General features: G+C 38.0%; 2 pseudogenes; both read right to left on the bottom strand.

The window, feature by feature from the left end:
* LOC100453316 (heterogeneous nuclear ribonucleoprotein A1-like) overlaps positions 1-642 on the bottom strand; it is a 2,514-nt pseudogene extending 1,872 nt beyond the window's left edge.
* A 26,666-nt stretch (positions 643-27,308) lies between these two features.
* Positions 27,309-58,018, bottom strand: LOC100452943 (interferon-stimulated 20 kDa exonuclease-like 2; annotated as a pseudogene).
* Positions 58,019-72,089: the final 14,071 nt, after the last annotated feature.

Genomic DNA, 72,089 nt, shown 5'->3' with positions numbered 1-72,089 from the left:
CCCATTTCACTTCTTCATCATCAGTTAACCAGCATAAAGCTAGAAGGAGTTATTAATGTCTTTCACTAGGCTGAGATGAAAACCTTTCAATCAGTTGTTAAATCTGTTTCAATTTGAGGCAAGGCTGGATACAGGCGAGCTCTCTTTCAAAAGGGGACTTCTGCCCAGACTTTCTCCTGTAATAGTTCCTATTTAAAGCCTGTGACAGAATATTCTGAACATGGCAAGGGTGTGTTCTAAAATGTCAAGAATAATTGTAGCTTCTTTCAGCTGGGTCTCTTTTTGTCCTTTTCAGAATGCCTAGAGATGTGGCAAGCAGAGTCTGTGGTCATAGGTGGGACACTTGGTGACATATAACCTGAGGGGCTCTCTTATAGAAATGATGCTCATGGCTTGAGTGCACTCCAAGGACCCAAGCCAATTACCGCTCACCATTTCTGATCCTGGAACACCAATGGCTTAAGTGCTCCTTCCTTTTTTTTTGCCTGCATGTCTTCCTTCTGAGGGACAAAGTGCAGTCTGAGAACACAGCATCTCTAATGGGGCAGCCTGATCACTCTTTTTGAAATGTACCTTCTGCACATTTATGCTCTCAAACTGGGGTACACTTGTTTTTCTAATGGAATCATCTGCAATCTTCATTTCCCGCTCATGGCAGCTCACAGGGGATGCTCTCTCAGAACTCAGTGGCAATTGCTTTGTTTACTCTTTGGCACTGATTTTTACTGAAGGAAATAATAAAGCTTAAGACATGTGGGCATTGTCCCTACACCTGCATGGTCTCTATGGAAAATCATATATCCTCCATGTATTTTCCCTACCTTCTTAAATTTCCAAAGAGTACATTGCAGTGGAGAGGAATCTCTATTTTCTCTCCACTCAGTACCATAGGGAATTTTGCAAAATTTAACCCAACTCAGTGACAATCAAAACTCCCATTCACCTTCTGCAGATAGCTTGCTGGCATCAGCTTTCAGGCCACAGAAATGAACAGATGCTCATTCAGACATCAGCAGACTCCTGAGTGGCCACAGCCAGATGTGTCTCTCTTGGATGGAATGTCATATGCTTTCACCTTGTTTCCATGTTAGTGGCAGGAGTGAGCCCTCTCTGAATCATGCTAGGATAATAATAACCTGTCCCAAGTGTTCTGAACAGGGAGTACTTGGACTCAGTTGGGACAATCCGTCATTTTCAAAAAGTGTATCATTTCCGATCATTCCCCTGACAGCCCCACCTCCTCCACTAAGTTGACTTTCCCTCTTCTCTGGTGAAGAATTAAAAAATACTACGGTCAAGTGTCAGTGATGGATAAAGTGAAGGGCAACGATTTCTGACATTTGCTGCTGGGATCACCAGACAAGTGACTTAGTCTAGGCCAATGCTAAATATTCTCTTCTTGCTAAGAAAGGAGTGATGGGTCCCAGTACATTTGACATGTACGAGCTTTGACACACATCTCTTCTCCCCAAGAGCCAGTGACATGAGCAGCCCTGGTTTTGGATGGTCGATTCTCGACGGATCTTGCATTTCACTCTTGGTATGCTTTCTACTAACTTTTATTTATTAATTTATTTATGTCTCTTGTCTGTCTCTCCATCTATTTTAAAATCTACCATTGGATTTATATAAATTCACCCAAAGAATTAAAGTATAGTGAACATGTAGGCGTGATCTGAGTGCTTTGTAAAATTGCCTTCTTGTTAAATGAAGTCAGACAGGAGCCTTCATTTCTTGTTTCACAGAACTGTACATTCATCACTCATCCCCTGGCTTCCCTAACTCTTTAATGAAACAGATGATGCCTGTAAAATTTGTCAAGAGGAATGAAACTGACTTCGGTGAGCTGCTCCCTGTCACCTGTGGCCTAGGTTGGATTGGAGACAGGGTGTCCCTGGGTGAGTAAAACCAGCTCCTGGCTTTGCTCATGAGTACTTAATATAATTTTATTTTGTATTTTCGAAACATGATTCTCTGCCATAAATAAAATATCAGCCATGTTAATTTCTTCTGGTTTATTTCAGTTGTGTATTAAATTGTAAATCTCTCTTTTCAGAAATACAACGAGGGGGGCAGGTAGAGGGTCCAACACATGCCTGGATGTGTTGTTAGCATATTGACAAGTGTCTGAGGGCCTAGAAACAAAGTGATATTTAGGAGCAAATAGAGCTAGCCAGTAAAGTGAGCAGTAGCTTGGTGGTTCTGATCAATCTGAAATGGACAATCTGATCAAAGGGATAATCTGCTTAATGCAGATGCTGAATTGTTTTTTTCCCTTGGTGACAGCAGATACATAGTCCTTCTCAATGGAATGGGGAAATATTTGCCCTGGTGATTTAGATAATTGTATCCACTATTCAGTTTCACCTTCCCTGGGACAGTACGTAAGATATTCACCCCCTTTGTAAAACATAAAGTCTAAGTATTGGAAATTCTCATCTGTGTGACTAATCCAGGAATATTTCAAAAGAAAATCCGTTGACCATTATTATTAAGGGTCCTGATATAAGGCATTTTTTATCCTTATTTATAGCAGAAATTAGCATTCCAAAGCTCATGTTTTGTTAATATGATAGCTTTATTGTTATGTAATTCACATACTTTACAATTCAACATTTAAAATGTACAATTCAATGGCTTTTAGTAAATTTGCTGAATTAGGCAATAATTATCACAGTCAATTGTAGAGCATTTTCAACATCCTAAAAAGAAACCCCCTACCCAAGTTATTCCCTGTTCTCCCCACATTGCTTCTACCCCTGAAGCACCTGCTCCTGGCTCTGAGCCCCTGGCAACACTAATTTACTTTCTGTGTCTGTGGATTTACCTAATCTGAACATTTCATATGTGGTTGATTCTTGAGCAATGTGGAGGTTATGGGTGTCAATCTCCTATGCAGTTGAAAATCTGTATATAACTTTTGACTCACTCAAAACTTAAGTGCTAATAACCTACTGTTGACCAGAAGCTCTACTGATAACATAAACATATTTGTATGTTATATTATTGTATAATATATTCTTACAATAAAGCAAGCTAGCAAAAAGAAAATGTTATTAAGATAAAGAAGAGAAAATATCATTACTGTTCATTAGGTGGAAGTGAATCATCAGAAAGGTCTTCATCCACATTGTCTTCACCTTGAGTAGGCTGAGGAGGAGGAGAAGATGAGAGGTTGGTCTTGCTGTCTCAGGGGTGGCAGAGGTGGAGGCGGGGGAAGGGGAAGCAGGAGGGACAGGTACATTTGGTGTAACTTTTATTGAAAATAACCTGTCTATGAGTTGAAACCTGTGTTGGTCAGCTGTAAATGGAATCATATAGTATGTGCTCTTTTGTTACTGACTTCTTTCACAAAGCATAATGTTTTCAAGGTTCACCTATGTTTAGCATGTATATATACCCTTTATTTAGCCATCACTAGATAATCTTGATTATTTACATTAAATTTTTAGTTTCACACTGATATGGTTTGGCTGTATCCCTACCCAAATCTCATCTTGAATTGTAACTCCCACAATTCCTATGTGTCATGGTAGGAACCCAGTGGGAGGTAATTGAACCATGGGGGCAGGTGTTTCCTGGGTTGTTCTCGTGATAGTGAATAAGTCTCATGAGATCTGATGGTTTTAAAAAATGGTAGTTGCCCTGCACAAGCTCTCTCTTTGCCTGCCACCATCCATGTAAGACGTGACTTGCTCCTCCTTGCCTTCTGCCATGTTGTGAGGCCTCCCCAGACATGTGAAACTGTAGGTCCATTAAACCTCTTTTTCTTCACAGTCTTGGGTATCAGCAGCATGAACACAGACTAATACACACACAGTCTCACATAAATAATCCTGACTATATTATTCTTCTCTAATTTTTTTTACTTTTTTAATTTTGAAAACATTATTTCTTTTGAAAGATTAAAAACAATATTTTAAAAAATATCAGAATTATACTAGCATTACCCTTAAATATTTACTTAATACAAAAAATATTAATTTCTAAATATTTTTTAGATTTATTCACCCATTGTCTTTTTTAAAACATTGCTATATATTCCTTTTATTTTATTTTAATTTTCAAAATTATTTTTTGTTTTGTTTCAGTAGTTTTTGGGGAACAGGTGGTTTTTGGTTATATGGATAACTATATATAGTTTAAACCATATTAGTTTAGTTAGGTCCTATCTATTTATTTTTGTTTTTTTTGCATTTGCTTTTGGGTTTTTGGACATGAATTCTTTGCCTAAGCCAACATCTAGAAGAGTTTTTTTGATGTTGTCTTCTAGACTTGTTATAGTTTTAGGTCTTAGATTTAATTCTTTAGTCCATCTTGAGTTGATTTTTATATAAGGTGAGAGATGAGGATCCAGTTTCATTCTTCTCCATGTGGCTTGCCAATTATTGCAGGGTCAATTGTTGAATAGGGTGTCCTTTCCCCACTTCATACTTTTGTTTGCTTTGTTTGCTTAGTGGTGATTTCTGAGATTTTGGTGCACCTGTCACCCAAGTGGTGTACATGGTACTCAAAGTGTAGTCCTTTATTTCTCACCCCCCTCCCACCCTTTCCCCCACATCTCCAAAGTCCATTATATCATTCCTAGGCCTTTGCATCCTCATACCTTAGCTTCCACTTATAAGTTAGAGCATATGATATTTGTTTTTCCATTTCTGAATTACTTCACTTAGAACGATGGTCTCCAGTTCCATCCAGGTTGCTGTAAATGCCATTATTTCATTCGTTTTTATGGCTGAATAGTATTCCATGGTGTATGTGTGTATGTGTGTGTGTGTGTGTGTGTGTGTGTGTGTATGTATATATATGCTATGTATGTAATATATATATTTGCAATATATATTTCGCAAATATATATTGCAAATTGTGCTGCTATAAACATGCATGTGCAGTGTCATCTTTATATAATGACTTCTTTTCCTCTGGGTAGATACCCAGTACTGGGATTGCTGGATCAAATGGTAGTTACACTTTTAGTTCTTTAAGAAATATCCATATTGTTTTCTATAGTGGTTGTACTAGTTTACATTCCCACCAGCAGTGGAATAGTGTTCCCTTTTCACCACATCTTTGCCAACATCTATTATTTTTGCATTTTTTTATTTTTTATTTTTTAACTTTAATTTTATTTTTTTTGAGATGGCGTCTTACTCTGTCACCCAGGCAGGAGTGCAGTGGTGCGATCTTGGCTCACTATTTTTGCATTTTTAAATCATGGCCGTTCTTGCAGGAGTAAGGTGGTATCTCATTGTGGTTTTAATTTGCATTTTTCTGATAATTACTGATGTTGAGCATTTTTTAAATATGATTCTGGGCCATTTGTATATCTTCTTTTGAGAATTGTCTATTCATGTCCTTTGCCCACTTTTTGATGGGATTGTTTTTTGCTTGCTGATTTGTTTGAGTTCCTTATGGATTCTGGATATGAGATCTTTGTGAGACACATAATTTATGAGTATTTTTTTCCCACTCTGTGGGTCACCTATTTACTCTGCTGATTATTTCTTTTGCTCTGCAGAAACTTTTTAGTTTAATTAGGTCCCATCTATTTATTTTTGGTTTTGTCGCATTTGCTTTTGGGTTTTTGGACATGAATTCTTTGCCTAAGCCAACATCTAGAAGAATTTTTTTTGATATTGTCTTCTAGACTTTTTATAGTTTTAGGTCTTAGATTTTATTCTTTGGTCCATCTTGGATCCAGTTTCATTCTTTTCCATGTGGCTTGCCAGTTATCCCAGGGTCAATTGTTGAATAGGGTGTCCTTTCCCCACTTCATACTTTTCTTGCTGTGTCGAAGATAGTTGGCTGTAAGTATTTGGCTTTACTTCTGGGTTCTCTATTCTGTTCCATTGGTCTACATGCCTATTTTTATACCAGTACCATGCTGTTTTGGTAACTATAGCCTTGTGGTACAATTTGAAGTCAGGTAATGTGATTCCTCCAGATTTCTTCCTTTCGCTTAGTCTTGCTTTGGCTATGTGGGCTGTTTTTTGGTTCCATGTGAATTTTAGGATTGTTTTTTCTAGTTTTGTGAAGAATGATGATGATATTTTGGTAGGAATTGCATTTGCATTGAATCTGTAGATTACTTTTGGCACTATGGCCATTTTCACAATATTGATTCTACCCATCCATGAGCATGAGATGTGTTTCTATTTGTTTGTGTCATCTATGATTTCCTTCTGCAATGTTTTGTAGTTTTTCCTGTAGAGATCTCCACTTCCTTGGTTATGTGTATTCCTAAGTATTTTATTTATTTATTTATTTATTTATTTATTTATTTATTTATTTATTTATTTATTTCACAGTTGTTGTAAAAGTGATTGAATTCTTGATTTGACTCCCAGCTTGGTCAATGTTGATGTATAGCAGTGCTACTAATTTGCATACATTGATTTTGTGTCCTAAAACCTTATGGAATTCATTTATCAGATCTAGGAGCTTTTTGGATGAGTCTTTAGAGCTTTCTAGGTATATGATCATATCATTAATGAACTGCAACAGTTTGACTTCCTCTTTACTAATCTGGATACCCTTTAATTCTTTCTCTTGTCTGATTACTCTGGCAAGTATATTCTTTTTAAATCTGAAGTTTGAATTAGAAACATTTAACTTCTCAGCAGAGTGTTTATATGCTTTGGTTACTTCAAGAACTTCACTGGTTTAGGTAAAACTTAGTAGTTTCCCAAATTTGGAGAGGTTATCCCAGCAGAACAGACTCCCCAAACAATTTATAGCCTACTCATCTAAAAGTTTGTGGAGGCTTTTGTTTTCTATAAGAAGTAAATAAAAAGATGTATACCAAAATTATAGTTTGGAGATTAGAATAATTTCCTTTTCTAGTGGCATATTTTTCTTTTTGTGCCTTCTCTGATGTTCACTTCTGGTTAATACAATGACCATTGGTATACAGAAGCCATGGTAATTGTAACCACACACTTCAGACTTCACAGAAAGACCAAAGCTGTTTGAAGGTACTGACTTCCTGGTCCACTTGTCAAATTTTAGAAGACTATATGTTACATTCAACAGTGCAATTAAATGACTACAAAGAACAAATGGCCAACACACTGAAGCTGAAATTTCATGCAAACAAATCCAATCTATTTATCCTTATTTGCATCTGCTTTTATTTGAGTCCTTTCCAGGCATCTTTTTGAACAAACAGTGAATAAGTGGGAAGAGAGGAGAATAAACACCCTCCAATCAGATCCATACCTGACTATAGCTAAGTCTAATATTAGACCTGTAAAGATCAGGCCAATTAAAATGAAAATCATAGAAATGGAATAGAAAATTCTGATTATGAAACCAGGTGAGCTCAAAAAGGCTTTCTTTAACGTTATTACAGGATGTAGAACTGTAATTAAAATGAGAAGCCAATGTAATAGGTCCAGTACTTAATTATGTTAGCACTGGATAAGTAATTAATAGGAAAATATGCACACTGTGCATGTTGTCTTGTGTGTGATGATTTGTGGGACCATCTAATTCATGGTGAACCAAAGAGTTCATGGATCCACAGAAGGCTAAATTGTATTGCTTGGTATAAAATCTAACTGGGCAGTTTAAAATTTATGACTGCCAGCACAATATGCTTCTAGGAAATGAAAGTGGTGTGTATTGTTACACAAAGATTGTTTTATAAGATACCTGGTGTATCCTCCATATGTAGAGTGACTTTCTTTCCTATGTTTTCTTTTTTACTTCAATATAGAATAGAGAGAATAAATACGTTATTGTAATTTTTTGAGCTCTACAATAAACATTTAGGTTTAGCATAGATTAAGAAGTAAAAAGTGTGTCTCTATTTCCTTCAGTTCTGCTCTGATCTTAGTTGTTTCTTGCCTTCTGCTAGCTTTTGAATGTGTTTGCTCTTTCTTCTCTGGTTCTTTTAATTGTGATGTGAGGGTGTCAATTTTATATCTTTCCTGCTTTCTCTTGTGGGCATTTAGTGCTATAAATTTCCCTCTACACGCTGCGTTGAATGTATCCCAGAGATTCTGGTATGTTGTGTGTTTGTTCTCGTTGGTTTCAAAGAACATCTTTATTTCTGCCTTCATTTCGTTATGTACCCAGTAGTCATTCAGGAGCAGGTTGTTCAGTTTCCATGTAGTTGAGTGGTTTTGAGTGAGTTTCTTAATCCTGAGTTCTAGTTTGATTGCACTGTGGTCTGAGAGACAGTTTGTTATAATTTCTGTTCTTTTACATTTGCTGAGGAGTGCTTTACTCCCAACTATGTGGTCAATTTTGGAATAGGTGTGGTGTGGTGCTGAAAAGAATGTATATTCTATTGATTTGTGGTGGAGAATTCTGTAGATGTCTATTAGGTCCGCTTAGTGCAGAGCCATGTTCAATTCTTGGATATCCTTGTTAATCTTCTGTCTCGTTGATCTGTCTAATGTTGACAGTGGGGTGTTAAAGTCTCCCATTATTATTGTGTGGGAGTCTAAGTCTCTTTGTAGGTCTTTAAGGACTTGCTTTATGAATCTGGCTAGCCATACGTACAAAGCTGAAACTGGATCCCTTCCTTACACCTTATACAAAAATCAATTCAAGATGGATTAAAGACTTGAATGTTAGACCTAAAACCATAAAAACCCTAGAAGAAAACCTAGGCAATACCATTCAGGACATAGGCATGGGCAAGGACTTCATGTCTAAAACACCAAAAGCAATGGCAACAAAAGCCAAAATTGACAAATGGGATCTAATTAAACTAAAGAGCTTCTGCACAGCAGAAGAAATTACCATCAGGGTGAACAGGCAACCTACAAATTGGGAGAAAATTTTCGCAATCTACTCTTCTGACAAAGGGCTGATATCCATAATCTACAATGAACTCAAATTTACAAGAAAAAAACAAACAACCCCATCAAAAAGTGGGCAAAGGATATGAACAGACACTTCTCGAAAGAAGACATTTATGCAGCCAAAAGACACATGAAAAAATGCTCATCATCACTGGCCATCAGAGAAATGCAAATCAAAACCACAATGAGATACCATCTCACACCAGTTAGAATGGCAATCATTAAAAAGTCAGGAAACAACAGGTGCTGGAGAGGGTGTGGAGAAATAGGAACACTTTTACACTGTTGGTGGGACTGTAAACTAGTTCAAGCCTTGTGGAAGTCAGTGTGGCGATTCCTCAGGGATCTAGAACTAGAAATTCCATTTGATCCAGCCATCCCATTACTGGGTATATACCCAAAGGATTATAAATCATGCTGCTATAAAGACACATGCACACATATGTTTATTGCGGCATTATTCACAATAGCAAAGACTTGGAACCAACCTACATGTCCAACAGCGATAGACTGGATTAAGAAAATGTGGCACATATACACCGTGGAATACTATGCAGCCATAAAAAATGATGAGTTCATGTCCTTTGTAGGGACATAGATGGATGAAGCTGGAAACCATCATTCTCAGCAAACTATCACAGGACAAAAAAACCAAACACCGCATGTTCTCACTCATAGATGGGAATTGAACAATGAGAACACATGGACACAGGAAGGGGAACATCACACACTGGGGCTTGTTGTGGGGTGGGGGGAGAGGGGAGGGATAGCATTAGGAGATATACCTAATGCTAAATGATGAGTTACTGGGTGCAGCACACCAACATGGCACATGTATACATATGTAACTAACCGGCACGTTGTGTACATGTACCCTAAAACTTAAAGTATAAAAAAAAAAGTAAAAAGTGAATGAATAGCATTTTTGGTACGAAATCTTTAAAATGTCAATTTATTCATTTGGGAACCAAAGAACTTTTATAATAGAAAGAATGTTTTCCCCTATATTCTTATCATATCAAAGGCTTTTGATATTAGGAAATATAGTTTTTTATTGTCTTCTTGGTTACTAGAAAGGTGATATAATTGGAATCTTGAACTAGATAGGAATGTTGATTGGGGGTTTGATTTTCATGCATGTTTTATTTTGTTATACATCAGTAACCATTGCAAAAATATTCCCTGGCAGTAAGAGCATTAAATCTCAAGGAGCATAAGATGCAATTTGTGTCAACTGCCTCACTCTGGATGCTGTGCTAAGACAACATTGCCCTAAGTGCTTTGAGCAATCATCCTTAACTGAAAGGCTATGCTAACCACGCTGTAAAATGAGTTGGTTCAAAATGAACAAGCTAGAATAAGAGATGATTTAGTTCCATGATCCACTTGGAACCTGGGGTATATTCAAAATCACCTATGGACTGTTGGATGTTATTAGAAGCATGAAGCTTACTAGGTTAAACCTGCAATCATATTTTCACAAATAAGCCTGCTGGGAGTGAGTGGCCATTAGCGGCTCAGTGATGCTACAAATGGCTTTTCAGTTGCGAGTCACTTCCTGTGCCATTTCCAAAATAGTGTAAAAAGGTATAAAGAGCAGGAAGCGAGGGGCTACTTTTATCTTCTTTAAAAGGTATTATATGAAAGACAGAGTTTGCTTTGAAGCATCTCTAGTCTGTGGGCCTCCTGAGAGGACAGGGGTTGCCTTTCTCCTCTCTTCATAACTGCAAGGGCAGCCTTCTGGAATTCACTAGTGATTGAACTGTTATTTGTTTCCTGTACTTCTTTTTTTAAAAAAACTTATATTCTGAGTCTGTCATCTATTTTTGAGTGTCCTTTCTTTATCTATATTGTATTAGGTACTAATGGGGTTGGGGAAAACTAAAAAAAAAAAAAAAAAAAAAGAAGTCATGGTCACTGACCTCAGGAGGCTTATGATGTGTTTCTCTTAGTCAAGAAAAACTGAGATCAAATGGTTTCAAATGATACTGATTTTTTTGGAACCTACTGTGTAGTTGTTTACCCAGAACTCTAGTCAGTGTGGAGGACAGCTTGGGAATCCAGAGTCTGCAATCAAGGTGAAATAAAAGACAGAACCTGCTTCCTCCCTTTCTGTCATCTGCTACCATAGGTTTTGGTTGATTCTATGACAATAATACTTTTTGTCATAATGCTTACACTGTAATAGGTGTGAACAGATTAATCAGAAACACCTCTAGAGCTATGGCAGATTGATGTTTCTTGAAGTTACACAGGAAATGTTAAAGTTTTTGTGTTCTGCCAAATTATGGTGGTGGTGATGGGAGAATTAATTTTCATGTTGGATGCCAGTAAAGAGGGATATTCTTTTTTTGGATGATATATGCCTTTCCTTTAATTTGTGTATTCATAAATGTTTATTGTGCACCTAATACTACCTGATGAACTAGATGAGACAGTTCCTTTGCATGGAGCTTATGTTCTGAATATGCAGAACATGATTGATAAAAAAGAACATGGATATAAAATTAGAGAGAAACCACTTTCAGTTGAACAGCAGGTAGCCTACTTTGCATAGCATGTGGGAAAGAATAAATCTCTATATACATCAATCAATATTGTCTTGGTATGGAAGAGAAAAGTAGTCTCGACAAAAATTCTAGTCACATATTATAAAAGTTAAAACTTCAACCAACAAAGAGAACCTCCGTGTTTTACTCCTGTGAACAAACATTGTGGGTTCTTTCTGTATCTGCAATGTTTTCACTCCTTAAGATAACACTGTGGAACTTTAGAGATGCATACCATTTATTGGATACAGACTGCAACCTCTTTCAAATATATGTTATCAGTAGCCTTTTCAAATAGCCTTTATAGAGCTTGATCACTATGACTACACAATCTCATTTCTCAGGCTGACTACAAAGCAATTTTTAGTGGGGAGGGCTTGAGTTATACTTATGTATAAAAGAAATCTTGCTATTTTGATACAGCAAGGGAGTGGGTCCCAGCCTCTGGCTCATAGCCATCTGCTCCTTCTCACCTGCAATGTGGTTCTTTTTTTTTTTTTTTGAGACTTGAGTCTCGCTCTATTGCCTAGGCTGGAGTGCAGTGGTACCATCTCAGCTCGCCGCAACCTCTGCCTCCCAGGTTCAAGTGATTCTCCTGCCTCAGTCTCCTGAGTAGCTGGTATTACAGGCACCCACCACCATGCCCAGCTAATTTTTGTATTTTTAGTAGAGATGGAGTTTCACCATGTTGGCCAGGCTGGTCTTGAACTCCTGACCTCAAGCCATCCGCCTGCCTTGGCCTCTCAAAGTGCTGGGATTAGAGGTGTGAGCCACCATGCCTGGCTGCAATGTGGTTCTTATACATAAAAAGCCTTATTTTAAAATCCCGTGTCTGTGGTCAGTCTCTGTTCTCACAAAGTGAACTCTAAACTATTACACTAGCAAATAAGACAGACTGTCAGATATAAAGGGCCCAAATCAAGTGATGAAAACACAACGTAAGACTGACATAGCACAGAAGAAGATGAGAAGGTCCTGCAAGAAGAGAATGGAAAATGGATTGCATCAGAGGCCATTCCTTTAAGTAAATGGGCTGTGAATACCTACCAAATCCAGCTGTAAAGCATATTCAGACTGTGCTCTACAACAGTGCTTGAGATATTTCTAAAGTAAAATGAATATAAAAGATCTGTCTTTCTCAATGGACACTTTTATTCATAAAATCTCCAGTAAAGGATCTCTTCAGGTATTGTAGCTACTCTGATTAGAGATAACTGTACCTTGTCTAGTGTCTCTAATGGACCCACCAGCTGAGCCACATCAATTACAGAACCATGTCATGAAAAGTTATCCTGAGTAAGCTGCAGAAATCATTATTACCACTGTATTGAAAGGGTGGTGACAACAATCATTTGCAGTTCTTTATGAAAGCCTTGCTCCTTTTAATTTTATTTTCTTCCCCAAACAGTATCTACACATGTATCAGTGATAAATTCTGAGCCTTGTTCAAATCAACCAGCACTGGTCTTCAACATGATAGAGTAGCAGAGGCTGGGCAAAAGTGACTTATTCCAATTATTGTTTTGTTAGCTGATGCCAATTTCTATAAATTATTTTGATCATGGCATATGTATTACTGCATACCAGGGTAAACTGGAAGGGATTTGATGTTTAATGGGGGTTTGATTAAGAAACATCATTATGCTTCCTTTATATCATATTTTATTATGGAATAGAAACAAAATCACAGTTATTGAATTTGGATAAAATTTCCCAAATTGAATTTGCATATAATTTCCACTCAAAATTTTTAATGATACATTTGAGCTTGCTTATGTGAACATTACCATTTCATATCAGGTTCTATATTTGAAATGGCTAATGAAACTACTGACTGAGACTCTTTAATAATAATCTTTTTCAATTCTTAAGAGTTATCATGTATGAGAATTTTTTTTTGCACAAGTAGGTGATATAAAATTTAAAGCCCCTCTTACAGTCATTCAAAAATGTATAACGTTCAACATTATATGTTGAGTCCAAAATTCTTCCTATTTCATTAATAAATATAATGATGAAATTTCTTGTGATAATGTGAATGGATTGTGAATTTTATCACAGTATTTTTATATCAAGTTTCTCAAAATAAAGATCAAACTTAATTTGCAGAAAACCCATGTGATTGTTAAAGCAGTCACTTTAGAGCTGGCTTGGATGTCACTAAAAGGTCATATCCATTGCAAAAGGATAGATATGATTAGTATATGTGAACACAGAGATTTGGGGCTCCTTCCTGGACCTGCAGGGATAGCCTGCCTTTATTTCCCACTTACCTAAGCCACATTTTCTGACCCTCAAGAACCTAGAAAGTTAACTCCTTCAATGCTCCCTGTCCACAGTGGGAGCAGTGTGATCTCAGCTGGCTGCCAAACTGCGTGTTCACATAGTCATCTTGGCCAGTGGTATCGTTTAAATGATGGAGTCCCTTCCAAAAATTATGTTAAAGCTTAATCCCTGATGCAACGGTATTAGGAGATGTGGCCTTTAGCTGGTGATTAAATCGTTAGGGCTCTGCCCTCATTAATGGAATTACCACCCTTCAAAAAGTGTGAGATTGAAGGGAGCACCTTCTCTGTCCCTTAAGCCATTTGAGGACACAGCATCCCTTCTCTCTGGAAGATGCAGCAATAGGCCCCATCTTCAAAGCAGAGTGCAGCCCTCCACTAATATCATCTTGCCAGAGCCTTGATCTTGGGCTTCCCAGCCTCCAGAATCATGAGAGAGAAATTTTTGTTTGTTATAAATTTCCCAGTTTCATATATTTTTGTCACAGTAGTACAAATAGACTAAGTCAGCCAGAATCAGAACATTGTGGAGCGAGCAGCACGTGTTAGATGCCCTTATTGTGAGTGCTGGCTATGGGCACCAGCTTAGCACCATCAGATGCCCCTATCCTCAGGATGTCTTCTGAGCAGCCCCAGGCAAGACCTCCCACTGCTGCAGAAGTTTGGTCTAGGGGCTCCCACAACTCATGCCCTGGTTGTTCACCTTGAGAGCTGAATCAGTAGCCCCCATTTAGCTGTAATCTTTCCAAGTCCACGATTAGGATGGCACTTGAAATACTCTGCTCTGAGCGGGGATTTTCCAGTGTTTAAAATCGTGACCTACAGACCTCCTCAGGACCTACCTCCCCACTGATGTATACATCTGAAATAAAAGTTTTAGACCCTATGCTTACTCATATTTTCAATTCTATTCTCTTCTATTTCAAATTGTAAAATGCTAGTTGTGATACACTAAATCAGTTTTACAATCTGAAATCTAAAGGGTCATAATCTGGAATTTTAAAAATACACACTAAACAAATAGCGAAAAGTGGATTTTATCTCATGTAATAACTTGGATGGATCTCAGACATCTCAGAGTAGAAGGGATATTTTCCAAAATAGTGGCTATAATAGAGCCATGGCTGATTTTTATTGCTTTTCTTTCAGATTTTCAGTATTTTTCCACACCTTCTAACATAAATATTTGGTTATTTAACAATCAGTGCACTTTATACAGTATGTCAATTAATTTTCTTGTCTCTGTTCAGTGAGTTTAAACTTTATTTCTGATTTTTTTTCTCTCTTGAAAATTCTTCAAGTGTTAGCTAATTCCATGAAAATTACTTTTTTTTCCATTAAATGCTTTAATATTTATTCACTTGTTTTTATTCCAATGATATAAAATTGAATTTACAGGGAAAATTACCTTTCAGCTACAAAACAGGACTTATCTCAACAAAGGCCAAATGTGAGCTGACGGTTGTTATGCTCATTCTACTGGATGGCTTTCCAGCGCAGAGCAGTGTGGAAGAAATTAAATCCATGTGCCATTAAAAGTAGAAATCTTTCATCTTTAGGAAGTAAAACAAATGATCCATTTGGAGCAAGTTATTTTTAAATCTACAGTGACTTTGCCAAATAAGCTGCCCTCACAGAATACTTGCCGAGTAGGACATCATAGTTAATGAAGCATTTTGGTTATTCCTTAATATTGAAAAAATGGCTACTCCATTGCCAGCTTGAAAATTTTTCTGTTTTTCTTTCTGATTTGGAGAAGCTAAATTTGAATTTCTCATAGTCAACATTCATAATCAATTATTATATAAAATAATTATGACCTAAAACATGTATACTAATGGTGGCAATTGTGAAAAACAAGTACAAATGAAAAGAAAAATGACCAGGAGGGACATTTATCAAAATAACGACTGCAGAAGAGTCATGGTGATTTTTATTCTTTTTCTTTGGTCTATCCAGTGTTTTCCACCCCTCCTACCATAAACATTTAGTTATTTAATAATCCGAAGCAATTATCAAAAGACTAAAATAAATTCAGCTTCTGACAAGTTTTGAACAATAATTTGCTTATTCTTTTGACGATATATAATAAAAATCACCACAACTATAGCATGAGATAATACCTTACAAATATCTTTGAAAAAGCTCAAAAGATTTTATTTCTTTGCCTTTAAGTTGCACGCAATATGTAGTTTGAAACTAAGAGAAAGGTGCACTGTTATTTCAATATGTGTAAGCATTTCCAGCTGTCCATGGACTCTTCACAGTAATTGGACCAATAATCTCAAACATAACTTGAAATCAGGATTTTATTAATTTCTACTTTTCACACATTCTTTAGTTGAACAGTAAATACAAAGTTTGGATTGAAAGAAGTTAAGACTAATTTTTAAACACACGTATGAATGTATGCATACAAGGGGACTTTATACTCTAAGTAATTACTTGTATTGCTATAATTCACATCTATAATTTCTATCTTAGACACTCCCTGAGAGCCAGTTTATGATGTCTGCTTGGGCTCAAATGGTTTTTGCCAACATTTTATCTACTACTTTGTCTATCAGACTTGGCTTTCAAAGATATCTGACAAGTCCCTGCCCCCACAAAAATCAGATTTGTTCTCAAAGCATGAAGATTAGTCCCAGCATCCTTGCCTGCCCTCAAGTTTGCCATGTGTACTGCATGCTCTGAAATGCCCTTCCCATTCTCTCTCTCTGTAAAGCTCTCACTTGTCCTTTGACCTCTAGAACCTCCTGGTGAGAACTGGTTGTGTTCTGTGCTGCTGTAACAATTGCTTAACACCTCAGTGACAGCACATATCTCTTCTGCTCCCTTTTCACGTGTCTTTATTCTTCATATGGTTTATAGGTTTCTTGATATTTTGGTGCTTTGACCCTTCAGTCTCTATCAAAATTCCTGGTTCATGATAACTTTTGACAATTACTTTTCAGCAAATTAAAAATATTGTAAAGATAATAAAACAGGAGGATTAGTATGCATGCATTGAGTACTAGAGGTATCTTTGAATAAGTGTAGTATAACATTCGTTTACTACTTCCAAGGGACACGATATTTATAAGAATATTTGCATTTTAAATTTTAGTTTAAAAAAACAATTGTTTTGCCTGCAACTCCAGCACTTTGTGAGGCCGAGGTGGGTGCATCACCTGAGGTCAGGAGTTCCAGACCAGTCTGGCCAACATAGTGAAACCCCATCTATACTAAAAATACAAAAAATTAGCCAGGTGTGGTGGTGGGCACCTGTAATCCCAGCTACTCAGGAGGCTGAGGCAGGAGAATCACTTGAACCCAGGAAGCAAAGGTTGCAGTGAGCCGAGATCGCACCACTGCACTCCAGCCTGGGCGACAGAGCTAGACTCAGTCTCAAAAAAAAAATTTAAAAATTAAAAATTTTTTCTTGTTTAAACTTATTCTTCCCCAGTGTCTGTCCAGGGCAAGGCAGTATCTTGAGTGCCAAAAGACAACGTCTATTTCCTATTCCCAAGGAATTTATAATGTAAAGAGTTAATAATTGTTTGCTTGAAAATATTATTGTATATGTTAAGTGCCAAAGAACATAAATAATAAATGCTGATCAGAGGATGGAAAGCCCACTAAGGGACAGGTAAGTCAGGGAAATGTTCTCCAAAAAAGGAGGATGCAATTTGACTCTGAAAGCCTGGAAAATGCATGAGATTTGATGTGTGTGTGTGCACGTGTGCATAAGGCATAAGGGAGCATCAGCCAATGTGTCTTTCTGGATTTTGAGAAAGCTGAACTCCTTTATGGCACAATTCAGGCATGAATAAGAGGGAAGAGGCCAGGTCTTTTGTTGACACGTACATGTTATATCAGTTCTTTCTAAACCATTATAACCCATAGTGGTGACTAAAGGGAGATTCTTAATGTGTAGTGAGAGAAATGTAGAAAATGTAACATCTTTCCTGGAGAAAACCTGAAGTTCAGAAGATGTGTTGTGAAAAGAAAGGAAGGCAGACACCTGAGATGTGCAGAGGAAATGCTATGCAGAGGACTTTTATTTGAGATGGACTCGTTGCTAAGAAAAGAGACACATCTGGAGAAAAGGGAATGCTTTGGGCAGTAGACTCTTTTTTACCTCCTGCTTTCCTAAAATAGTGACTTTCAAAGAAGATTTCATGCTTCAAACACATACCTGGTTCAAAGGAAGTTGGGCTTCAGAAAAGCTGAGGGGGTGTGGATGACATAGAAAGGGTCCTGGCTAGAAGATAGCTCTTCATTCTGAAAGTGAGAGTGGTGAATGTTTCAAGACACAAGAGAGGTGATGGATGAGATGCAGAAAATGACTTGCTCTTTGCCAAGTGACTGTGAGTGAGCTGCAAAGATGTTCAGTGCAGGAAGCTGAGAGATTGTGCCACCCACCGGTACCATTTGTAGACTTCAAATACATTTGATGATACTTTGGTTTGTAATCTTTGTCAATCATTTTGGAAATTATTCCAACCTGAGTATTTATTTATTTATTTATTTATTTTCTTGAGATGGAGTTTCACTCTTGTTGCTCAGGCTGGAGTTCAAGGGCGCAATCTCGGCTCACAGCAACCTCTGCCTCTCGGGTTCAAGCGAGTCTCCTGCCTCAGCCTCCAGAGTAGCTGGAATTACAGGCATGCACCATCATACCCGGATAATTTTGTATTTTTAGTAGAGACAGGGTTTCCCCATGTTGATCAGGCTGGTCTCGAACTCCCAAACTTAGGTGATCCACCTGCCTCGGCCTCCCAAAGTGCTGGGATTACAGGCGTGAGCCACCGCACCTGGCCCAACCTGAGTATTTATAAAGAGGTCCTGTTGTATAAAGAGTCAGAATGCCCTGAGTTCTCATCCACTTCTAACACGTGATCTTGGTAGGTCACCTATTTTTTCTGCACCTCAGTTTCTTCATTTTGAAAATTAGAGATTATGCTTACCCTCTAGGGTCATTGTGACGATTAGAGCAAATGTATGCAAAATGCCCGCTGTTGTGGTTGGCACATAGAGACACACAATAATAGGGAGTAATGACATTGAAGATTGCAATTATACTGTAAAGTGGGTAATGTAAGGCTTTCCATGATGGCCTATTTTTTAGGGCTGTGGCCTTTGAGTTAGGGAAATGTGCTCTCCCTGCAAAGAATCTCAGGTCCTATGTGTCAGAGGTCCCTTACCTTTGGGGTCTCACCCTGTGCTTTCTCTTCTGGTGTGGCCATTGTCCCTGAATGGCAGCACTGGGGTGGGCATTCAGGAGTTGCTCAGTAGCACTCTTGTGCCTCCTTCTACTTCAAAGTGCTGGTTCAGTGGCATGTGCCCACATCCAAGAGCAAGTGTAGATGTCTCTTCTCACTCATCCAGTTTCTCCATGGCCTCTCCCAGATTAAGGAAGAAGTTAAGTAGTCACGTGTACATGCCCTCCCAGTGGCTGCCTCCTACACAAAGAGCTCAGAACTGAAGGAGACAATTCTGCTCCACCTTTCTCTGAAGTTGAGTCATCCTCTTACATGTATTCATGAAAATGTAGAGGCTCTGCAGGCTTTGCAAATTACTTCCCTTCACTTCAAAAGCAATTTGAATCCCAGATGAAATTAAGGTTCCTATCTGAAGTAAAACAGGCTCACCATTTAAGTAAAACAAGCTCTACTGCTGGCAGAAGAAGACATATTCCTTCCCTAGTTCATGCTCTTTGTAAATCTGGAAGGTATCTGGGAAGGTGGGGTATAAAAATATTTCTTTAAAATACTGAAATCAAAATAAACATTGAATAGACTATTAGGTATAACATATGTATGCATCAGAGTTCTGAGATTTACTAACATTTTCAGATTAATGAAATTAGAATATTTTATATTTACTGGAAATTTATCTATAAAATACGTGCCAGCAGATGTTTGGGAATAGGGCTAAGCAACTGGGGAGTGTGGGTATAATATCACCAGTTACTTTTGATTCTAAACTAGCAAGATTAGAGATCTTTTTAAAAAACCTCTATTCTGTTTGTTTATTACTTTAAAATTACATTTATATCTTCAATAAGGAAAACATTCACATGGTTTAATATTCAAGACATATGAAAATTACACCGGGAAAACATTTCCTTCATAACCCTTTTCCCCAGGCTCCAAGTACCCTTCACAGAGATAACTCATCTGGTCAGTTTCTTGTCTATCTTTGTAGACATGTTTTATGTGAATACAAGCAAGTATGTGTGTATTTACGTGTGTGATTTTGCTAGACGTTGCCAAAGAACTCTCTATAGAGATTGTACCAATTTACAATACCACCGGCAAAGTATAAAAGTTCTTATTTCTCTACATCTCTGCCAAATTTACTCCTTGGCTGATCAGCATGCAATTCTGCCTTTGTCCTTCCCTCACTGGCACACCACTCAACCCCCACAAAACAAATTTTACCCTGTTCTCCTTCTGGAAGTCCTATATCTTTTCTGTCATTTTCACTCATTTAGGATATTTTACTTAGTAGAAACAAAGTGCTTTTTGAGATCAAAACTATTTAAAAATTCTAAACAGTTCTGTGCATTCATGCACTTGGGTTCTGCAGGCAGGTTGCCTGGATTTGAATCTTACTAGTTGTGTGAGTTTAGGAGAGTTATTTAATCTCTTAGAACCTCAATTTCCTCATGTGAAATGGGGTTTATAACTTGCCTTGCTGACATGATGGTTGAAACAAATGAAATAATGTATATAAAATGTCTGGAGCTTGAAAGATGCATAAAAGATAGTAAAGATAGTTGCTATTGTTGTTGGTGCTATTATTAATATAAACTGTGTCATGTGCCATTCAGTGGAGTATGTGCTATACATAAATATACTTGAACTAAATGTTAGTGGCAACAAATAAATCTCACATTTTAAAGGAGAACTCTTATCCTTGAATATAAAAAAATCCTATGACAAAGAATCAGGTAATTTGGAAGATAAACACTGATGTTGGGGTCACTTTGTGTTTGTTGACTGTGAAAAAGATCATGAGAAAAACATGTTGATCAAGCAAAAGTAAGTTTATTAGACTTGTTGCAATAAGACAAGACACTAAGATAGTGACTTTACGATGTCTCAGTAGGAGCAAGTCAGGGGAGGCTATTTCTAGGGATTTGGGGGGCCTGGGCTGGGTACTTTTAAGTGGATTTTGCAAGGTTGGTAACTAACTGGTGGAACTGGACAGAATTTCCGACAAATGGCTTTGGACTGGTGGGCATAGGCAAGGCTAGGTGTCTTGAAGCAAGCGTTGTGTGTCAACTGTTAGCTTCATAAGTTAAAATCAGTTTAATTCGTTTACACTTACCAACCAGGAGCAAGTATTTCCTGGAGCAAAGAGCTGTTGTTTTTGCCTAGTCCCATTGTTGTTTAAAAAATTAAAATTGGAAATTGTTTAGGAAATTAGGAAACGGGAAATTGTTTGGTCTCGGAATTGTTTCACACAGGAACAGGAAAGTTGGTTTCGTCTCAGAATTGTTTAGCACTGGAAAGTATGTTGGTTTCAGTTATTGGTTCCGATTTTGCTACAGAAAAGACAGACCATGTTGGGGCAGATACTCAATGTGCCACAAACCTGCTTCTTGCTCAGTGCCCACAAACCTCATTGGAAGCTCCGTCTTGGGAGGAAGATGGACACTTAGGGCAGGGAGACCAAATGCAGAGTATTCAGGGCCCCAGAGTAAGTGAGAAGAGTAGATGAGGCCATGTAACTTGAGTGGCGATCCAGAAGTAGTGCCAAGCATAAAACTGGAGATTCTCAAGAGGATAAAAGTGAAGAAATGAGGAGCCAGTTGACAGCCTGAAGTGTCAGAAACAAGATGGATTCAGATGAGGGGAACAGACTGGGAAGAACTGTTCCAACCCAAAGACTGAATGAGGAGTATGCACTGGACGAACCTTCTTTATGCTGCCATTCTAGAAGTTGGTTTGGTGGTTGAGGGGCCGTTCAGCCTGGATACAACCTCTTTAAGTCTTATGTCACTCATCTGAACAATGAGTACAAAGGACTTGACCTGCCTAACTAGTAGTGATTGAAGAGATTATATAAGATAATATATGGCACACATTTTATATAGTATAATGTTCTCAAGATGTGGATACTAACATTTAAATTTTACTACATCACTTTAAAAAGGAGAGGTTTCAGAATTGGGGACTTTGTTTTGTATGCATCAGGCAACATTATACAGGCATCTTCCTTTCCTAATTATATATAAGACTGACCCGGATTGTAGGATGGAGTATAAACATGGAGAAAGATAAAAATTAGGCAGTGTGCAATTGCGAGAACATGCAGGCAGGTAGCCACACTATTTCCTGAAATGCACACACTTAATTGGATTAAATACATTTCATTACATTGTGATTCAAACCATTTATTGAAAATCTGTGCATGTTATAGCACTGTGCTCATTCACATCCATCATCTCATTAAATTCTCACAACTGCCTATGGGGTGGGCATGGTTGTCATTTTTCTGTAACAGTATCTTGAAGTGTTTCCTTGGACAAGGATATTTCATTTGTTAAGATTCACTGCCAGAAACTGTACATGATGTTTTATTCTGTCTTAAAACATTTTTCTCATGTTATATAGTCACAGGCTTAATGTCATGCCCTGGACTTGGTTCATAGAGCAGCAAATGGCAGAGCTGAACTGAGATCAACTGTGGAGCATTTGACAATCTATTTTAAAATAATGATCTCAGACTCTAAAGGGAAATGGTCTCAGATATAAACAATTTTGCTTGGTGAAGGCCAAGGACAAGATAATGTTTATTCAGTTACTTTTGGTCCTCCTGAGTCTAAAGATAGATGATCAAGAGAAAGAAAAGAGACATTCAGACAGGTCAGCATTCCCTAGATCCTGGCAACAGAGTGTACGTGTGGTTTAAAATTTTTTTTTTCATATCTCTAGCAGTACTTAAATAAATACAAGTCTATTTAGTTAGAGTGCTCTAGTTAATTGCCCTAAGAAAATTCAATAAAAAAGGAGACCCATATTGATAGAGATACATACAGGAATTTGGTTATATTAATGGATTTTAAATGTGGCCAGTTTTAGGGATGGTTTAATACTGTAGCCTTTTTGTGGTCCAAAGAAAGAATAATGTTGCACCCCTCGTACCCCACTCCAAAGTGTGTACGTGTGGAACTGAAAGAGAAAAAAAGCTTTTATGATTCTTCTCTTTCATTAATAGGGCATTAGCCACACTATGTTTTTGGAAAGCAGCACTTTGGAAATGCAAATGGATGAGAATTTCAACTCTGTTTTTTTTTGAGAGAGTCGTGTAATTTCACTATTATTAAGGGCTAGTGCTTTGAACTTTGGTTGTTCTCTCTATATTAATTATGAACCTACCTGTAAGTTATCACATTGATTCCTATGTGTGTTTTCTGTTTTACCTTCTAAAGTTCTAGGAAATGCCACTCCAGTAGTGTTTCTCAAAGCACATTCCATGACCCCAAATAGATGCTTCATGGAAAATAAAGTGGGTCTGTGATTAAGTAACATTGAAACATTGGATTAAACAAAGATTAACAGGTATCTTTATTGCAAAATTTCTCAAAACATTATGTTTATTTGCATTTTAAATCTCTAAGAGTAGGGAATTGTGAGCAGTCTTTTCTATATATTTTGATTGAAACAGCCTGCCCTCCACCTCTCTTGCAGAATTTCTTGAGGAATCATTGTCTGCAAGTCACTTCTTTAGAAAATGTTGCTTTATTCCAGGGGTGGTGGTTCATGCCTGCAATCCCAGCACTTTGGGGGGCTGAGGTGGGCGAATCACCTGAGGTCAGGAGTTCGAGACCAGCCTGGCCAACATGGTGAAACCTTGTCTCTACTAAAAATAGAAAACTATTTTTCTATTTAGCTACTTAGGAGGTTGAGGCAGGGGAATCACTGGAACCTGGGAGACAGAGGTTGCAGTGAGCTGAGATCATGCCACTGCACTCCAGCCTGGGCAACAGAGCGACTCTGTCTCCAAAAAAAGAAAAAAAAAAAAGAAAATATTGCCTTTAAAACAAAAGTCAGGTGTGATGGGTCCTGCCTATAATCTCAGCACTTTGGGGCCAAGGTGGAAGGATCTCTTGAAGCCAGGAGTTTGAGCCCAACCCAAGTAACATAGTTAGACCTTGTCTCTATTAAAAAAAAAAAAAATAGCCAGGCGTGGTGGTGTGCACCTGTAGTCTCAGTTACTTGGGAGGCTGAGGTGGGAGGATCACTCAGGCCCAGAAGTTCTACGCTGCAAGGCTGCAGTGAGCTGTGATGGTACCGCTGCACTCCAGCCTGGGTAACAGAGTGAGACCCTGTCTCAAAAGAAGAAAAAAAATAGAAACAACAACAACAACAAAACAAAAGTCAACTCAATAATTTCAATTTTGGGTGCTCTGTTTAATTTGTAAAACAGTTGCTTGTTTTCTGAGCTTTTGAAAAGTAATTATCAATGACCTTTATTCACATTGTATTATAGAATTTAGATATTGCTATTCCAAAAGCTATTGCTTTCTATGTCCTGGAATTATCACAAGCTTCCTCCAGATGGAGGTGATCCCTTGGTTATTTCTTCATGACCGATGATATTGGAAAAGAAAAGAAAGTATCACATTTTTTCTACCCAGTGATTTTTTTTCCCCTACAATTAAGAATATTTATTGAAATGTTCGCTTATCAAAGCTTATATTTATACAATATTATGCAAGTAGATAATACATAGATTGTGATATAACAAAGACCGACAACTAAAAAAGAAATATTTTTCATTAAAACGTAACAAACTCTACTTAAACTCAATCAAATTTTGATTCTTGGGCTTGGAGGGTTGTATCAGTTGTTTTCTCTGTACTTTTCAAGATCAATGCATATTTGATGATTCAATGATTGATTAGATGGAATAATGACTTTATGAGAAGTCTAGCCTGCATTTGTCTTTCCTGACTGAAAAGGGTCCAAATAGATGAGAAAAGAGGTATACAAATCATGAGAGTACTAGAAACACATAACAGAAACTTATAAACAAATTTGAAAGCCTGGATACATGGTCACTTAAAAAATAAATATATACATTATTACCTGAACTAACTCAAGAAGAAATTTTTAAATCTCTGAATGAAGCAATTAAAAGTGAAGAAATTAATTTCCTAGTCAAGAATCTCCCCCATAAAAAAAAGAGTCCTGGTTCAGAATGTTTTATAAGTGAATTTTGCTGCAATTTTACTAAGTAGATATTTCCTGTTTTAGAAAAGGGAAAAATATGAAGAGATAGATAGCTTATTTTATTAGCTTAGTATAAACTTAGTGACATAATTTATTATAATACATGAAAATAAGATAGTCTAATTTTATATATGAATATACATGTAAAAAATCATAAATTATTAGCAAAATGCAAATGTTTAAAATAAATGAATAAATAAGAAGTAAAATGGGACTTATCCTAGGAATAGAAGGCTTGCTCACATTCACAAAAATTTATAAATCTAATCCACCACATTTACAGAATAAAGAAAAGCATAATCAATTCCTACAGTTGTAGAATAAGCAGCAATCAATACAATTCAGCATGTATTTATGATAAAATCTTTTGCAAATTAGGACTAGAAGGAGATGTTCAGGAAACTATGGTGTGATATTTAATGGAAGAAACTTCAGAAGCATTCCTAGTAAATCTAGCAGCATGATAAGTATTTCTGCCCTAATATTGTGCTAGAGCCAATCTGCTAATAAATCTACATAAATACTTTTGTCTGAGAATAAACAGAGCAGCTAGAGAGCACTTAGCTAGACCTAAGCCTGCATGGGACCATAGCCATTTCAAACACCGAGTTCAATCTATTTGATTTTCCATAACAAAAAATAAAATGAAATAACACAAAAATTAGAATAAAATATAGTAAAATATCATAACCACAGGATAGGGAAGGATCTCTTAAACCAGACACCTTCAGAACTTATAAAGAAAGAAAAAATTGTATAAAATATTTGTGTTCTAAATATACATTAAATACTTTAATATACATTAAAATTCCAAATGTTCAAAAATATATTAATTCTTTAATATAAACTACATTAATAGGTAATATTTAATTTATAATATTTACAAATAAATGTAACATCATTTATAAAATTCAATTTTTGTAAATGGATACATTTATAAAATTTAAAAAAGTCCTAGATATGCATTAAAGTCTTAAACATTCAAAATGTTAGAATAAAATATATTTGGTATATGTATGGCCACAGGGTGGAAAGGATTTCTTAAGTCAGATAGAGCAAGAAGTTATAAAGAAAGACAAACTTTGATGTTTTATAAAGTTTAAAACCTTTTGCTAAAAAAAAAAGACATTCAGTTAAAAGATGAACTACAGAAGACATTTGCAATATACAACACATATCAATAATCACTAGACACAAAAATATTACTATATGTTACAAATCTTAAAGAGCTCAATAGAAAAATGAACCCTGTGTTAGTTTGCTGAGGATAACTGCTTCCAGCTCCATCCATGTTTCTGCAAAGGACATGATCTCATTCCTTTTTATGGCTGCATAGTATTCCATGATGTATAAGTACCACATTTTCTTTACCCAGCCTATCACTGATGGGCATTCGGGTTGATAAAATGTCTTTGCTATTGTGAACAGTGCTGCAATGAACATAGATGTGCATGTATCTTTATAATAGAATGATTTATATTCCTTTGGGTATATACCCAGTAATGGGATTGTTGGATCAAATGATATTTCTGTTTGTAGATCTTTAAGGAATTGCCACACCATCTTCCAAAATAGTTGAACTGATTTACATTCCCACCAACAATGTAAAAGCATTTCCTTTTCTCTGCATCCTCACCAGCATCTGTTGTTTCTTGACGTTTTAATAATTGGCATTCTGACTTGTATGAGATGGCATCTCATTGTGGTTTTGGTTTGCATTTCTCTAATGATCAGTGATGTTAAGCTTTTTCTCAGATGTTTGTTGGCCACATGAATGTCTTCTTTTGAGAAGTGTTTGTTCATATCCTTTGACCAATTTTTAGTGTTTTTTTTTCCTGTTAATTTGCTTAAGTTCCTTGTAGACTCTGGATATTAGACCTTTGTCAGATGGATAGACTGCAAGAATTTTCTCCCATTCTGGAGGTTATCTGTTCACTCTGATGATAGTTTATTTTGCTGTGCAGAAGCTCTTTAGTTTAATTCGATCCCATTTGTAAGTTTTCTTTTTGTTGCAATTACTTTAGCTGTTAAATATTCAAGACCAAAAGGCATAAAAAGAGACATATGTCTACCCAAGTGATAAGGCAATTTGGGAAACTACATTTCGTAGCATGTCCTGCCCCTTGAAAGTTAAAAATCTTGACTGGCACAGAGCACCCTGGGGCACCTGTGGCTAGTACCATTTACAAGTAAATAGTATAGGGCTGTGTTCTGACGTGAAGGCTTCCCGTTTCCATGGGACACTTAACCAGACACAGGACACAACACCAGAGGTGAAATTTCACTGGATATTAAGTCTGGGGTAGAGCTTCTCTCTCCCCACAATTCTAGCTTCCAAAGATGTGGAGTTGGTGGAGCTGTCCATTGGTCTGCTGCCCTGTTTCTCCTGGGCTCTGCCTCTGCTTCCCCACATCACCAGCGTCCCCACTGCTGCTAGTCTTTAGGGGGATTCTGGACTTCAACCAACTTGTACAGCTCCATGGTGGCCTGGGCATCTTCCACAGAGGAATATCCGCTCTTCCTAATCTGGATATCCCAGTTTAGCAGCTTTTTGGAGAGATGCTTCAGAGACATGGTGGCATTCTCTGGGTGGTCAGGTGGGGGGATATAGGATCCTTCCAGTTGAGGAAGTGGGGATATGGGTGGTGTCACTGGTGAGGGACTTGGGGTGAAAGTACTGAAGGGCTTTGAAGTCGTTGTGGATGGCATGCCCCACCACTATCTTCCCTGTGAGTGTCTTCAAGATCTGGCCTCGAGCAATCTTGAAGGGTGTGGCATTCACCATGTGCTGCTTCTGGATACCACTCCATCTGGTCCAGTAGTCCACAGTGTGGCGGGGGGAAGGATGTACTCGTCATAAAGCACATCTCCGTTGTAGTTGACAATGCTACATTGAGCCAAGAAACTAACATGCCCCTTGGGTCCTGTGCCCACCATCTCAGAGTCAATTGCCACCATCATCTTCCTTGGCAACTTCTGGGATGCTCTGGAGCATTTATTCTCAGAATGAGCTTGGGTGGAGTTCTGTGGTACATTCTTCTGAGGATGGTTCTTCTTAGAGGATTTCTTCTGGGAGCCCTTCTTCTGGGAGTGGGTTGGGTGGCTATTAATCTTTGGAAGGGCACTCCAGATCTCCCTCAACAAATCTAGTTTAGCAGCAACAGAATCAGCCTTCTTCAAACAGGCAGGAGTCAGTCAAAACACTGCAGCTTTCTTGTCCAGGGACTGTCCTGACCCGTTGCTGGAGGCAGTGGTCTTCTTCTTTTTTAGGAAGGGAGGGGTCTTCCAAGTGCCATCCACCCTAGGAGTTTCCCCCTTTTTTGGAGGTTCAGAGTGCAACTTAGGTAACTTGCAAGGGGGCTGTTTCTTTTTACTCAGAAAGCCCTTCTGTTCCAGGAGCCTCCACTTCTTGACAAAATTTCAGTGCTAGGCATTTCCTTCTAAAGTTTTTTTGGGAGGAGGTTCCCCCAAATGCAGATTGAGCAGTAAAGTAGACCTAAGGACAGTGGGAGGTGGAAGAGGAGTTGGGAAATGATGGATGAAAGGAGGATGTGGGACTCATTCCCTGCTGAATCCTACTGTTCAACATGTGAAGGTCTGTAGTACACCCTCCCAAAAGGGCCCAGCTAAGACTGGAAGTGTCCAGAGCTGGATGCGGAAATCGATGCAGTGCTGACAGATATTTTATTCTTTTTGTAGTAGCTGTGAATGGGAGTTCATTCATGATTTGGCTCTCTGCTTGCCTGTTGTTGGTGCATACGAATGCTAGTGATTTCTGCACGTTGATTTTGTATCCTGAGACTTTGCTGAAGTTGCTTATCAGTTTAAGAAGCTTTTGGGCTGAGACGGTGAGGTTTTCTAGATTTAGGATCATGTCATCTGCAAACAAAGATAATTTCACTTCCTCTCTTCCTATTTGAATACCCTTTACTTATTTGTCTTGCCTGATTGCCCTGGCCAGAACTTCCAATACTATGTTAAATAGGAGTGGTGAGAGAGGGCATCCTTATCTTGTGTTGGTTTTCAAGGGGGATCCTTTCAGATTTTCCCCATTCAGTATGATATTGGCTGTGGGTTTGTCATACATGGCTCTTATTTTGAGGTATGTTTCTTCAATACCTAGTTTACTGAGAGTTTTTAACATGAAGGGATGTTGAATTTTATCAAAGGCCTTTTCTGCATCTTAAAATACATTATTAACTGAAGAAATTAAGTACCTTTTAAAGATTTTTTAAGATTTGGAAACATGCAAAAAACAAGGTCAGAAGGAGCCAAGTCAGAACTGTAAGGTTAATGCCTAGTGATTTCCCAAATTGCAAATTTTGCAAAATTGTCCTTGTTTGATGAGGAATTGGCAGGAGCATTGTTGTGGTGGAGGAGGACTCTCTGGTGAAGCTCTCCCAGGACTTTTTTCTGCTAAAGCTTTGGCTAACTTTCTCAAAAACACTCTCATAATAAGGTTTTATTGTTCTTTGGCCCTCCAGAAAATCAACAAGCAAAATTCCCTAAGTATCCCAAAAAACTGTTGCCATGACATTTGCTCTTGACTGGGCCAATTCCATCTCTTGGTAGCCATTGCTTGGATTGTGCTTTGTATTCAGGCGTGTAGTGGTAAAGCCATATTTCATCTTCTGTTATAATTCTTCAAAAAAATAATACTTCAGGATCTTTATCCCACTTGTTTAAAATTTCTGTCTAAATCTGTGCTCTTATCTGCAGCTGAAATGGGTGCAATGTTTTTGCCAACTGTAATTTTTGCTCAACTTTAATTTTTCAATTAAAATTGTGCACACTGAACCAGCTGAAATGTCCGTGATGTTGACTATTGTTTCTGCTGTTAAATGTTGGCCTTCTTCAATTAGGGCACAAGCAAGATACATTTTCCCTTGCAAATTGACGTGGATGGTCTGCCGCTATGAGCTTCAACGTTTTCGTGTCTCTTAAAATGAGCTATTTATTTGTAAACTGCTGATTTCTTTGGGGCATTATTCCCAGAAACATTTTCTAAAGCATCAATATTTTACCATTCTTGTCTTTTTTCTTTTTTTTAGACGGAGTCTGGCTCTGTTGCCCAGGCTGGAGTGCAGTGGCATGATCTCAGCTCACTGCAACCTCCGTCTCCCGGGTTCAAGAGATTCTCCTGCCTCAGCCTCCCAAACAGCTGGGACTGCAGGCAAGCACCACCACACCCAGCTAATGATGTCACCATTCTTCTACCCATGCTTTATCATAAGTTTGACGTGTGTTCTTACTTCAATTTGAGCGGAATTCATGTTGCTCTGCTAGGGGCTCTTTTCAAACTGATATCTTATCCTTCTTAGTGCCACAAATTAGATGCTGTTTAGACATATTATAACAAGTTAATATGAGTTTATTTTGGTGCAAAAAATTTGAAACCTATGCATAGACTTTTCATAGTACGCATTTTTCATGAACTTTTTGAAGACCCCTGTACACCATGTTCTGACAATTCCAGTTGTGGATATATGTCTTGGAGAATTCTAGGGTATGTAATTGTGCAAATGATAGTATTATTTGTAAGAGAGAGAAAAAAGCTCAAATGCTCTCATGGAGAAAAATTGATAAACCAGTTATTTATTCAGGATATAATACATTGGTTAAATTGAATGGACTATATTGAATATATATGGATAGATTTCAAAACATTTAAGTTAAAGTAAAAACAAAAAGCAAATTGTAGAAAGTTGCATAGAGTTTAATAACATTTCTGTAAACTGAAAAATCTCTATAATTCTGTATGTATGCACTTAAATGTTATCTTTAAATATACATTGATTACAAATACCTTAAAATATATATTGCATACTCAGCTAATATAGGAAAGCGATTAATGCTGCGGATAGAAAGATTAGATTGGCGAGGGGTTCAGAGAAGTGTGAAATTTTATCTGTAGATTTTAGATCTTTCACAAAAATGAAAATCCGAATCAAACATGATAGAATGTTGATATTAATTCTGGGTGGTGGGTATATAATTATTATATTAGCTTTGATAATATTCCAGGAAAAAGTTTCAAAAATTTACAAAGAAGAGGCATTCATGTATCAACACAATTACACAGCTGGTTGACCCTTTTTTAAAAAATTGCCCTTTCCACTGTTCTTCAGTACATGTTGGCATATAGGTCTTTTAAAATGAGGCCTGCAGTTATTACTAATTTAGAATCAATGATTAAATTTATATATTCAACACTCCTCTAGTCACTTCCAACAAGAATGGTTCCAGTTATCTTCCAAATGCCATTGATTTCTCAAGTCTGCGTTTATCTCTGCATGCTTTTTCTTATAATCGGTATTATTAGAACATAGTTTTAGAAATGTATTTCAGAAGGGAATTAGATTTTGAAGCAGAAATGCAAAAGTTTTTAAATAGAAGTACATATCAAAGAAACTGTAAAAACCTTGCTTTGAGTTACTCAAAACAAAGTTGGAAAATATTGCTTGGATGTTGTGAAAAGAAAAAGGATTTATATTGATTGTTCAGTATGGTTGCTCAAATTTCCTGTGAAGGCCAAAGAATGACATATCACAACACTCAGAAATTTAACATGTATGAGGCGGCTTGAGAGTGTACAGCTTTGAAGTGAAATGGATCAGGGTTTTTTTTTTGTTTTTTTTTTTCTGGGCTGTAATTTATAAAATTCCACAGTATGAATAATTCTGCCTTTCTCACTCCAAAGAATGCACCTGCACGGCAAGCAGAGTTTCAGAAGAAAAGGGGTTATTCCTGCATCAAAAACTAGAACTCCTCTATTCTTGAATAAATAAATGATGTTACTTCTTTTTGTCAGTTTTATTCAGTGAGTTTCTGAAGCTTGGTTTCTATTTCTTTCTCATTTATGTCAACAGTTTTTATAGATTATCTGGTATGTGCAAAGCACTGTGCATTGATTTGGAGGTGAAACTCTTATTTTCTGCATTTCAGAAATAAAAGTGGTTAGTAATTGTTAAAAAAAAGATTAGTTTTGGGGATATTGGTAAAGGACAGACAGTGGTAAACCAAGGGACTTTAAAGTCTTGGATCTTTTATAGCAAATATACTTTTTAATCTAACAATATTAATAAAACGATCCCTCCCACAAAAGATGGTAGCAAAAAGGTAACATTTCCTTTCTTAATATCTGTTTTATAGGAATCTTCTCCAAATTTCCTTGTGTTGGCTAGCCATAGAATTATATGGGAAGAAAGTCTACAGAGTCCTATCAAATTTCTAATTGTAATTCTGGGACTCTTAATATAATTTACTATTTCATTCTCTTGAAATGCTTTATAAGTGAACCTGTCCACCTTGCTACAAGGAACACAGGGAATAATGGTGCACTGAGGAATGTTGCCCAGGAAAGCACTGTAGATTTGACCTTACTGTTTTTTTTTTTTTTTTAAGTGAACACTTAGCCTTTTCCAATATTTTGTAACAGTAAAGCCCTAAGTTTTGTATTAGGAAAGGATCTTCAGGTCTGTACCACCTGGGGTTCCATCTTTTCACTCCCTATTCTGATGAGAGACTGCAGCTTGACTTACTGTGCTAGGCTAAACAAAAGGTATTTCTCCCATCACCAACTATAGAAAACTGAGCCACATAAAAAAATCCACCCAACTGAAAGCAACAATAAGCATTTGAGATTTCTACTATAATAAGCCAACAGCTATTTACATTCTTCCACATCCAAATCTAGGCCAGCAGTCCATTTGTATCTGGAATCCTTTTACCAAGAGTTGAAAAGCCTCCTGAAGGGAGCGGGCACACACCCCAGGCTTCATTCTTGCTTTGGAGCCTTTGTGGACTTCATTCAAACCGATAGTGTATTTTGGAAATATATCTTTATGGTTTAATTTTCCTGAGGTTTTATTGATAAAGATAAATTATTTTAAGAGCTATATTAGTGTAGCTGATTTTCTTTCCAAGAAGTACTTCAAAAACCATGATGCAGGAGAAAAGGGGAGAAATGTCTGCAGAGTCTCTGTTAACTTTATAGTAGAAAGTGTTTTCTGACCATTGTAGACCCAGAGACACCCATCTTGAGGCCATTTGGAGCCTTGAGAAGCACTGTGTTTGTAAGTCATAGAATAAGAAGAGCATCTGGAGTGCGTTGAATAGGTTCCTCCCAAAATTCATGTGCACATGGAAGTTCAGAATGTGACATTACTTGGACATAGGGTTTTTGCAGATGTAATCAGTTAAGGATCTTGAGTTGAACTCATCCTGGATTTAGGGTGATCTTGTAAAACCACTGGTGTCCTTGTAAGAAGAAGGGAGGACACAGAGACACAGAAGAAGGTGATGGAAAGATTGAGATAGGGATTGGAGTGGTGTGTCTACAAGCAAAGGAATGTCAAAGATTGCTGGAAACCACCAGAAGCTAGGAGAGAGGCCTAGGACAATTTTTTCCTTCAGAGCCTTCAGAAGGAATTGACCTTGCTAATGCCTTGGTTTTAGATTTCTGGTCTTCTGAACTTAAAAGTCATTAATTTTTATTGCTCAAAGCTACCAAGTTTATAATATTTTGTTATAGCATCCATAGAAAGCAAATGCAGCATCCCACACCCACACCTGCTCTTATAAGGAAACTCTTACTCCTCTATTCCCATATTGCTATAATATTTAAGTCTTCTGGGATATGTTAGCCCATAGTAACCAAAACAGCATGGTACTGGTATAAAAGTAGACACACAGACCAATGGAACAGAAAAGTGAACCCACAAGTAAAGCCAAATACTGACAACCAACTAATCTTCCACAAAGCAGACAAAAACATATCCTGGTGAAAAGATTCCCTATTTAATAAATAGTACTGGGAAAATTGGACAGCCACATGCAGAAAAATGAAACTGGATCCCTATCTCTCACCACATAGAAAAATTAACTCGAGATAGGTTAAAGACTTAAATCTAAGATGGGAAACCGTAACAATTCTAGAAGAAAACCCTAAGAAAAACCTATTCTGGACATTGGCCAATGCAAAGAATTTATGACTAAGACCCCCCAAAATAAATGCAATAAAAACAAAAATAAATAAATGGAATCTAATTAAACTAAAAAGTTTCTGGACAGCAAAAGAAACTGTCAACAGAGTAAACACACAACCTACAGAATGGGAGGAAATATTTGCAAAGTATGCATCTGACAAAGGACTAATATCCAAAATCTACAAGAAGCTCAAACAAATCAGCATGAAAACAACAAATAATCCCATTTAAAAGTGGGAAATGACATGAACATACATTTCTCAAAGGAAGATATACAAATGGCCAAGAAACATGAAAAAATGCTCAGTATCACTAATCATCAGGGAAATGCAGATTAAAACCACAATGAGATGTCACCAATGAGATGTCACCTTACCCCAGCCAGATGGCCATTATCAAAAAGTCAGAAAACAATAGACATTGGCACAGATGTGGTGAAAAGGGAATGCTATGCACTGCTGGTGGGAATTTAAATTAGCACAACCTCTATGGAAAACAGTGTGGAGATTTCTCAAAGAACTAAAAGTAGATCTACTAGCCAATCCAGCAATTCCACTACTGGGTATCTACCCAAGGGAAAAAAGTCATTATATAAAAAATACACCTACACACATATGTTTATTGCAGTACCATTCACAATTGCAAAGATATGGAATCAACCTAAGGGCCCATTAACCAATGAGTGGATAAAGAAAATGTGGTATATATACACATGGAATACTACTCAGGCACAAAAATGAATGAAATAATGTATTTTGCAGCAAGTTGGATGGAACTGGAGGCCATTATTCTAAGTGAAGTAACTCAGGAACAGAAAACCAAATACCACATATTCTCACTAATAAGTAGGAGCTAAGCTATGGTTATGCAGAGGCATACAGAGTAGTACAGAGAACACTGGAGACTCAGAAGTAGGGAAGGTGGGAGAGAGGTGATGGATAAAAAGACTATTGTGTGCAATGTACACTATCTAGGTGATGGGGACACTAACATCCCAGAGTTCAGTGATACAATTCATTCTTTGTAACAACAACAACAACAAAAAACCAGTTGCATCCCTAAAGCTATTGAAATAAAAAGTAAGTAACTGCAGATGTGGTGAAAACAGGAAGAAAACCAGAATTAAAAGTGGAGCCTGAAGATGTGATTAAATTGCTGAAATCTCATGATAAAACTTTAACGGATAAGGAGTTGCTTCTTATGAATGAGCAAAGAAAGTGGTTTGTTGAGCTGGAATCTCCTCCTGGTGAAGATGCTGTGAACGTTGTTGAAATGACAACATAGTATTTAGAATATTGCGTAACCTTAGTTGATAAAGCAGTGGCAGGGTTCCAGAGGATTGTCGGAAGTTTGAAAGAAACTCTAGTGTGGGTAAAGTGCTATGAAACAGCATTGCATGCTACAGAGGAATATCGCAAGGAAGAGTCAATCAATGCAGTAAACTTCATTGTTGTCTTAAGAAATTGCCACAGCCATCTCAACCTTTACCAACCACCACTCTGATCAGTCAGCAGCCATCAACATGGTTGCAAGACCCTGTACTGGCAAAAAGTGTGAGTTGCTAAAGGCTCAGATGATTGTTAGCATTTTTTTTCTTTTTTTCTTTTTTTTTGAGATGGAGTCTTGCTCTGTCGCCCCGGCTGGAGTGCAGTGGCGAGATCTCAGCTCACTGCAAGCTCTGCCTCCCGGGTTCATGCCATTCTCCTGCCTCAGCCTCCCGAGTAGCTGGGACTACAGGCGCCCGCCACCAAGCCCGGCTAATTTTTTTATATATTTTTAGTAGAGATGGGGTTTCACCGTGTTAGCCAGATGGTCTCGATCTCCTGACCTCGTGATCTGCCTGCCTCGGCCTCCCAAAATGCTGGGATTACAGGCGTGAGCCACTGTGCCCAGCTGATTGTTAGCATTTTTAATCAATATTTTTAATTAAAAAATTAACAATTATTTTTGGTGTGGTATCACCATTGTCAATTAGCCATTCAAGCAACAAATAACTATTATCTTCTGTGTGCCAGGTGTTGCTCCACCTGTGGAAGCTACAATAGTGGGTAAAGGTAAAGTTTCTGTTTGCAATGAATTTTTCTAGAAGAGGAGTGTGGTAGGAAGAATAGCGGTTCCCTCAGAGACATCCATTCATTAATCTCCAGAACCTGTGAATATGTTAGTTTACATGGCAAGGAGGGCAGTATGATTGCAGGTGAAATTAAGGTTGCTAATTGGCTTACCTTAAATTAGGTAAATTAGCCTGGATTATCCAGGTGGGCCCAGTTGTAGCCACAAAAAAATCTTAAAAGTAGAACAGGGAGGCAGAAGAACAGAATTAGTTAGACAATGATATGACTACAGGAAAAGGTACAGAAAGATGTGTGATGCCATTTTTGAGGATGGAGGGAAGGGGTCATGAGCCCCGGAATGTGGATGGCCTCTAGAAGCTGGAAAAGGTAAGGACACAGATTCTCCCCCTTCTCAGAAGGAATGGTTTTCTGATGACTTGGTTTTAGCCTATTGAATCCATTTTGTATTTTTGACCTCCAAAACTGTAAGATAAAATAATTGTGTTGTTTAAGCTGCTAAACTTGCAGTATTTTGTTATAGTAGCAACAGAAAACAGTTATAGGGAAGGAAGAAAATAAACGTATAAACAGATGAATAGGTAATAAAAAAGATAGGATTACTTTAGCTTTAATAAGATCTTTGATAAGAAGATAAAATAAACAACAGTATGTTAGAATTTCTTCTCAGGTATTCCTTCATTCCTTCCTTCCCTCCTCTAGGGGAAGTGCAATTCCTGTGTGTTTCCATTGCATCCTGTAATCCTCTGTCATTGTGCTCACTGTGCTATTTGTTTCGGTCTCTCAGTAGCCTGTGAGTTCCTGAAGAAAGACAATTTTTTACATCTAGATCTTCCTGGCATTGCTCTGCTCATCTTTAGCACCTGATTGTTGAATGAATGAGTCATAAGACAGTTTCTCAATGAATCCAAGTGTATGCTCAAGGAAGGAGTATGTCAAGCACTTTCTGGGCAATGTTTATTTCCTTTTTCTGTGTCTTTGTTGGGAAAGAGGACTTAGGATGATGAATAAATAGGTGAAGCAGGTGAGGCACAGCATTCTAGCATTTAAAGGAAAGGACCAGTATCTCCATCTAGTTATTTGGGCTCCAGCACAGTTATTTGTATGCATTTTGCTCCCAAACTTATACACTAATATACTACACTAGTATTCGCTCTTGTTTCCCAGGTGCCTAGTAGAGTACCATACGTTTGTTTGAATGATGTTGAGTTCAACTCCTTTATTACGCAGATAAGGAAACAGGCTTCCTGAGGTTAGATGACTTGCACAAAATTTCACAAGAAATCAACGGCAGGGCCAGTATCAGGACTCAGATATCTTGAATCCAGACTACCTTTTTTTTTTTTTTTTTTGAGACGGAGTCTCACTCTGTCACCCAGGCTGGAGTGCAATGGTGCGATCTTGGCTCACTGCAACCTCCGCCTCCCTGGTTCAAGCGATTTTCCTGCCTCAGCCTCCTGAGTAGCTGGGATTACAGGCGCACATCACCACGCCCAGCTAATTTTTGTATTTTTAGTAGAGACAGAGTTTCATGATGTTGGTCAGGCTGGCAGACTACAATTTTTGTTTCTTGGATACTAAATAATAACTTAGAAATAAATCCTGAAACGTGTCAGAATCATTATTTATAGTTGTCCCCTGAGTGTTCCTGAGAGGTTAACAAGGTTTAATAATTTGAGCATCATCAAAGTGTGTCCCAGACTGCTCAGCTGTTTGTATATCATAAAGCACTGACCTCATGCACTTACCTGGGAAGGCTGGTTATGAACTGATGCTTGTCTCAGCATCAGTGACCTCTGTGATAATTTTTCTTAAGTTTTAAAAATAGCCTCTCCCACAGTGAATTCCTAACTAGCTTCTTAATTTACTGAAATTAAATGGAAGTCCTAACAACTGTGAGGAAGGTAACAGCAGGTTGTCAAATGCTCCCACTGCACCTGGCTAAGTGTCAAGGATTGACAGAGAAATGGAGCAGGTGTAACTAATAATTGAAGCTAGTCTCACTGCAGCAACTTCTATTTTCTCCAGCAGATATGGAAGCTTTGATTTCTGTTCCTGAATGGACACGGATGTACTTTCTTAATTTTCAGTTCACTAAGAAATCTACATAGAAGTAGACAAGTGGAATATTAAAGATGATCCAACCCAATCCTTTCATACAGATGAAGAAGGTGAGGCCCAAAGAATTTAAGCAACTTTTCTAGGGGAAAGTAATTAGTAAAATAGTGACAGGGTTAGGCTTTGCGTTCCCACCCAAGTCTCACCTTGAATTGTAAACCCCAAGTCCCTGTTATCCCCATGCCAAGGGAGAGACCAGGTGGAGGTAATTGAATCATGGGGGCAGTTCCCTCATGCTGTTCTCGTGATAGTGAGTTCTCACGAGATCCGATGGTTTCATAAGGGGCTTTTCCCGCTGTGCTCAGCCCTGCTTCTTCCTGCCGCCTTGTGGGGGAGGTGTCTTGCTTCCTCTTCACCTTCCGCCATGATTGTAAGCTTCCTGAGGCCTCCGCAGTCATGCTGAACTGTGAGTCAATTAAACGTCTTTCCTTTATAGACTACCCAGTCTGGGGCAGTTCTTTATAGCAGTATGAAAACAGACTAATACAAAGAGAAAGCTGTGTTTAGAACTTACAGCAGAGAAACCACTGGACTTAGAGTGGTTTCTCTGCTCTATTTCTTTGTCCTATGAATATCATTCTTTTCTTTCTCCTTTCGCGCTTTTACCTCATGGCTCATCCCATCCAATAGAAGAGCTAAGAACTGCATTGAAATTGGGTTGTTTGATTTAGAAAGAAATCACCCATTTAAGTGAACTATAGGAGCTGTCAAGGTGTCTCCAAAAACCTCATGTTTGAAGGCTGGGATGGGAAAAAAAAAAAGCCGTTTGAATTCAGCAGATTCAATAGATTCTACCAATGTTCTTTGGGAGGGCATCATTTATTTACCCTGTCTCTGTGGCTGTTGTGAGGGTATCTGTGGACAATGAAGGGTGGGGTAATTTGCAATTTAATTTATAATTTACTGAGTTTATTGACCTCTTGTTCTTATTGTGCTCTCCTTGTACTTTTCTGTTAATCAAAACACATCTAATCTTTTTTTATCTGAAAAATTAGAATGATAATAGGCTTTACTTCACAGGCTTACTAGAGATTAATGAATTAATGTATGAAAATGCTTAGGATAGTGCCTATTAGATGGTTAGCTCTATATAGTTAACTGTTATTTGCATCCTCATCTTCATCTTCATAGTCATTTTTATCATAATTATGATCCTACAATATCTAGCTCAAATCTCTTTTACTGTGGCTAGTTTTCCTGAGCACCCTGGTGGGAAGTAATATTTCTCCTCCTCAGCTACCATGTCATGTATCATTTATGCTGATTTGTGATAGTGTTATTTTTATCAGGTGTGTATTATTTCATTTAAATGTTAATTGAGCCTCTACTATGAGCTAAACATTATGACAAGTTAATGAGCAAATCCACATGGTCCCTGCTCTCACAGAATTTACAGTTTACTGGCCTGATTTGCTTTTGGACAGTGTGTGCTAATATTGATCTTACCTGCAAGGAATGACCTGTCCAAAACAGATTACTGTGGTACAGTGTAGGGTGGGTCAGAAAATAGTAGGTTTTTGTTTGTGTTCCATTAGTTGGGTGGCTTTTTAAATATAGTCACATAACCTGAGAACAATTGTAGGTTTTGCCTGATGATTATTGGAACACCTCACTTTTCTGCAGTGAACGGAAAGCGTGAACTTTGATATTCCTTGAGCAGAGGACTCTAGAAGCAGGCATCCGGTGTCTTTCATAGTTAATCTCCTTTTCCTGCCCCAAGAATTCCCAAGCTTGCGACTGCATCCTTGGTCTGACTTACTGCAGCTGTGTGTGTAGCCCAGCAATATCCTAAACATTTTGCTGGCCGTTCCTTGGTCTAGACAAGTGAACAAACTTTTGACTTGGGCTGACACTTTGTATAGGTTGGCACAATTGCTTTTGCACCAACCTAATATTTATTTTTGCTCATAGCAGCCTTTGATATTATTTTACGGGGGCACTAAGAGTTTGTTTCAAAGGACATTTGCTTCTCAATACAATTTTCTGTGAAATCTGTTGCAAAGACCAAGTGTATAGACTTAATAAACTTTCCTTTTTCTCTTGGGAAGTTTCCTTTAAGGTATGGCTCAATATATCACTTCTGATGGTCTTTGTACTTTACCATTCTTTCTTTCTGTAAGCAGAACTACTTGTTCTTGTGTTACTCCTTACTAGGTTGTACCAGAATCTCACTCTTTCCATTGGTTTAGAATTAAATTCTTTCCCCAGCTGTGGAGATCTATAAGGTCTATTGCCTACTTCGCCTTCTCATCCCTCTTTCATAGTTCTCTCACCATTGCTTGCTAAGTTCCAGCTCTTTTATCCTCCTCTGACGCTTTTCACCAGAAGTGGCTCTTCCCAGCCTTTTGCACTGGCTCTTCCTGTGCCTGGTGCACATTTTTTGTTGGCACCATCTCATTCCTGGTGCATCACCTTCCCATTATTTAAAGCAGTCCTTTAACACTACAATGATAAAATCTTGCTTATTTGTCTCTTAATATTTATTACAATCTTTATTAGATGATTACATCTAATATTAGCATATAGTTGCATGGAATAGAAACTCCGTCTTCATTATTGTATTCCAAACACTTAGCATGGTACGTGATAAGCCCATTTGATGTTGCTGTTGACAAGTAGAGAAGATGGATGTGCACCAGAAATTTCCACAAATACATGGTTACCTACTGTGATGCATGCTACAAGGCAAGTATCTCAGAGCTTTGAGGACATCTTATAGGGGATTAGAGATGGCTTTGCTGAGAAAGCAGTGTTTAATGTGACACCTAAAGAATGAACAGTGTGTACCATGGTAAAGGCAGACAGCGTTTCCCAAGTGAGAGGGAAGAATATGCTCAGGCTTTGGGATAGGAAATAGCGCGATGCCTTCAAAGACCTAAAAGAGTTCCCGTGTGGCTAGAGCACACGAGCAGAATTCCAGTACACAAGCAGATGATAGAAACTAAAGGAAAAGGACAGAGTATGTAGCTTTTCTCTCCCGGGGGATTGCACACCCTCTGTATGGGAGGTTGAGAGAGAGAGAGAGAGAAAGAGAAAGAGGGTGTATGTGTGTGTGTCATAAAGGGGAGATGGGATGAGCAATGCCTTTTTTCTTGTGTCTCCAGTACAATGGCTAGCAGATAGAAGGAGCTCAATTAATGATAGTTACTTAGGCAAAAGGGGCTTGAAATTAGTGCATCTTCCCAAAGTTAGCTCATATGCAGCATCTGGTATTAAACAGCATGGTAAAGAGCTATTTCTGTAGGGAGTGTGACTTCCACCATTGTTGAACAGTCATTGGATGTGTCTGCAATTCCTTCTTCAGCAAATCTTCATTAATCACATTCTATTCCTTATGTCTCAACAATCTTAGCTTCTAGAAAATACCTATGTCCAAAGGGCTGAATGGGATAATTTGACTAACAAATAGAATTTCATGAAAATTAGACTTTGCTTTACACTATAGAAGAATTATCTATAGATGTCTATTTTCAAAAGCAAAACAAACTCTGGTTTTTGCTTTGGTTAAAGGAAAATACTCAAACTACCACCAAAATACTTTTCTCCAAATTTCATTTATTTCCGTTAGAAAAAAATCTCAAATAGTCAAAGGAATTTGTTTACAATGAAACAAAATGAAAATGAAAGGCTTTCCTGTTAAATCACACGTTGAATTTTGAGTTTAGCGTTCTTTGAACATGTTCTTGGCTAAGATTCAAGAAGATCAAGATCCAAGATAAAGATGAAAGAAAAATGGAGAAATCCAATAGGCGTAGGTACTAATAATTAGTAGGAATATGCAGTTTATTATTTGAATAAGACTAAAGCATTTTGTAAGAAGCTTTGCTCTAAAAGTTATTTACTAGTGATTTGTAAGCAGAATATATTAAAATTCACCAAATAAAGGCTTATTTTCCATTATCCATTTATTTTAAAACTTGCTTCACTTGGTCCTGGCTATGAAGGTCAAATTGACTATAGTCAAGAAATGCATTCTAAGAAGACAAAAGTGGAATTACTCCTTATATTTCCATGTTTAATTTGTACTTTACACCTTAACATTCAATAAGATAGAATGTTACTGTACTATGAAGCTGGCATTGATGTTGCCCTGTTCGTATACCAGGCTTTTGTGTAGCATTTATTGATTTGACTGGCTTTAAAGATTATGCCCTGAATAATATTTTAAGTAAAAGGGAGAAGTAGATAGAAATGTCCTTATTATTTATCTTGAATGTGAAGTTTCAAGGGTTTAAAATAGTCCTTTTACTTATTTCCATTTTAAACTAGTTTTAAAAAAAATTCCACTCCCCCAAGTGCTCATGGAGAATTTTAAACATATTTTCAGTTTATTTTGTGGTGTTATTTTATTATGCATATTGTATTTTTAAAGTGCTGATAATGATAGAAAAAAAGAGTAATTAGAATATATTATACAATTCTTATTAAAAATTTACTTGTAACTAATGATAGTTACTGAACTTTGGATTAATGCCAGAATAAGGAATCTCAAAAAATGATACTTTTATTATGAACTTAATTTCCTGACCCATCACTTCATTCCCCTGTGTTCTTTTTATTTTGGTATGACAAATCCTTTGGCATATAAATCTTGGAGGATAGGGCAGAGTACATTATTCACCGACCAAAGCATATTAATAGATACAAAAATCTGTTTATTAAGTAGTGTGACCAGAATTGATTCCAATCATATGTATGTAAGTGAAAATATACTTTTTTTTCCCAGGAGAATGTCTTAGTACTTGTCAACCTTTTAGAACTGAATGGCAATATTCATGACTGGCTTAGAAATGTGGCTTTTATATCTGGATAGAAAGATGAGTGCTTTTCACTGCAGTAAATGCCATAGGTACATAGTGGCTGACACGTGGTGAGTGCCCAATTAATCAGCTCGCTCTCCTTTTGCTATAGCAGCAGCTCTCAGTATGTAGTCTTCTGGCCAGCAGCATCCACATCACCTAGGAGCTTGTTAGAAATGCAAGTTCTCAGCCCTCTACCCCATACCTATTGAATCAGACACTGCCAGGATGCGGGGGTGGGTAAAATTCAACAAGCTCTCCAGGTGATTCTCATGAACGCTAGAGTTTGAGAATCTCTACTCAAGAAGTTTAAATGTATTACAATTTTGTCATTTTTTAAAGAATGTCCCTTAAGAAAAATAGACCTTAGTTCTCTGCTCATTTTCTCTTTAACACTTTCCTAACATAAGCTAACGTTTGGTGACAATGTGTTTTGTACAGTGCTAAGCTGTTAAGAGATTATCTCACTGAATCATTGCTAACATGTACTGTTATTATGCCCATTTTAGAGATGAAAACACTGGAGTTTTAAGAAGCCAGGAAGGGCTGGGTGCGGGGGCACACGCCTGTAATCACAGTACTTCGGGAGGCCGAGGTGGGTTGATCACCTGGGGTCAGGAGTTCAAGACCAGCCTGGCCAACATGGTGAAACCCTGTTTCTACTAAAAATACAAAAATTAGCTGGGCATGGTGGCGGGCACCTGTAATCCCAGCTACTCGGAAGGCTGCGGCAGGAGAATTGCTTCAGCCCAGGAGGCGGAGATTGCAGTGAGCGGAGATTGAGATGCTGGGTGACAGAGCAAGACTCCACTCAAAAAAGAAGCTGGGAAGTTGCTGAAGGTCACCTAGCTTGCAAGGCTAGGTGGTATTCAAATCCAAGCAGTCTGATATTGGATCTTCATCACTGTTCTAAAAAGCTCTTCGTTATTAATTGTAGTGTAGCCTGTGCTGACAAATCTGTTAGTCTCCTTTACACACCGATCTTTCCAATCATAATCTAAAGTGGATAGTTCAATGTAAAATGCCAACACATACTCCTGGGAATAAGAATAACAAGTACAATGGTCCTTTTTGGGAGGTGGAATTCATGACTGGAGTTCCCAGTTGAAAAGTCCCGGGTGAACCATATTTGTAAGTATTCTGAATCATTAGCCCCTGATTTTTATTTAGTGGCTCAAATGTGAGAAAACTATAGAATGAGAGGCTTCAGCTGAGTAAGAGTGCACTAAGGAAAACGAGGTGATTGCAAGGTTAATGTGAGGGAAAAAGTCTCTGCTGTTCATCTCTCTTTACCTTCCCTGACTATTCATATTTAGAATCCATTTTCCTCAATTTAGTGTCGTGTCCTTGGAATTTCTGTGCAATGCAGAGTATGTCCTCTATTTGTCACTTGTCAATGACTAGCAATGATGTTGGAATTCAGATGGGGAAAAATATCCAATTATATTTGGGGGCACTTCAGGTCTGTAATAAGCAGCAGAATTAGGCTGTTATCACACTGTAATGAAGCTATCCTCTGCCATCAGCAGCTTGGCTTATAGAACCTCATCAGATATCCCTAGTAGGTCAACTCCTCAATTGCACATTTAAAGCATAGGACCCTACAGGGCACAAGAAAAGGCTTTGAACGATTGACTGTAATCTTCTTTTTAACGTTACATTTTCCCCAGGATAACACCTAATTGCTTTGTAAATGGTCTTTTTTTTTTTTTTTTTTTTTTTTTTTGCCTTTAATAATCTTGCACAAAAGGCAATTACAGATTTTTTATGTGTAAAATACATTCTTAGGCCTATTTCTCTCAATTTGTATTTATGCTGCCAAGTCATACAACTTGTATACCTTGCGGTTACTATTCCTCATCATCTTCCAAGTTATGTCTTTTATTCCTTAAGAATTTTCGTGTGCTTTGAAGAGGTGAATTACTGAGTGACCACATCAACTGCATGAATGTGGCTTGCTATCAAGGTAGGAAAGAAAGACTCACTTTGAATGCAATTGATGCAACTCTCAATGTTCAGATCTCTAAGACTAAAGAGCAGCCTTGGGTAGAGAATTTGGAAATGGAAAAGGCAGGTTCTTTTTGGGAAGACAAGCAAGATGCCAAAGTAACCTTCCTAGAAGTTATTCTTAACTGCTGCTCAAATTTCAGAACTGGGGTTACTCTTTAAATGCAAAGTATACCTTTCCTCTCAGCAGCATGACAGTCTGTAGTGGTGTGTGGGCTCTGCACATGAAATCCACAGGAAGATAGCCTTGCTCTTAGGTCTCCGTCCCTCTCTGTCTCCCAGGGCGCTGTTCCTATTTTTTCATGATTACATTATTAGTTCTCACTGTGAAAGCCCAGCTTCCTCCCTAGTTCTTTATAGTCATGAATCTTAATTATTCTGCCGCCTTTGGCTTGTGAGCCTATCTTTTATTATTTGAAGAGTTCATGAAAAGGGGATCTGGGGTCTTTTCCTTTGTAATTAAAAAAAATCTGAGATTATGCAAGTCATATTACTTTGCCTTTCAGTAAAATGTAATTGTTACATGAAACAATATTTGTCTTCTTTGCATTACCTTTTACTGGTAACTGAATAGCACTATGGATATTTGTGAAGATAAGAACAAAACTATTATCTGTGTAGAAACTGCATTATGAGAGATTTTGCTTTTCGATTTTTTGTTTTGTTTTGTTTTTTGGTACTGTATTTTGTTTCCATTTGAACAGCAAGGAAGAGCAACCTTGATGATGTGTTGAAATTATTCTGAATTTCACTACCTTGTTTTTGATACTTATGCTGGAACCTATATTCTTTCTCTCATTAACATACGGTTAAGGCAATTTTGGCCAGATACATCGTCGTACTTCCACTTAGACATCAGAATGTCGAGGGGAAATCAGGGATCTGTAAATGGCAAGACTTAGACTCTTAACCAGGCTGTGCTTATAGCCAGATGCTTGACTTTGGCCTGTCACACAATTGCTCTGGGCTTGTATTTTTTTCAAGCATACATTGTGGGAGTCCTATGAGGTGCTGTTAAAGCTATGTTTTAGATCTCAGGTTCTGATTTCTTGTTTTTGTATGTCTGAACATGACAGAAGTACTAATAGGCTACAAGATAATGAAGAACCCACTTGAGCAGGACGGTGTTCTTGTAGTGCAAAGCTCTTTGCAGAGTTCACTAATTAAGCACACGTCCTTTAGCAGTGCTCAGGCTAGATTAGCTCATTCCCTGTTGTACAGAATTTTCATTGGTTAAGTAAACAAAATGATTCACCACAAGGCTCGTTTCTGGCAAGACCAGTGAAATAGTGTCAGTATTCATCAATATATTAATGATTTCATCACAAAAAAGTGAATGCTGTAAATACTTTGAAGTGTCTTTGCAATCATTTTATCAAATATTTTTATTTTTTATAAACAAATTAATGTTGAATGTTGAGTTATATATCCTGCTTTGTTCTGTCAACATTGCCTTTTTACAGTTCCTCAAATACTGCTTTTGAGCCCATTTTACAAGTGTTAAAATGTATAATTCAGGCTTTTTGTAGCCCATCTTATAAGATCTTGTTCTTAATAGCTGAGTTTGAGTACTTAGTACTTGCTGATTACTTTAGATGTGTGATTTCATTTTATATTTACAATAATGCTATGAAGTAGAAATTATTATTGCTATTTTACAGAACTGGCAACTAAACATTAGAAAACTTAAGTAACTTGCCAAAAGTCATCCAACTATTAAATGTGAGGAAGCCAGGATCCACATGGAGGGTAAATGACTGGTTCATTGGTCCATGGCAACTACTCTAAGGAATTAATTTGTGTCATATAAGGAATAAAATCTATTTAAGCTGTGTTAGAGACTCCTCGTTTTTATCAATATTATCTGAAATATTTGTGTAATTAAAGAACATGACCATTTGACCTCATGTAAGTCACTTAATTTTTCTGAGTCTCGGTGATTTTTTTCTCTTGTATAAAATGGGCTATATGTTCATCATCATTCTTAAAGGATTGTTGTGAAGATTAAAATAATAAATGTGAAAATACTTGGAAACTGTAACACCAGTGCACTTTGCCCTCCAAGCAGGAATTTCAAATAAGTGGCTTTTAAATGATTCTGAACTCTGAGATACTTTGGCAAAAAAAAAAAAAAAAAAAAAAAAAAAAAAAAATCCAGGCAGTTAAGATCAATTTTTTTCCTCTTGAATTCTTCAGGTTTTTCCTTTACTTCTAGATTTTTATTTGAAAATGAAAAGACTCTTAAACTGAATTTCAACAAAGAACGAACTAAATTATGAAAGTTCGTGTGTCCCAAAGGATTCAAGCATTCATGTAGAAAAGGTTGCTAAGTTGAAATGTGTGCCAAGTCCTCAAAATGCCCAGGCCCTGGCAGATGCTTGGACCACCTCAACAAAGAGGGGTTTCAGCCCTGACAAAGCTAACCTGTGATGATTTGTCATAAAAGTTGGCTAAGAGGTCTTTAAATAGGTATAAGGAGCATCACTGAGGCTCAGGGATATAAGGAAACTTGATGAGGGTTGACCAGCTGGCCAGTGGCAGAGCTAGCACTAACTAAAGCCAGCCTCTACACCTCACTATTCCTTTAATACCAGCTAACAGGATATCCACAGATCACAGATGAATTACACGAAGAAGCCAGTGCCTTTGTGCTTGGAAGGTATCAAGTGGGTGTTTGTGTACAAGTTGCTGTGGGTTTTCTCTTCCATCCTAATCTTCTCAGAAATATTTCTGGGTTTCCTAGAAGCTCATCTTGGGTGTGACAAGCCTGTGTTTCCTTCCTCTCCTGATCATTATGCTGCAGCATGGTTCCCCTGATCTCGAATTCACTTTCTATATTTCTTGGCCACTGGGCATATTATTTGACATTTGTTTACACTTATCTGCATTTTCCATCTTCTGAGCTCACATAGTACACAATGTAAATCCTCAGCTGCTGCTTAGCATTTGGGCACCTTATTATTTACTGTGCCATACCTCCCTCACTGTTTAATGTAATCTGCAAATCTTGCTCTCACTACCAAGCCATTTGTATACATAATTAAAATATGCAGTCCCTTCCAACACTGATCCTTGTCATATGTCTCACTAGTAATCTCTTTTCCAGACAGTGAATATTTTGCTTTTATTTATTTTGCTTCTTGGAAGGAGAGGGTGCAGAGCAGGCTCAGAGATGTTCCAGAGGCCTAATTTGCTTTTTTTTAAAGTTCTAAAGAACCACGGCATTCTTAGTGTTTACTTATTTGCTCAGTGATTTCTGATTTGTTTCTAATGAAAAAAATTCTGACCAGTAATTGCAGTAAAAAAAAAAAAAAAAAAAAAATCAATGGCAACTTGATGATGGGGAACCATTTCATCTACTTGGAAGTCTTAAAACTGAAGATAAGATTTTTGAATACTTATCACCATGTGCCAGGGTGCTTATTGTTCTCCTTTCTAATGTCACGTAGGGACCATTTCTGGATAACGGATATTGCACTAGACAACTAATTGTGAATTTTTAATGGCCGTGAAGCTGTTAACTAGGGGCCTGATTGCATAGGGACCTAGAGTGTGTTAACTCTCATAGACGTCTGGCAAATTGCTTCCCAAACAGCCATTGCATAGCTGGGGAATTCTCTGATGTTTGAAACTTTCTGCTAGTTGCATAGGAGTACTTACTGGGGCTGTCCTCATTTTTAAGTAAAAATATCCGTGTGGAGTTGTTTATAATGCCCACACCCATGCGAGCATTCCCCAATTTCTTAAACTTCTCTCACCAGCTTAGATGCTTCACAGGCATCATATATCTGACATTTGTAATTGTTTTAAAACAAGTGTGCCTTTAGGGTAGGTAATACATTGATTTAAACGAACACTGATATGTACGAGAATTGGTTTCCGAAGTGGAGGACTGTCAGGGAGGGCTTGGAGGAGAAAGGTTCTGTGCATTGCAAAAAAAAAAAAGCCAGAGGGGTGAGGTGGGGAAGGGGCAAGATAAACCTTGCATATTATGTGACAGATTTTCCTAGATGCAGCCTTCATTATTAAGGAACTTTAAGACTCTATATAAACCACTGCATTACCCACAATGCTATTTCAGATTTAACCTTCTACGTTTGCAAAATTCACCTTCACATTGAAAGTCATAAGGTCAGCCTACTGAGAGTGTAAACTTGTCCAGAGGTTCTGGTCTCCAAAGGGTAAGTGGGAAAGGCAGGAAATTAAGATTAAAAGATAGATGAGGTTCCATTTTCCCCAGCATCCCCCTAATCTCCTACCCCATATTTGCTCTCTGCAAAGAGAAAAGCCATGCGTCTTTGAATGTCTAGGGATGAGAGATGTTACTTTGATAGTCAATGCAGGCTCTGAGAGTCTTCCTAAAAATTTAACTCAGGATTTCCATCAACACCTTTGATGTTAAGGGGCTATCACACAGGAGGTTTGTGTGGAGGTAGTGCTTTGTATTTCTCTGGTGAGGAGCTCAATTCATTTCTAAAATTTCTCCTAAAATTGTCAAGGCCTCAAAGAGAACAAGCCAGTTAAGAAGCTAAGTCCTCTCAAGCCTGTAATTCCAGCACTTCGGGAGGCCAAGGCGGGTGGATCACCTGAGGTCGGGAGTTCGAGACCGTCCTGGTCAACATGGAGAAATCCCATTTCTACTTAAAATACAAAATTAGCTGGGCATGGTGGTGCATGCCTATAATGCCAACTACTCAGGAGACTGAGGCAGGAGAATCGCTTAAACCTGGAAGGCAGAGGTTGCGGTGAGCTGAGATCACGCCATTGCACTCCAGCCTGGGCAACAAGAGTGAAACTCTGTCTCAAAAACAAAACAAAACAAAAAAGCTAAGTGCTTTACCAAATAAATAAAAGTCTTAGAAACATAGTTTGATCATTTAAAATATTTTATTATGGGCAATGTCTTACTCAGCTGGTGCATGTCCGTGTGGCCATGCCAGTAGTTTAAAAATATTGTTTGTTTTTTATTTTTAAATTTACATATACAAAAATTCAATCTTTTTAGAGTTGTGAGTTTTTGACAGATACATAATCATGTAACCAAGCTCACAATCAAGATAAAGATCTGTTCATTATTCGAAAAATCTCCCTCATTATACCCCTTTGTTCTGAAACCCCCTCCTGACCCTTAATCTCTGACAACCACTGACCCATTCTCTTGTAGTACTTGGCCTTCTGTGCTTGCCTTATTTTACTTAACATAATGACCCTCAAGTTCATCTATGTTGTATAGGTCACAAATGGTAGGATTTTGTTTTAAGGCAGAGTAGTATTGCATTGTATGTACGTCCCACACTTTCCTTATTCATCCATTGATGAACATTTATATTCATGCTTCCAGGTCTAAGCTATTTTGATAACAGTACAATGAACATGGGAGTGCGGATATCTTCCTGAAATCCTGATCTCATTTTTTTTGGATTTATACCCAGAAATAGGATTGCTAGGTCATTTGGTAGTTCTATTTTGAATGTTTTAAGAAATTTTCATACAGTTTCCTTTAGTGGCTATATCAATTTTCATTCTCACCAACAGTGTGCAAGTTTTCCCTTTCTTCACATAATTACCAACATTTGTTACCTTTTTTTTTTTTTTTTTTTTAAAAAAAAAGCCATCCTATCATATCACTCAGTGAGGTTCTGCCTCACTGTGGTTTTGTTTAGATTTCTCTGAGGAATGGCAATGTTGAGTACCTGCTCATCTACCTCTTGGCCATTTTTGTGTCGTCTTTGGTAAAATGTCTGTTTGGTACTTTGCCCTTTTCTTAATCAGTTTTTTTTTTTTTTTGCTATTGAGTTGTAGGCATTCCTTATGTATTTTGGATATTAACCCTTTATCAGATACATGGTTTGCAAATATTTTCTCCCATTTTATAGGTTACATGTTTATTTTGTCTATTTTTTTCTTTGCTCTGTAGAAACTTTTTAGTTTGACATGATCCCACTAATCTGTTTTTGCTTTTGTTGCCTGTTTCTTTGGCATCATATCCAAGAAATCATTGTGAAGGCAGAATAATATCAATTTTTTTTTTTTGGTCAGTCTTGCTCTATCACCCAGGCTGGAGTGCAGTGGCGTGATCTTGGCTCACTGCAACCTTCACCTCCCAGGTTCAAGCGATTCTTCTGCCTCAGCCTCCCGAGAAGCTGGGACTACAGGCGTGCACCACTATGCCCTGCTAATTTTTGTGTTTTTAGGAGAGACGGGGTTTCACCATTTTGGCCAGGTTGGTGTCGAACTCTTGACCTCTTGATCTATCCACCTCAGCCTCCCACAGTGCTGGGATTACAGGCGTGAGCCACTGGGCCTGGCCAGCTTTCTCTCTTTCCAGAAGCTTTATGGTTTCAGCTCTTAAATTTAATTCTCTAAGCCATTTTGAATTAATGTTTTTGTATGGTGTTTAATAAAAGTCCAATTTTATTCTTCTGCTTGTGGATATCCAGTTTTCCTAATGCTGTTCCTTGAAAAGACTATTCTTTCCCCAATGTGTATTTTTGACACCCTTGTGGAAGATCAGATGACCGTAGGTGAATAGATTTATTTCTGGGCTTTCTATTCTGTTCCATTTGGTTCATGTATCTGTTTTGATGCCAGAGCCATACTCTTTTGATTACTGTAACTTCATAATATATTTTGAAACTGGAAAAATATAATGCCTCTAGCTTTGTTCTTGCTCAAGATTTCTTTGGCTATTCAGGAAAATTTTGTGGTTCTGTATGGACTTCTGGATTTTTTTTATTTAGGTGAAAAATGTCATTGGAATTTTAATAGGAATTGCATTGAATTTGTAAATTGCTTTGGTTGTGTGAACATTTTAGCAATAATTCTTCCAATTTATGAACATAGCATGTCTTTCCACTTATTTGTGTCTGCTTTACTTTTTTTATCAGCATTTTAGAATTTTCAGTGGGTATGTCTTTACCCCCTTGGTAAAATTTATTCCTAAGTATTTAAAAAATTTTTGACAGTATTATAAATGAGATTTTCTTGATTTCCTTATCAGATACTTTGTTAGTATATAGAAATATCACTGATTTTGGTATGTTGATTTTGCCGAATTCATTTTTAAGTTTTTTTTTTTTTTGGAGTTTTTAGGGTTTTTGATGTATGAGATCATGTCATCTGCAAACAGAAAATTCTACTTCTCGGTTTCTGATTTGGATGTCTTTATTTGGTTACTTTTGGTTTCAGGTTAGTGCAGAAGTGTGTTGGAAAGTGTTACTCCTGTCCTTTTTTTCTGGAAGACATTAAAGATTGATTATAATTTCTTAAATATTTGGTAGTGTACTCCTTCAGGTAACCTGTAGAGCTCTTACAATTACATACTTTACAACTTCAATTTCACTTGGTTAAAAGGAAGTTTCTGCCTTTGACTCTTTATCTTTTCTTTCTCTGAGAGCTCGAGCATGGATATGACTTTGATTCATTTTGAAGCATGCAGAAATAGACACACTCTATGGCATGGTGGGGCAATAAGAAAGAAGAAACCCATATCCCTGGATGGCCATCTGGGGGGAGCTACCCTGTCAACTTAGACTCCTTATTTTTATATGAACAAACCACTACACTTTTGGGTCTTTTTGTCAAAGTGATTTAGCCTGTACCATATTTATCCTAATTATAAATGAAGGTCTGAACTTTGCTGGGATTCACCTGCAAGAGGTCTGATGGGATTAAACCAACACTGGAAGAGGCTGTGAGTAGATATAGTTTCTGCTATGGAAAAGGTTATAAAACAGCGTAAGGGCAACCCTGAACCAGCAGACCACATTTCCCGCACATTGACATTTCTTGCAGCATTGATTCAGAGTCCTGGATTGCTTAGACTACACTTAACTGTAGGCAATGAGCAGAAAGGAAAGTGCTATTTTGGGCATGTTTGATAAAGAATAAAAGGATATCTCAAAATCTTTGGTAGGTATCTTTCATAGTGTCCTAAACTTTGTATTTCATCACAATTAAGGAAATTGAAATGTGAACAAAGCCAGAGACATCAATCTTCCTTGATTTTAGACAAATCCTAAAACAAGATGCTTGTATAACATTTAGGTAGGATTACAAAAATTAGAGATTATATACTTTTGTGCCTTGGGCCTGAAGTGTTTAAATTGCAACAGACTGTAATAAATAAATCCAGTAAACGTCAATAGATTTGAACCTCTCAACTGATGGAGGCAGTCCAGTTATAGGAGATACAGCTATAATTTGGAGGCCTAGTAACAGTAGGCAGTTTTTAAAAAAATGCCAGTCCATGAAACAAAACAGAAAAAAGTTGTTTTTTTAACCAAACTGAGTTTCATTACCAGAAAATATAACTAGCTCCTCCCGTTCTCCTTTTCCTCTCCTGCACCCTCTATATTCACTATGATATTGCTACTACTTCTATGGAAAACAGAACACCTATGGCATTTTATAATACCAGAAGATAAGCACATTCTATAACCTGGCCATTCCACAAATGACTAGATGTGTGAACATGTGCATTAGGATACTTACACATGCACATCAATCTTGATAACATCATCGTTGTAATAGCCCTTAGCTAAAAACAATCCAAATGTCCAACGGTAGAATGGGTAAAAGGTTGTATTATATTCATGCAAAAGAAAATTATAGAGCAATGAAAATGAATAAATCTGAGGTACATACAACAACTTGAATTTATCTGGAAAACATAATGTTGACCAAAAGAAACAAAAGTTAGAAGTGATAACAGTAATATTCAAAGAACATTCCAAAACCTAACCAAATAAAATTATCTGGGAATGCATGCATAAGTAGGTATCAAGAAAACAAAAGTGATTATTTCGTAAGTGGAGATAGTGATTGTCTCTGGAAGGGATATGGAGGTTTAAGGAATAAAGATGGGGCTCTTGGGGTGCTGCCTGGTCCTATTTCTTCTGGTTAGTTGGTGCATTAATTGTCTATTGCTGTATAACAAGTTATTCCAAAACTTAATGGCTTAAAATGACACAAATTTTTCATCTTATAGTTTTGGTGAGTCAGAAACCCAGGCGCAGATTGAGTCTCCTGCTTCAGAGTCTTTCACAGGTTGCAAACGAGGTGTTTGCCTGGGGTTTCTTACGAGGCTGAAATCAAGGTGTTGCCGGGGGTTGCAGCTATCTCAAGGTTCAACTGGGACAGGATCCACTTCCAGGTTTGTTTAGTAATTATTGAAGATTTATTTCCTTAGTGGCTGTTGGCCAGATACCACCCCCAGGTGGCCCTGTCTACCAGAGAAAGCATGCAACAAGAGCTAGAGAGAGAGAATAATACAAGACAGAAGTCACAGTTCTTGTAATTTAATTCCAGAATGACATCACATCACTTCTGTGACATTCTATTCATTAGAAGCAAGTCAGTAGGTCTAGCTCACACTCGAGAGGATTACTCAAGGGGGTGAACACATGGAGTTAGGGATCATTGGAAGCTATTTTTAAAAGTTGCTTGTCACACTGTGTGTTGGCTTCATAATAATTTTTGAAATGATACTTTCATGTTTTGTGCACTTTTTGTTGGTGTTTCACTTCATAATAAAGGAAACCTGGGGGATAGGCAGCTATAGAAACTCTAATGGCATGTTTCTTATGAACATATCCTTCTCCTTCCTTGTCTGCAAATAACATACATGGCATTTGGCCACTAAAAATCATTTGCTGATAATGAGCTAAATTTTTGTACCCTTGAGAACAGATAATTTTTATTGAACCAATCACAAAACAATTCTAGGAATCATAAAATTTTAAAGGTGAGGATGTAGAAAAATACTTGACTAATAAAATTCTCCACAAAAGGAGAATAAATGTGTGTTAAATATTAGAGGGGAGGAAGTTCCAAATGAGAAAGAAAATACAGACTGAACATGAACAATGATTTAGGATGGGTAGAATTGGGATAGCACTTCAGGGATGTATCTCTACAGAATGAATTAAGTCCTGAAAATGTATCTCTCGTTATTCTTGGGTTATTCATGATCTAGTTTACGTTATCCCTATAGTTCTAGTTCTGGGAACATGTTCTGACTTAGATATTTGCAAGCCTCAGAACGTTGGCTTCAAACTGTTTGACTCCATCACACACATGTGTATGAAGTGCCCATCTGTATCCTTTTCAGAATGTATCTCTCAGTAGGATGTGGAATGCAACAGAAAGACTCAGGTTCACTATCATAAGGCCATGGAACAAGGGGCTCAGAGGTTAGGTTGAATTGTGATGAGTTGAGACAGGCAGGTCGTAGAGAGGAACTTGGAGGTGTCTGTGGGAACACCTAGGGAAATGGTGCTTATTACCGTCCTGGTTTCAGTGATGAGAACTAGAAGGATGATGTCTCAGGGGTCCTGTCCAGGGCCCTCTGTTTCTCAGAGCCTTGAAGCTTTGTGAAGGAGCATCTGGAGAACAGGGAAAGTCATGTGTACGTGTTAAACTCAGAGTTTAGATCCTGGCATGGACTTTAGAGATCCCTGATTCTGGTCACTTCATTTATAAAGGCAGAATTCGAGTCCTAGGAAAATCAAGACTAAAGTCAAATGGCCAGTTAGTATCTTTATCAAGCCATGATGTGTTACATTAGCTTTAATATTTTATTTAAGCAATAAGTTATTTGCTGCAGGTTTTGCTTACATTTGGTATAGATAGTTTGAAAATACCTACCTTAAGTCCTGAAATGGGCTCTATTAAAGCAGTTTGATAGCAACAGATTTGGGGAAAATGCTTAGTTTTTTTAATGACACACTGCTTTATGGAAGGTGTGAAAAGTGGGATGGAAATGGATCATGAGAATTTTTCTAAAGTGGGATGGGAATGGACCTAAAGTGGGATGAAAATGGACCATGAGAATTTTTTCAGGGTTAGATTCTAGTCATTTTGATCTCTTCTACACTTTGATGTTTAGGAGCCTTCTTTTCTTTTGGGATCTGGTCTCAGTTGAAATTCCTTAGTTCTGAATGCAAACTCAAGGCAGCTAAGAATTTACCCAGTACAAACTACTTTTCTTTCCTTACAAGTCTTGTTTTGCACAACCAAATTCTACACAACACAGTTAGCCTCCCAACAGTTCTTGATTTCTTGCTGCCATGTGCCCTGACCCCTGGTTCTTTCCCAAGATAACCTGTGTTTGCAGTCCTGCTCCAGAGTTTTCTATTTTCACTTTCTCCGACTTAAGTCAAACTATTGGATAGTGAAACTGCTCCTCAGGTGCATTCCTGCAGGACCTTGGCTTCCAATAGGAAAGCTTAGTCAGAGAGTACAGCCTCTGTCCATTGACATTTTAGGGGCCCTGATGTTCCTGGCAACACAACAAATAGCTCCTGAGAAAGAACAGCCAACGTTATAATCCATATTTTACTTGCTAAGGTGAATATTACTATTCTGCCATAAACTTGTTATTCTTTTGCAGGCTCTTACAGTGGAGAAGAGAGCTTAGATACTGAATATGAGTTTACTAAATACTACAGATCACTTCTCTACTCTTCTACCCAGACTTAACATCTCTCCACCCAGTCAGTAATAATAAAATGATGATGATAAAATAACATAGTAGTAATAACAAAATGTAGTGTTTACTATATTTCAGCACCTTCCATCATTATTTTATTATTCCTTACAATAAACCAATAAATTAGTCTGATGGATATTAGAGGAAGAATACATCTCTTACCTCCGTTTTCTAAAGCAATTGTAAGCCTCAGAATTGTCTTTTTTTTTTTTTTTTCTTTAAGGCAGTCTCTCTGGGCTCAGACAATCCTCAGTTTCACGAGTAGCTGGGACTACAGACATACACCACCACACCTGGCTAATTTTTAAATTTTTTGTAGAAATGAGATCACTTTGTTGCTCGGGTTGGTCTCAAACTCCCAGGCCCAAGAGATCCACCTGCCTCAGCCTCCCATAGTACTGGGATTATAGGTGTGAGCCACCACACCTGGCGTAATTGTATTTTCTTGTTCCACTATTTATTCCTCCTTGTGGAGGTAGGATTATTTGTTTATATGGTAAGCAACAGATATTGGTACATGTTTTTCTCCTTGACTGATTTAATCTCTCAAACATCATTCTCTAGGTCACTTGAACCCAGACCAGAGTGAAGCAAAGATGGGAGTGTGTCTGTTCCCAAGACAGAGTCTTGGGGTGAGCTGATACATGCCACATACTTCTAGGGGAAGGGTGAACACGTGATGAACCTGACCACTGGAAGCTCACATACTGCTGCCGCCTTATTCTTTTGATTTCTCAATTGTCTCACCTCCTAGGGTGTTATTTACTGGGTGGACCTCCTCATAACTAAATAGTACATTTTGGGAACCTTGAAGAGTAGAAAAGGACTGGGATTTAGAGAGCACAATGAACTTAGAGATTGAAATTTTGGCTTTCAATAAAGCTGGTTTTTGCAGCTGGACACGGTGGCTCATGCCTGTAATCCCAGCACTTTGGGAGGCCGAGGCGGGCGGATCATGAGGTCAGGAGACAGGGACTATCCTGGCTAACATGGTGAAACCCCGCCTCTACTAAAAATACAAAAAATTAGCCGGGCATGGTGGCACGTGCCTGTGGTCCTAGCTACTCAGGAGGCTGAGGCAGGAGAATCGCTTGAATCTGGGCAGTGGGAGTTGCAGTGAGCCGAGATCATGCCACTGCACTCCAGCCTGGCGACAGAGTGAGATTCCATCTCAAAACAAACAAAAAGCTGGTTTTTGCATTTCCTCTATTTGGCCTTTCATGGATATAGCCTGACAGAGACTGGACATCTCATATCATGCTGCATCTTACTTGAGTGGTGACTGCAGCTTAGGACAGCTGAATTCCCAGGTGGGCATCCCTTTTTACGTGGTCCTTGAGAAAGTACTCAAGGGACCTATACAAATGCACAGCGTTCTGGAGGTGGTGGCAGCTGTCCGTGAGCACAGGGCCCTCAGCCAACATCATGGCTGGGCTATGTGATCATGCTGGCTCAACCAAGGGACGAGAATTGAGCCTAGACTCTCAGCCGAACGCTGGTGTCTCAGCCGAACGCTGGTGTCTTAGCCGAACGCTGGTGTCTTAGCCTTAATGTGTAGGATGCTAGAGTTGACCTTGGAACCCACAACAAGGATGGCTTCTATTGGAGGAGGAACTGAGAGGGTAATAATGGGGACTCACCTTAAAGCAGGTGAAGCTCCAATATCCATGTTTAGATTTTTTTCCCCTGTGTTTATCATTATGTTTCTCTGTCAGGAAAGTAACGGTAGCCAAGTTCCATAAGGTCAAAGAACAGGAGCTCTACTTTGTAATGCCAAACTTAGGTGTAGGCAGTGTTAGGTAAACAATCCAAAATAATTTTCCCTTTTTGATCTTGTATCAAAATGATATTAAGGCCAAGAGGGAGAACTGAGAAGAGCCTAACATTAAATTCATGTGGCCTGACTGCCAAAGTCACCACCATCCTCCTGCCCAGCAGTGTTCATTTTGGCCCTGGATTTGTCACTTAAGCCCTGACATGGTTTCAGAGGCTAAACTGAAGTGGACTGCATAAAATAGTCAAAAAATTGTTTATCTAAAATTCAAATTTAACTGGGCATCCTGGATTGTATTTTTATTTGCTAAATCTGGCAACCTACCTAGGTGAGGTTATCAAACATGGAAAACTGATAGTAGAAAAGGTTCCTTTGAAGAGTTGACATTTTAATATTCCCAGAACTTACAGATAATCTTCATTATGGCAGATGATATAAAATATAGTTAGGAGATTAAGAAAACAAATGGCTAGGGAAGGGATTAGATACAGGCAAAAGGAAGAAATATATAACAAACGATGTTAGCCCTATGTGTGTTAGAAGGAAAAATACTCAATTTAAGGAATAGGTTATACATTCTAGTTAGCTTTTCTGATAAGACCAGGAGATCAGCAATATAAATTGAAATATTACAGATAAAGTTGTAGCAAAAGGAAATGCTACTCAAGGCAGTATACTAATATTCAAGGCAGAAACTTTCAGAAAGATAAAAGAGCAAGGCAGAAGTATTAGTGCTTGTTAGCCCCAGGGGTACAAAATAAAGAAAATTGGAAGTTTACTTGAAACAATTCTCCATCTGAAAATAATGTAGGCAAAAAGAACAGACTTCATAGGCTAAAGCAAAGTCATAGTAAGGAGCATTAGAAGTAGTCTGTGTGGTAAAGAGCTAAAAATGGCTGCTTATGAGAGATTGAGAGCCTGGGTTGCTAAACAGAGTCAACCTCACTGCATTCCTGGGATACCAGAATATGGAACCCAGAAGCAAAGTGCACATTAAAAAGATTTGGTATCAGGATGATGGCGGCCTCATAGAATGAGCTGGGGAGGAGTCCCTCCTCCTCAATTTTTTGGAATAGTTTCAGTAGGAATTGCACCAGCTCTTTTTTATACATCTGATAGAATTCAGCTGTGAATCTCTCTGGTCTTGGGCTTTTTTGTTTGGCAGGCTTTTTCTTACTGATTCAATTTCGGAACTAATTATTGGTCTGTTCACGGATTCAGTTTCTTCCTAGTTCAGTCTTGGGAGGATGTATATGTCTAGGAATTTGTCCATTTCTTCTAGATTTTCTAGTTTGTATACATAGAGGTGTTCATCATAGTATCGAATGGCTTATTGTATTTGTGTGGGGTCAGTGGTAACATCCTCTTTGCCATTTTGATTTGTGTTTATTTGGATCTTCTCTCTTGTGTTTATTAGTCTAGTTAGTGGTCTTATTAATGCTTTGAAAGAAACAACTCATGGATTTGTTGATCTTTTGTATGACTTTTCGTGTCTCAACTTTTTTCAGTTCATCTCTGATTTTGGTTATTGTCTTCTAGTTTAGGGTTGGTTTGCTCTTGCTTCTCTAGCTCTAGCTGTGATGTTAGGTTGTTAATTTGAGATCTTTCTAACTTTTTGATGTGGGTGTTTAGAGCTATAAACATCCCTCTCAACACTGCCTTGGCTGTGTCCCAGAGATTCTGGTATGTTGTATCTTTGTTCTAATTACTTTCAAAGAATTTCTTGATTTCTGCCTTAATTTTATTGTTTACCCTAAAAGTCATTCAGGAGTAGGTTGTTTAATTTCCATGTAATAGTATGGTTTTGAGTGACTTTTCATAGTAAGGATTTCTATTTTTATTTTAGTGTGGTCTGAGTGTGGTTGGTATGATTTTGGTATTTTTAAATTTGCTAAGTATTGTTTTATGTCTGATCATGTGGTCGATTTTGGAGTATGTGCAATGAGAATAATGGACATTCTGTTTTTGGATGGAGACCTCTGCAGATACGTACTAGGTCCTTTTGGTCAAGTGTTTGGGTTCAGGTCCTGAGTACAGTTTTCTATAGGAAAACTGAAATTATCAATAAATCTGTAGATTGAGTAACTCCAACAATATATAAATAAGATTTTCATAACCTTCTAAAATAATCCTGAATTCAATTGGAAGATAACATAGGTACTAATAGATCAACATTTTTGAAAAATAAATGTAACATTTATTTTTCAAATAAACAAAATGGCAGTAATTGAGTTTTCAATAATTCAGTGTTCACAGTGACTTTATAGGACATAACTACTGTGAATAATGAAAATCAACTGTATATAAAAAGGGTCAGATTCAATAGTTAAAGGATATGCATGCAACAATATTGTAATTCTTTTAACCTTTACATTAAAATGGATCATAATGATTATGCTCATAGTACTGTGATTTGGACATTTTTGTATAGTGTTATTTTAAATTAACAGCATTTAAAATATTTTTACTATTTCACACAATAATTCCATTTCTAGGACTCTGTTCTGAGGAAATAATCAGAATGCTATCAAATATAGAGAGCTGTTCATGATTTAGTATTAAGAATTTTAAAATGCAAAGCATCAAACTGTAAATAGCATGATCCCAACTACTTAAAATATGTATAAAACAGAAGGCACAGTGAAAAAAATTCAGAAGCTTGATAACACTAGAATTTTTTCTCTTAAAAATTGGTTTTATTTCTTATCATTCCCAACTTTGGTGTACCCCCCACACTATAAATCTATGCATGTATATATTTTATATAACTTTGCTTATATATGCTCTTGCAAAATATATGCATGGCATATATATGACTTATGTAAATAGTACTGCATTAGCTCATTCTGTTCCTGTCTTGACTACTGCTTTGATTTTTGACCTCCCTTCCATGCTAGAGTGCATCCAATAACTCCTCCTGATTACTGAGTTATACTGGTCATATGTAACTATCTGTTGATAGTTCCCTGTTCACTTTCCCAATAATAGACAACCAGGTTGCCTCCAACTTTCTGCCCTCTAAGTGATGCTGAAATAAGCATTCTCATAGATACTCTCCCATCTGTCAAATCGTGGACCGTAACATGTTTATGCTTGAATTGACTTGGTAAGTAACCCGTCCTTCAGAATGTCACTGGTACATTTGACTTATGGGATCATGGCTATTTGTGTTTTCCTCAATTTGTGTGCATGATCTTTATACAAATAAAACTAATGTACTTCAAATGTGTTCAAGAGGAAGTTCTCTGAATAGATCCCAGGTCTTCCTGTATCATTGATTTTGCTAGTTTAGTTTTTTTAATCTTGCATGCACTCCTCCTGTGGTAGACAGAGTAATGGTCCCCAAAAGATGTCTAAATCCTAATCCCTGGAACCTGTGAATACGTTAGCTCAGATAGCAAAAGGGACTTTGCAAGTGTAATTAAGTTAAAGACCTTGAAATGAAACGATTATCTGGGATCATCCCAGTGGACCCAGTCCAATCACATGAATCCTTAAAAGTGGAAGAGGGAGGCATAGAAGTGGGTCAATTACTAAGCTATTTGTATATTTGTATTCACTACGACCCATCAAAAGCACCTACTAATAGATATGTCTCCCTTGCTAGAGTAATCTTTAAGCAGGCAGGACAATGACGGACACATAGCAGACCCCTGATAAACACTTTTGACTTCTTTATATGGTCACTCTTGAAATAGTAGGTGGAGCTCTACTACTGAATAAAAGTGCTTCTGGGGACAGCAATATGGAGGGGAGCTCTTTGCCAGATTTTATTTTGGAATTCATAATTTGTATTTGCAGAATCCTTGGGATTTGTGAATGTTACCCCATGTGGCAAAAGGGACTCTATAGATGTACTTAAATGAAAGATTATGAAACGAAGACATGATCCTGGGTTATTCAAGTGGGCTCATTGTAATCGCAGGAATTTTTATGAGAGACAGAAGGAGTCAGAGGACAAGGCAATGTGGTGACAGAGACCAGAGTGAGTCTTGGAGATGGAGAGACATCACAAGGCAAGGCCCACAGGCAGCCTATAGAAACCAGCAGTTCCGTAATGACTCTCTTTCAAGAAAATACTTCTCCCTTGAGAGAGCCCAGGCCTTCACCACTGCTGCTGCATTCCTGTGTTTTAAGGGTCTAATTACATCTTCCATGCTGGTGGCTGTCACCTTCAGTGGCTCAAGGCACACAGGTGTCACCACTTGTGTACTGTGAGTCACTGCTATGAATAACCTTTAAGCTCCTGGACTTTGTAAATTATTTAATTTTTAAAAAATTCAAGCTTATCCCCATAATACATTGCCTTCTTAGTGCTCATTCTTCTGCATTTTGCTATGCTTTCTTAAATAAGACAGGGATGGCTGTATAATTAGGGACCCTAGAATTGTATAGAACCATATTTTCCTATTGAGGATGTTGCAAAGGAAGATGTCATCATGTAGCTTAAAATAAAAACCCATCAACTGGGTGGGTGGATATAAAGCTGAAGTAGAGGAATGAATCAGTAGCAATTTTAAGGTTCTGAGACTTGGTTCCTGAAAGGTATGGGAATTGTTCAGGGGAACTTTTTTTTGGTAGTGGAGGGGTGTGTGTGTGTGTGAATTATTTATGTGTTTGAGGCAAATAAAAGTTCTGCAGATATCTGCCAGTATGAAATTGAAGATTGAAAGAGTACAAGAGAACAAACAGGGATATTTAGGGGTCCGCAGATAATACCATTGAGTATTAGAAAAAAGTTTGTTTTTTTATTTGCTGTTGTTAAATTATACAAGAGAAAAGTGCTAAGGAATAAGTCTTTGGGAATCCGAAACGATACCTGCTGTCAGTCTGTGGAAAAAGGTAATAGGGGCAGAGAAGTCATTTATGGAAGTTGTAGGAAAGAAGTCATTATTATACAGTATCACAGACATCAAAAAGAGAATTTCTTGAGGGGTATTCAACAGTGTAATTCCCATAGTAAGTTTTCTTTGAGTATCAAGAAAGAAAGACTTTGCTTGATCATGTCAGGGCTGTTGCAGAACATAATTCCAGCGGATGCCATTAGTAATTTTGTCTGTGCTGTGAATGTTTTCCTCTGGAGTTGTGCATTGCACAGCCTGTGCAGCTGCTGTTTGGGAAAGATCAGTCACATTATTGAGAGCATTTAGGGAGAGATGCATAGCTAGAGGCAAAATGGAGGAGGAGGAGAGAATTAACACTGATACACATCAGGAGGAAGGGGAGAGTCACAGAGTTGGAAAAGGTGCAGAAAGAAAAGACAAATGCTACAAAGAAAACTTTTCTGAATACTTTTTTTTTTTCCCTTGATTTGGACTGCTACTTCTGACTGGCAAGCTCTCATCTATTGTTTCAGACTAGGCAAACTTCATCTCTCTGAAACCTCCTCCCATCACTGCAAAGAGAACTAATAGCTTTTTAAGAGATATATAAATTTATAACACTTGCTATAAATCTGTCAACAGTCTCAACAACATTGTATTATAATTGTGTGTCTGTTCTCCCGATAAAGTGCTCTTGTCTTTGGGCACAGAAGTCTTAGGTCCAAGTAGGAGGTAAAAAGATAGCCTCAGGAACAGACAGATGGACTTTCCGCAGGTGCATGTACCTTGGCTGTGAAGCGCCCACAAGCTCTATTAATCCATGATTAGTGAAATTTCACCTCTATGGCTCCTCCTTGTAGTGGACCTCTATAGCAGTGCTTCTCAAATTATAATAAAGATTTTGCTAAATAAAGATTCTGATTTAGTAGGTCTGGGGTGGCATGATGAGATGCTATATTGTTAACATGTGCTTAGGTGAGGCCGGTGCTGTTGGTCTGAGGACCACACTTTGAGTGCAAGGCTCCAGGCTAGATTGAATAACCTTAGCACTGTGGCTCTGTCCTAACACCAAGGGTCTGAAACTGGCTTACATTTGTTGCAGAGAAATAGAAGATCTGACCATATATATGATTTGGGAACTGGAACCTTAAGATCCTCTTTTCCTACTGATTTCTCTTTTTTGAGGCTTTAATTTTAACTTGACAAACAAACATTGTATATGTTTATTATATGCAACATGCTGTTTTGAAATATGTATACATTGTGGAATGGCTAAATTGAGAAAACTAACACATGCATTACCTCACACACCTTTTTGTGGTGAAAACACTTAAAATCTACCCTTAGCAATTTTCAAGAACGTGATATATTGTTGTTAATGATAGTCATGATGTTGTACAGTAGGCCTCTTGAACTGGTTCCTCCTATCTGACATTTTGTGTCCTTTGACTAACATACCCACACTCCCATCCCTGGGCTCTGGTATCCACCATTCTACTCTTGACTTCAATGAATTTAACGTTTTTTAGATTCCACATATACGTAAGGTCATATGATACTTGCTTTCTTGTTCCTGGCCTATTTCACTTAACACAGTGTCATTTAGGTTCATGCATGTTCTCAAATGAGAAGATTTTCTTTCTTTTTTTTTAAGGCTGAACAGTAGTTAATTGTCTATATGTACTATAATTTTCTTTCATTCATCCATTGATGGACACCTAGGTTGATTCCATATCTTGGCTATTGTGAATAATGCTGCAGTGAACGTGGCAGTGCAGATACCTCTTCAACATATGGATTTCATTTCCTTTGGATCTATACCAATTAGTGGGATTGCTGGATCATGTAGTGCTGTTTAATTTTTTGAGAAGCCTCCTAATATAGTTTAGATATTTGTCCCCACCCAAATCTCAGGTTGAATTGTAATGCTCAATGCTGGAGGTGAGGCCTGATGGGAGGAGTTTGGGTCATGGGAATGTATGCCTCATGGCCTGGTGCTGTCTTTACCAAAGTGAGTGACTTATTTTGAGATCTGGTCATTTAAAAGTGTGTAGCCCCTCCTCCCTCCTCTCCCTCTTCTCCCTCTCCCTCTTCCTCTTCTCCCTCTCCCTCTTCTCCCTTTTCTCCCTCCTCTCCCTTTTCTCCCTTTTCTCCCTCCTCTCCCTCCTCTCCCTCCTCTCCCTCCTCTCCCTCTTCTCCCTCCTCTCCCTCCTCTCCCTCCTCTCCCTCCCCTCCCTCCCCTCCCTCCCCTCCCTCCCCTCCCTCCCCTCCCTCTCCTCCCTCTCCCTCTCCTCCCTCTCCCTCTCCTCCCTCTCCCTCTCCTCCCTCTCCCTCTCCTCCCTCTCCCTCTCCTCCCTCTCCCTCTCCTCCCTCTCCTCCCTCTCCCTCTCCTCCCTCTCCCTCTCCTCCCTCTCCCTCTCCTCCCTCTCCCTCTCCTCCCTCTCCCTCTCCTCCCTCTCCCTCTCCTCCCTCTCCCTCTCCTCCCTCTCCCTCTCCTCCCTCTCCCTCTCCTCCCTCTCCCTCTCCTCCCTCTCCCTCTCCTCCCTCTCCCTCTCCTCCCTCTCCCTCTCCTCCCTCTCCCTCTCCTCCCTCTCCCTCTCCTCCCTCTCCCTCTCCTCCCTCTCCCTCTCCTCCCTCTCCTCCCTCTCCCTCTCCCTCTCCCTCTCCTCCCTCTCCCTCTCCCTCTCCTCCCTCTCCCTCTCCTCCCTCTCCCTCTCCTCCCTCTCCCTCTCCTCCCTCTCCCTCTCCTCCCTCTCCCTCTCCCTCTCCTCCCTCTCCCTCTCCTCCCTCTCCCTCTCCTCCCTCTCCCTCTCCTCCCTCTCCCTCTCCCTCCCCCCTCTCCCTCTCCCTCCCCCCTCTCCCTCTCCCTCCCCCCTCTCCCTCTCCCTCCCCCCTCTCCCTCTCCCTTCCCCCTCTCCCTCTCCCTCCCCCCTCTCCCTCTCCCTCCCCATTCTCCCTCTCCCTCCCCATTCTCCCTCTCCCTCCCCATTCTCCCTCTCCCTCCCCATTCTCCCTCTCCCTCCCCCCTCTCCCTCTCCCTCCCCCCTCTCCCTCTCCCTCCCCCCTCTCCCTCTCCCTCCCCCCTCTCCCTCTCCCTCCCCCCTCTCCCTCTCCCTCCCCCCTCTCCCTCTCCCCCCTCCCCTCCCCCCTCCTCCCCCCTCCCCTCACCCCTCCTCCCCCCTCCCCTCACCCCTCCTCCTCCCCCTCCCGCTTTCACAGTATCAAAACAGCATGGTACTGAAATAAAAACAGATATATAGATCAGTGAAGCAGAATATAAAGCCCAGAATTAAACTCATGCATTTACAGTCGATTGCCAAGAGCACACAACGGAAAAAGAGGTCTCTTCAATAAACAGAGTAGGGGCATTTAAAAGTGTGTAGCATCTCTCCCTCCACTCTCTCTGCAGTGAACATGGCAGTGCAGATATCTCTTCAACATAAGGATTTTATTTCCTTTGGATATATACTAATTAGTGGGATTGCTGAATCATGCAGTAGTCTTTATGTTTAATTTTTTGAGAAGCCTCCTAATATAGTTTAAATACTTGTCCCCACCCAAATCTTATGTTGAATTGTAAAGCCCAATGCTGGAGGTAAGGCCTGATGGGAGGTGTTTGGGTCATGGGAGTGGATGCCTCCCTCATGGCTTGGGGCTGTTTTCACCAGAGTGAGTGAGTTCTCTTGAGATCTGGTCAAGTCCCTGCTCCTGCTTTGCCTTCACTATGATTGTAAGCTTCCTGAGGCCTCCCCCAGAAGCTGATGCCAGAGCTATGCTTCCTGTACAGCCTATAGAACTGTGAGCTAATTAAACCTTTTTTTATATAAATTACCCAGTCTCAGGGATTTATTTATAGCAATGCAAGAACAGCCTAACACATCTCCACATTTTCCATAATGACTATACTAATTCACATTCTGACAGTGTACAAGGGTTCTCTTTTCTCCGTATCCTCTTCAACCCTTACCATTTGCCTTTTTGATGATAGGCATTCTTACAGATGTGAGGTGATACCTTGTAGTTTCGATTTGCATTTCTGATTAGTTATTTTGAGCATTTTTCCCCATGCTAGTTGGACAATTGTATATCCTCTTTTGAGAAATGTCTATTCAGATTTTTTGTCCATTTTTAATTGGGTTCATTACTATTTTAGTTTCTTATGTATTTTGGATAATCCTTTATCAGATGTATGGTTTACAAATCTTTTCTTCCATTCTATAGAATGTTTCTTCACTCTGTTGATTGTTTCCTTGGCTGTGCAGAGCTTTTTATTATGATGTCGTTTCACTTAATAATTTTTGTTTTTTGTTGCCTTTGCTTTTGGGTTTATATTCAAAAATTATTACTCATACCAATGTCGTGGAACTTTTCCCCATGTTTTCTTCTATAAGTTTTACAGTTTCAGATCTTACATATAAATCCTTAATCCATTTTGAGCTGATTTTAGTATATGGTGTGAATAAGCATTTAATTTCATTCTTCTGCTTGTGGATATCCAGTTGTCCCTACTCTGTTTATTGAAGAGATTTCTTTTTCTATTGTGTGCTCTTGGCAATCAATTGACTGTAGATGCATGAGTTTAATTCTGGGCTTTATATTCTGCTTCACTGATCTGTATATCTGTTTTTATTCCAATACCATGCTGTTTTGATTACTATTGCTTTGTAGTAGTATATTTTGAAATCAGGTAGTGTGATGCCTCCAGCTTTGTTGTTTTTGCTCAAGATTGCTTTGGCTATTTGGAGTCTTTTATGGTTCCACACAAATTTTAGAATGTTTTTCTATTTCTGTGGAAAATGTCATTGCAATTTTGATAGGGTTTGCAGTGAATCCATAGATCACTTTGGGTAGTATGGATATTTTAGCCATGTTATTTTTTTCAGTTTATAAACATAGGATATCTTCCCATTTGTGTCTTCAATTTCATTAATATTTTGTAGTATTCAGTATACAGATCTTTTACATTCTTATTAAAGTTACTCCTGGGTTTTCTTTTTGTAGCTGTTGTAAATAAGATTATTTTCTTAGTTTGATAACTTGTTATCAGTGTATAGAAATGCCTCTTTATTGTATGTTTACATTCCATAAGTTTACTGAATTTATTAGTCCTAAGAGTTTTTTGGTAGACTCTTTAGGGTTTTTTTTTATATAAATAAGATAGGTCATCTTTAAACAGGGATAATTTAAATTCTTCCTTTCCAATTTGAATACTTTTTATTTATTTCTCTTGCCTAATTGTTCTGGCTAAAACTTCTAGTACTATGTTGAAAGAAGTAATGAAAGCAGGCATCCTTACCTTATTCCTTATCTTAGAGGAAGAGGGTTCAACTTTTCACTGTTGAGTATAATATTAGCTGTGGGTTTGTGATATGTGGCCTTTATTGTGTTGAGGTACCTTCCTTCTACATATAATTTGTTGACAATTTTTATTATGAAAGGATGTCAAATTTTGCCCAATGATTTTTCTACATTTATTGAAATGATCATTTTTTTTTCTTCATTATGTTCATGTGGCTTATCACATTTATAGATTTGCATATATTAAAATATCTTTGATTCCCTGGGATAAATCTATCTAGATCATGGTGAATGATCCTTTTAATGTTCTACCAAATTTGGTTTGCTAGTATTTTGTTGAGGACTTTTGCATCTATATTCAAAGATTTTGGCCTGTAACATTCTCTTTTTGTAGTTTTCTTGTCTGGCTTCACTCTCAGGGTATTGCAGACCTCATAAAATGAGTTTGGAAGTATTCCCTCTTGGTCAGTTTTTTGAAAGAGTTTGAGAAGGATTGGTATTAGTTTTTCTTTAAATGTTGGTTAGAATTTTGCAGTGAAGCCATCAGGTTCTGGGCTTTGCCCGATGGAAAACTTTTAATTACTGATCTAATCTCCTTACTCATTATTGGCCTGTTCAGGTTTTCTCTTTTGTTGTGATTCACTCTTGGTATGTTGTCTGTATCTTGGAATTTATCAGTTTCTTCTAGGTTATCCAATTTGTTGGTTATCCAATAGTCTCTCATAAGCGTTTGTATTTCTGTGATATCAGTTATGTCTCCTCATTCATTTCTGATTTAATTTATTTGAGTCTTTTTTTTTCTCAGTCTAGCTAATGGTTTGCTGATTATGGTTATCTTTTCAAAAAACCAATTCTTAGTTTTGTTGGTTTTTTTTTTTTGTATTTTTTCCTCTATTTTTGCTCTGACTTTTGTTTTCTTCTGCTAACTTTGGGCTTAGTTTGTTCTTGTTTTTCCAGTTTTTGAGGTATAGTGTTTCTACTGACGTAATATTTGACATCTCATCATTTAAGAACCTTTTTTAGGTTAAGACATGGGGCAAATCCAATAACTATTATGTCATCAGTGATGGTACCAACATCGTTAGTATCATAGTCATTAGAAACTGATGGTTGAATTGGCTATGAAATTCAGTAGTAGAGAATATGGCCCTGATAAAATAGTAGACAAATTCCTCCAATTTTAATAGGAAAAAAAATTTGGAAGTTTCATATTTTGCTGGTATAAGTATACATTGGAATAACCACTTTAGAAACTTTTGACAGTGTTTATTAAGGATGAACATAAATATACCCTATCACCCAAATATATGTATATAGTTGGCCCTCCGTGGCCATGGGTTCTGTGTTCATGAATTCAACTACTACTAATGAAAAATATTTGGAAAAGTTCATCTGTACTGAACATGTACAGACTTTTTTTTTCTAAACAGTACTATAAAATGACCATGTGGCATTTACATTTCATTAGGTATCATAAGTAATCTAGAGACGATTTAAAGTATATCAGCAGATAGAGAATTGGTCCTGGAACCAATCCCCATGGATACCAAGGGATGACCCTGTATGTGTGTGTGTCATACTAAATATGTTCATGTGTTCACCAAAAGATATGAATAAGAGTGTCCATAGCAGTGCTATTTGTAATACTCCCAACTGGAATTATTCTAAATGTCCATTAACAAGAAAGTGGATGAATAAATTGACATAGTCACACCATGAAATGTGTGTTTACAACAATGAAAATAAATGATCTAAAATCATGCAACAATATGAATGAATGAATGTCACTAACAAAATGTTGAGCTCAAGAGGCCAGACACAAAAGAGTGCATACTATATTATTCCATCTATGTAAAGTACAAAAGAGGCAATCTATGCTGTTAAGAGCCAGGAAATTGTTTTCTATGGGTGAGTGATATATATATATATATATATATATATATATTTTTTTTTTTTTGGAAGAAAGTACAATAGGATCTTCTAAGGTGCTCACACTAGGATTCTGTTTCACAATCTAAGTGCTAATTATGTGGGAGTGTTTGGTTTGTGAAAATTAATAGAGCCAACTGTGCAATTTAAAGTAAAAATGTTATACTATCATAAAAGATTAAAATTGTCTTTAAAAAAGAAACTTTGGGGCCGAGCGCAGTGGCTCATGCCTGTAATCCCAGCACTTTGGGAAGCTGAGGCGGGTGGATTACCTGAGGTCAGGCATTCGAGACCAGCCTGGCCAACATGGAGAAACTCCGTCTCTACTAAAAATACAAAAGTTAGCCATGTGTGGTGGCATGTGCTTGTAGTACCAGCTACTTGGGAGGCTGAGGCAGGAGAATCGCTTGAACCCGGGAGGCAGAGGTTGCAGTGAGCCAAGATCACACCATTGCACTCCAGCCTGGGTGACAGAGCGAGACTCTGTCTCAAAAAAAACCCAAAAAACCAAAAAAACCAAAACCAAAAAACTTTGGATAGCTGAGGGAGATAAGATTATAAAAGAAAAAGCAATTGTGGGATATAACAAAGTTAAAATTTTTTCCCTTTAGGGCCAAATATGTACATAGCAAGTTCTTTTTTTAGCTGGTTTTATGTGCACATAGGGTCTAAGACCTGTATTCCCTGATAAAATTCTAATATAATCAGAATATAAAGTATTTACTTCTATCATGGCTTTTGTTTTTACAGGATTTGATATAACTTAAAGGAAGTATGGGTACATGACCTGGTGAATTAATTTAGAATAAAACACCAGTGGAAATTATTTTTGATTTTCTAATAATCAGAAACGCCATCTTCACTATCCAATATCGTAGAGAGTATCAGGTTTACTTCTTTATGTCCTGTATTCATTCTTGTTCCTCACTAACTAGCTAACTTTGAGTAATAACTTGCCTATGCCATTCTAACCCCAATAGTAACCTAAATACCTTGCTCTTTTTGTTATAGTTATAGCACTTTTGACTAGCTGAGATTATCTTGATTTTTTTCCTTGTTTATTTTCTGACTACATTTGTCCCTAGAGTTTAAGTTTTATAACTTTTATTCGTTGCTGTACATCAGATGCTAGAACAGTGCAAGGCACATGGTGGAATAGTTATTTAATGAGTGAAAAATCTGGATTAGATTAGCAGGCCCTTTCTAGTTACAACTTTCTAAAGCTCTAACATTGCACATGTGATTTTGGAGGTCCAGATAGATTTATGAGTTAACAAACTTCTGACTCTGGAGATTTGCTCATCTACAGTCTAATGCAAAATCAGGCTGAAAAGTGGATTAAACATTAACTCAGAATCTTTCAGTGCTCACTCTCGTAGAAGCAACAGTGCTTATGAGTTTGGTGGACATTAAAACTCAGGAGAGATGACGGGGGCCCCAGCATCACATTAACCTAGCTTTAGTGAAGGGCACAGGACACCAACAACATAGTACTTTAAGTAACAGCATAGTGTAAGTCTACTAACTCCCAGGTACAGTTTCTGATATCTTAGTAACTCCACATTCAGATATGAACGATCACATACTATGAGACTGAGAGTACATAGACAGTGTCAGCACGGCAAAGCCTTTGGGTCTGGGGACCCTGTCCTTTAACTTCCAGCTAGTTAGGCAGCTCACTCAGGGTTACATGACTAGTTCTGTTGTGCAATTGGCACCTCATCAGTGCTAGTTTCTTCTTACTTGACCAACAATTGTTAAAATGAGGTCAAGGTGCTTGGATTGGTGCAGAGCCCTCTTTGGCTGAATTCTCATTTATCTCATCATAACAATTGTTTGAATTAACGTCACAGGGAGGGTTGACCCTGCAGCTCAGTCTGCAGACACCCCTGAGGTTAGAGACAGGGTCACAGGAC

Source organism: Pongo abelii, chromosome 5 (assembly GCF_028885655.2).
Source record: "Pongo abelii isolate AG06213 chromosome 5, NHGRI_mPonAbe1-v2.0_pri, whole genome shotgun sequence".
Taxonomy (NCBI): Eukaryota; Metazoa; Chordata; class Mammalia; order Primates; family Hominidae; genus Pongo; species Pongo abelii.
This window is presented reverse-complemented; position numbering and strand designations above follow the sequence as displayed.